This window comes from Cryptomeria japonica, chromosome 11, assembly GCF_030272615.1.
Source record: "Cryptomeria japonica chromosome 11, Sugi_1.0, whole genome shotgun sequence".
Lineage (NCBI taxonomy): Eukaryota > Viridiplantae > Streptophyta > Pinopsida > Cupressales > Cupressaceae > Cryptomeria > Cryptomeria japonica.
The window spans coordinates 165,948,671-166,020,759 of record NC_081415.1 but is presented as its reverse complement, the minus strand read 5'-3'; positions in this window follow the sequence as shown (position 1 = coordinate 166,020,759).

The window sequence follows — 72,089 nt, the reverse complement described above, 5'->3', positions numbered from 1 at the left end:
TAACTTTATCAGCAACATCCCCTACAGACTGAGGGGCATACTTAATGAATAAATCATTCACCTGTTCAACCAATTCTGTATTAGGCACAACCACTTCCGACATCATAGGACAATCCAAATTTACTTCCTTACTACCAACATTGTGCCCCTGATGGGCATAAGAGGAAACAAGATTCTGAATTTCAGATATTAGGATCGAATCCTGAGGAGTTACAACATTTGGAACCTTAGGACTAGGTGGAAAACCTATATCCTTCCTGGGAGGATCCAAAGGCCTGGCTTTTGAAGGTAAAACATTATCCTGATTCAGAATTTGGTGCAAGCCTAAGTCATTAACAGATTTCCGAGGATGGAACAAAATCTCAGGATCCCCTATGGTGGGGCTATGTAAGATTTTTAATTGATCAGGAACCCTAGGGAAAGTTCTAACATCAAGATTATTCTGAGGTATATTCAATGCAGCCACACCCAAGTGATCCGTATGCAATGAAGAAGAAGTCTTGGGAACAGATTCAGCCGGAGAACAATGTTTCTTAAAATCCATAAACAATGGTGCATCTAGAAAAAGAGGGGATTGAAGAAGTTCATTATCCAACCGTTCAATATTCTGACGCTAGGTACCTTCCTGAGATTTGATATTACATGTACGGGGATACACACAACCAGTTTTAACCAAAACACATATTTTTACCAGAACCTCCCCCTCCAAAAGGTCCATTTGAGAGGTTATAAAAGAGCCAAACAAATTCCCAATTTGTTGCAAAACATTAGGATCCATAAATTCAAAGGGGATCTTTGGTAACCCAAACCAGAATGGAATAAACTTTTTTTTCGAGCAAGCAGGCACAAAGAAAGGCTTCCATTTTGACACAGACACGAGGTGATTTCCAAACCAATGATGCTCTAAGCCCAAAACCTCAGCGCAAATCGATGGTGAATCAAAGATAATAACAAAAGACAATGTTGAAATTAACTGAAAATAATGCAAATTTTTCCACCGTTTTTGCAAATTCAAATAAAGCTTAGACAATCCCAGTTGATCCCCCCAAACTTCCCCCAACACAACATTTGAATGCAAGCAATGCGCTTTTTTGTCAACAAGGGTGCCTACCAAATCAATGCAAGGTATTGGCATCCAAACAGAAGGAGATTTAATGGGTTCGAGAGGGATACTTACCGATTCCACAACTTTAGGGTTAGAGATTGCCGTGTTCTTCAAATGTGTAGAATGTAAAGGGCCTGAATGTAAAGAGCCTGACATGGAAACCCTAGTTCCTGAATTCACAATCATTTCCTTCCCTGGAGAAACAATTTTAGGGTTTAAATTTACCGTATTCTTCGCTGAATGTGAAGTTCCCATAAGAGAAACCCTAGATTCCGAATTCACAACCTGAATAGAAGAGCCACCACGAAGTCAAGATCTTTTAGTTTTTGAGATAAATTGTTGTTGAGGCTGTAATCCCTGAGTGTACAGACGACGGGAAGACGATGAAAGAAACTGATGTCGAGAGGAAAAACCCTGTCTATGAAAGAAGCTCTGAAAGTAATGCGAAATCGGACGATACAGACCCTTCTGCCCAGCCTTGGTAATGTGCCAAGCTTTGTCCTCCCATCGACCTTTAGTGAAAACCCATTGCGGGGTGTGCGAAGGATCCTTCCAATTGATATCTGCCCACGAACCCAAACGACGACTGTCCTCCATACCCACAAAAATTTGCTACTATGTTAGTTGCATAGTTATAATTAATTGCATAGGAATGTCTCTAAAATCCATTCAAATGATACATTTTGTGTATATTTTGAAAGCATGCCTTAATTTTAGTCTTAATTTCATCATCAACTATTAGAAGCCACCCATACCCACTCGCAAAGTTTTTATCTAAGTTTTGAGTACAAATTTCCATCTCTCTATATATTCTTTAAAAGGCTATTGGTGTGGCATTTGTAAGCCAAGTCAATGAGTTTGTTGTAATCCAATCACTTCATGAGGGAAATGTTTTGTCTTCTAGCTTAAACTTTTTCTAATAAATTTTGAATTTTTATTTTTGAAAGAAAAATATTTTTCTATTTGATTATATGTTTTATTGAGTAGTTGTATATTTTTATTTTATTTGATTTAGATAAATTTTTTAATTAAATATTATATTTTTTAATCAAATTGGATTATAATACAGTTTTTGATTTAACAAAATAATTATGATTGAACAATTCTATCTTATATCAAAATTTTATTTAAATTATATAAATATTTTTCTTAAGATTAATCTAATCACATTGACATATTTTATATTGTTAATAAAAATAACAATGTTCTTAAATGGAATAACTTGATCTAACAATGTTCATTTCTATATTCATATTTTAAAAAAAATTCTATGTTTATGATTGCTAATTAACTTTGATGGTTGTAATTGTATGATTAGAGATTGATTTTGATGCTTGTATAAATGTGTTTAAGTTTTCTAACAATAAAAATATAATAAAAAAGATTATTAAATGACTAATAAAATTTAAAATATAATTAAAAAATATAAATAATTATAAATTATATTTATTTATTTGGGCCTAGGTCGATTGATTGTGAGAGTTCTTGTGGTAAAGCTCAAAGTCATAAGGTCCAGTCTTCCCTCAACCCATGTGATATTGGAGGGCCTGCCAAACTTACCCCATCATTAAAAAGTACCACATGCATTGGAGTTTATAAAAGAACTACGACAATCTTAGAATCTAAAACAAATCTAATAAAAAAGTCAATTATTAAATCTATTTATATGAATCTTCCCATATTTATAATAGTCTTCTTTACCAACTCCTAAACCAATCCATTTAAATGTTGATCAATAAGAAAACATAACTTATCAAACTAAAATTCTAAGTAAATTCAAAATTCTCATTCTCTATATATTCATAATAAAATAAGTCTTCTATCATCATAAATGCAACCAAAACCAAAATCATTCTTTCTAATAATGATAATCATCCCAATCAAAGCCAACCCTATCATTTGTCTATCTTGTATAGAATACAAACCCTAAAATTCATTCCACAATTCCACTTGAAATCTTCCCATATCAACATCCATCCCATCTTCTCCATGCCCAATAAACTATTTGGGCTCTGGATGTATTTGATGAATTTCAACCCATCTTCTCCATGCCCAATAAACTATTTGGGCTTTGGATGTATTTGATGAATTTCAACGTCTCTTTATCATCAACCAAGAATATCAACAGCACTGAGCTTTTACACTAGTTTTCTAGGGAATAGAAAGTATGACTCTCCTTGTCTACCAAACTGTAATCACATGAACATCAATCCGTTCAAAGTGGCATTGAATGTAATGGAGAAAAAACCAGAACGATAAAAAGCATAAGAGATAGACAACTGTGAATGTTTATCACTGATCTCTTCTTTTGTATGATAAGGTTTCTAGTTTCACCTAAAATATCATCAGAATAGGCAGAAAGCTTTTTGTCAGAGCTCCCATGATAGTTTTTTAACTTTTCCTACAAATATCGTTTTAATATTAGGGTTATGGCCAGTTTGGCAGCAAATGAATTATATGTAATAGTTTCTTATCTACAAGACTAAAACAAAGGCTGCACTGTTATGTGGGTACCATTTTATGTTTGGTTGTAGCTGTAATGTTCACAGCTTTTTCATTTTTGTGGGATATGTTGGGTTGGCAGAGAGCTGTTTTGATGTAAACGGTTTGGTTTCTTGTAAGTTTATTCTATCTCTATAAAAAACAAAGGGTATTTCTTATGGCTGTTTCATTTTTTATGGAAGCATTGAGTTAAGTGCTGTTTAGATGTAAAGAGTTTGGGCCTTTGTAAGTCTGTTTTTCTTTTATAAAAAATAAAGGGTGTTCCATTTCTTGTGAAATCATTGAGTTGTTTTCATGTCATCAGTTTGGACCATTGTATGTCCATTTTACTTTTATAAAGAACAAAGGGTGCTCATTTTAGCTGTTCCATTTCTTATGGAACTAATGAGTTGGTCAAGTGCTGTTTTGATGTAAAGGGTTTGGGTCCTTGTAAGTCTAATTTGCTTTTGTAATAAAGAAAGAGTGCTCATTTTGGCTGTTCCTTGTGGACCTGGTGAGTTGGTCAAGTGCTGTTTTAATGTAAAGGGTTTGGGCCCTTGTAAGTCCATTTTACTTTTATAAAAAACAAAAGGTGCTCATTTTCAATGTTAAATTTCTTGTGGAATCCATTGAGTTGGCTGAGTGCTGTTTTGATGTAAAGTACATTATACTTTTTCCAAAAACAAAGGATGTTTCTTTTGACTATTCCATTTCTTATGAAATCCATTAAATTGACATAATACTGTATTGATGTAAAAGATTTAGATCAATCCATTCTACCTTTATCAAAAATAAAAAGATATTTCTTTTGATTTTTATAAAACCCATTAAATAGATTGAATATTATTTTGATGCGAAAGTTTTAAACCCTTGTAAACCCATTTCATCTTTATAAAAACAAAACGAAGACTGATGTAATTGCAAACCCTGCCTAAGATTGTATAGCTGGCTTGAAAAAGAAGAAAAACAATGATTTGGAAAGAGAACAGATAGTGTCTACCGATTCTTTTAAGTTCCGAGTTTAGTTTTAGATGAATTGACAAACTCACAGCTTTAACAATTAATAAAATTGCAGATCTGAAATTATATATAATTTTTTACGTTTTTACAAGTTTGTTTGTGTACAGTGATATAAAAGTTAGTTTAGAACTCGGGCTATAACATATAATTTATTGAATCCAAGTTCCTGGAAAGAAGTAGACTCTGGTCATTCTAAGACTTTGGTTAAATGAATAGTTACCAGTTATTATAAGGACATCGAAATAATTGACCAGTGAGTGTAACTATTGCATGCAATGCATTGGCTTCTTTATGGAGACTGGTGATATTTTCTTGAGTTCATTCTTGAGCTTTATTTTGGTTTTAGCTACTTTGGCGGCTATAGGATTCTTTATGGAGACTGGTGATATTTTCTTGAGTTCATTAAAGCCCCTTTATTTTGGTTTTAGCTACTTTGGCGGCTATAGGATTTGGTGAGACTCTCTCCACTCCCTTAAAGAAACTTCACCCAATTCTTTCACTCTCAAATTTATAGGTCTAATATGCCAACTCTGACCAAAAAGAGTGGGAAATCTTTGTGATAGAAAAGGAACTATTTCGTTTGGTTTTGATTTGGTCTTGTTTACAAGTTTGTTGTGATTGTTTTGTGGTGATCAAATTTATGTAAACTTAGAATAAAAACTCTTCTTTTCTCTATTTTTAAAGAGTAACTGAGATTTCTATACTAAATTAAATCTAACAATTCATTGAATTCTAGGAAAATATAACCATACTAATATACAATGAATATAATAAGATATTCAAAACTTATGTCATTGAAAATAAAAATATTAATATTATTGATAGTAGAAATTGAGCTCTTTCCATATCCTTTTCTCTCAATCATGGGTTCTCCTCTACTAGTCTAAGGAAGACAAAAAGAACCAAGGTCAACTAGATATTAGAGAGGATACTAGAACGCTATAGTTGTCAACAATATTGAGAATGGTTGCCATGAATTCAAAATTACTAAAATATCAAATAAAAAAGAAGCAAAGACAATTGAAACAAAAATTCTAAGAAGAAAAGACTTATAGAAAAGCATTGAGAGTTTCATTAATATGTCAAGATCCAAACCTATAAGTGGTGATAAATAGGTGATCTCCTCTAGAAACAAAATTTTAGCACACCAACATCAACAAGATTGCTTACCATTGTTATGAGTTTTGAGAAGTACTACCTTAGGCAGAAGTCTTTCTCATCTATCTGAAACCTTAAAAACAAAAAAAATAAAATGAATTTTAAGTGCATTCTAGCTAAGTAATTGGTTCAAAAATTATGACAGACATGGATAGCAGGAGGTATAGTCTAAGTAGATTTCTAACCTATACATGTATTCTCTTGCTTGAATCACCTACATGATAAATGGTGCTCCACAAAGAAATAAATTTTTTTCTATATTAAAAATTAGGATTAGAGTTTCACTTATTTAAAAGAACACAAAGACTTTAGGAGACTTCATTGGAATAAGATAGTTTCAAGCTATGGAATTCAATAAAGATCTTATAGTACATTGCTCATAGAAATGACAAATGTATTGATTCAAGGAAGTTCTTAGGTACATATTTATCAAAAAATATCTTATAGATTAGGTTTGAATTAAATTGTTAGATTCATTTATTTTAATTGACTAATATTTATTTATATATAAATCACAATCAAAATATACGTATGATAGAGTAGGGAATAAGATTATAATTTTTTTTTATGATTTTCATGGTCATTTTTACACATTTTAGACTACTTTCAATTTTGGTTGGTTGAATAATATATTCATCATGAGATTAAATCATTTACACAAAAGAACAAAATAAGATGAAATATATTATAAATGCATAATAATAAGCTATTTTGAAGAGGCAAGCTCAAAAAATAATCCATAACAAGGATCTAACTCAAATAATCTTCAATAAAAAATTAACTATCCAATAAAAAATCAAGATCCTTCCATATATATATTAATCTTCCTTACCAACTCCTAAACTCCTAAAATTAATCCATTTCAAAGTTGACTAATAAGAAAACATAACTTAACAAACTAAAATTCTAAGTACATTCAAAATTCTCAAACTCCATACATAATCATAATGAAATAAGTCTTCTACCATCATAAATACAACTAAAACCAAAATTTTCATTCTTTTCAATAATGATAATCATCCTGATCAAAGTCAATCATATCAACCGAATCATTTGTATGCTATCTTGTGTAGAATACAAACCCTAAAATTCATATCACATTTCCACTTGAAATCTTCCCATATCAACATCTATCCCATCTCCTCCATGCCCAATAAACTATTTGGGCTTTGGATGTATTTGATGAATTTCAACGTCTCTTTATCATCTACCGAGAATGTCAACAACACTGAGCTTTTGCACTCCAGTTTTCTTCCAACTAAATATTAGCTCAAATTTGTAACAAAGTGGACTGGTTCATAGAATAAGGCAAGAAAGGGAATAGAAAGTATGACTCTCCTTGTCTACCACACTGTAATCACGAGCCAACATGAAATATTCAAGCTATGACATCAATCCTGTTCAAAGTGGCAATCCATATAATGGAGAAAAAACCAGTACGATATAAAGGATAAGAGATAGACAACTGTGAATGTTTTATCACTGATCTCCTCTTTTGTATAATAAGGTTTCTAGTTTCATTTCAAATATTATCAAGAATAGGCAGAAAGTTTTTTGTCAGAGTTCCCATGATAGTTTTTTTACTTTTTCCTACAAATATCGTTTTCATATTAGGGTTAAGGCCAGTTTGCCAGCAAAAGAATTATATGTAATAGTTTCTCATCTAAAAGACTAAAACAAAGGCTGCACTGTTATGTGGGTACCATTTTGTGTTTGGTTGTCTGTTTGTAGTTGTAATGGTCATAGTTTTTTTGTTTTTTCATTTTTTTTCTGGAATCTGGTGTGTTGGAAGAGCGTTGTTTTGACCTAAAGGGTTTGGCTTTTTGTAAATCTATTATGTCTTTAGCAAAAACAAATGATATTTCTTATGACCGTTTTATTTCTTGTGAAATCATTGAGTTGGTAGAGTGCTTTTATCAAAAACAAAGGGTGCTTCTTTTGCTTATTCCATTTCTTATGAAATCATTGAGTTGGTCAAGTGTTGTTTTCATATCAAGAGTTTGGGTCCTTGTATGTCTATTTACTTTTATAAAAAACAAAGGGTGCTTATTTTGGCTGTTCCATTTCTTATGGAACTAATGAGTTGGTCAAGTGCTGTTTTGATGTAAAGGGTTTGGGTCCTTGTAAGTCCATTTTACTTTTATAAGAAACAAAGGATGCTCATTTTGGCTGTTCCATTTCTTGTGGAACCAATGAGTTGGTCAAGTGCTTTTTTGATGTAAAGGATTTGGGTTCTTGTAAGTCCACTTTACTTTTATCAAAGACAAAGCCTGGTCCTTTTGGGTGTTCCATTTTTTATGGAACCCATTAAATTGGCGAGTGCTGTTTTGATGTAAAGGATTTGAGCTCTTGTAAGCCCATTTTACTTTTATCAAAAACAAAGGGTGTGCCTTTTGCTGTTCCATTTCTTGTGGACCCATTGAGTTGGTCAAGTGCTGTTTTGATGTAAAAGGATTGGGTCCTTATAATTCCATTTTACTTTTATAAAAAACAAAGGGTGGTCCTTTTGACAGTTCCATTTCTTGTGATCCATTGAGTTGGCTGAGTGCTGTTTTGATGTAAAATGTTTGGACTCTTGTCAGTACATTATATTTTTATCAAAAACAAAGGGTGTTCCTTTTGACTTATTACATTTCTTATGAAATCCATGGAGTTGGCATAATATTGTTTTGATGTAAAAAATTTGGATCAGTCCATTCTATCTTTATCGAAATCTGAAAAAATATTTTCCTGACTGTTGTAAGACCCATTAAATAGATTGAATGCTGTTTTGATGTGAAAAGTTTAGACTACTATAAACCCATTTTATCTTTATCAAAAACATAAAAAAGAGTGATGTTATTGAAAGTCCCTGCCTAAAATTATATAGGTCGTTTGAAAAGAAGAAAAACAATGATTTTGAAAAAGAACAAATAGCGTCTACTTCTTTGAGTTCTGAATTTAGTTTGAGATGATGAATTGACAAGTACACAGCTTTAACAAAGAATAAAAGGCAGATCTGAAATTATTTATTATTTTTTACTTTTTTAGAAGTTTGTTTGTACAGTGAAATAAAAGTAAGTTTAGAACTCGGGCTATACAGTATAATGTATTGAATCCAAGTTCCTGGAATGAAGCAGTTCCTGGTCATTATAAGACTTTGCTTAAGTGAACTATTGTATGGAATGCATTGACTTCTTCATGGAGACTGGTGAGAATTTTTTGAAAATATTCATAAAGAGTATCCCATCTTGTTGATTTCATTCTACAGATTCATTTTGTTTAGCTACTTGGGCAGCTAGAGGATTTAGTGAAGACTCTCTCCACTCCCTCAGAGAAACTTCAACCAATTCTTCCACTCTTAAACATATGGGCCTAATATGTCAGCTGTGACCAAAAAGAGTAGGAAACGATTGAAAGTTGCTTTGGTACCTTTATGATAAAAAAATGAACTATGTTGTTTGGCTTTGATTTGTTCATGAGTTTCAAGTGTTTACCATATATAGAGGAATCATTTTATCAAAATTAATTTTTAGTAGACAAATAATGTGAATAATTAATGTTCAACCATTAAATCATATTTAATACAATCTTCAAATCATTAAATAACACTTTCAGTTTAAATTACAAAAGACATTTTTGTTTTAGGTGAAGAAGACTTAATTTCTATTTGCAAGAATTTGTTTGAGCTATTAAGTTGTTGATTTTTGTTCCATTTTGTCTAGAGAGTTTCTAAGATGATTTTTATAATGTTGTTCTAATAATAGAATTTATTCAAATAAAATTAATAAACTTATTGTAAACAAAACCCATTTCTAATTTATACAAACCTAAAATGAAAACCATTTTTTTTTGAAATAAATGAAAATTCTACACTAAATTAAATCTAACAATTAATCCAATTGTATGAAAATTTTACCATTCTTAAATACAATACATATAATATGATATCCAAAACCTAGGTTATTGAAAATACAAGATATTAATATCCTTAGTAGTAGAAATTCGGTTGTCAAGGATCCATGTTTGCATATCCTTTTCTTTCAACCATGGGTTATTGTCTACTAGTCTAAGGAAGACAAAGAAACCAAGGCCGACTAGATATTAGAGAGGATAATAGAACATTATCGTTGTCAACAATATCGAGAATGGAGCTTGGAAGCTATTCAAAATCATTAAAATCTATGAATTTGATTATTTTAAAAGCTTGGATGGTGTATGTACTTATTAGATTGTGGTAAAAGTCATGTTGAGACTATAGAGAGCTTCAAAAATATGGATCATTCCTTCCTATGAGCTTGATATGGATTCAAAATTGCTAAGAAATCAAGTAAAAAAGAAGTAAAGACAATTGAAATAAAAACTACAGGAAGAATTTGAAGAATTTAAGACCCATAGAAAAGTATTGAAATTTTTATTAATATCTCATGGTTCAAAGTTTGAAGTGGTAACAATAAGTAATCTACTCTAGAAATAAAATTTTAGGCACAACAACATCAACAAGATTGCTTACCATTGAGGTGAGTTTTGAGAAATACTACCTTGGCTACAAGTCTTTCTCATCTATTTGAAACCTTAAAAAATAAAAAATAAAACATGAATTTTAAGTGCATTCTTCTTAAGTAATCGGTTCAAATATTATGCAAACATGGATAAGAGGATGTATTGTCTTGCTTGAATCACCTACATGATAAATAGTGTTCCACAAAGAAATAAAAATTACTTCTATAGATTATAAATTAGGGTTCTAGAGTTTCAGTTTCACTTATTTTCAAGCATGAAAGACTTTTGGAGCTCTCATTGGAATATGATAGTTTCAAGCATGAAATTCGACAGAGATCTTACAAGACATTTGCTCACAAAAACAACATGCATATTGGTTCAATAAAATTCTCAGTTACACATTTTATAAAAAATTATCCTATGGATTAGGCTTGAATTAAATTGTTGGATTCATCCATTTTTATCGATAAAATAAATATGGTAAATCAGAATCAAAATGTACCTATGCTAGGGTAAGGAATAAGTAGATGATTCCTTTTTTATGATTTTCATGGTCATTTTTACAGTTTTTATACTATTTTCAATTTTGGTTGGTTGAATATTACATTCACCCCCTTTAAGAATATTCATTTGTGTAATTAAATTACTTACACAAGAGAACAATATAAGATGAAATATACTACAAATGCATATTAATAAGCTACTTTGAGGAGGCAACCTCCCAAAGTAATCATTTCAAGGAGATAGCTCAAATAGTCTCCAATTAGAATACACAATATGATTATAAAATAATTGTTGCCTCTTATATATACCATAATTACTCCATTGATGCCACCTAGGTTGACCTAACTTTCTTTATAATATTATATAAATAATTATATAATCTAATTAAGGATTATGCTTTCCACAAGTTAGATACACATATTTTCATACAAACTATAGCTTGAAGGTGTAGTACCCCTCTCCTTAAAAATAACATTGTCCCTAATATTGAAATTTTTAGATAGTTGTGAAGGAATGTTTCATCTTCACTAGTAATAATGTATCATTTAATTAGGTACTTTATAAGATCATCCTCATTTGTAACTAATTTGTGTACATCTAAAGGGTTCCCTTAGGTTCCAAAATGGTTTTTGCCTCCTTATCAGGCTATTGCTACTCTATCTCTTGTTTATTTGGAATTACAAATGGGTATTCCATACCTCCCTTGTGGACTTATGGGTCTGTTAGGTGCCCACCTCTTTTATTCCTTCTTTGAAGCTCCTATGACCTTATTACTCTTGCACGTAATTTGGGGATTATGGAAAGAGTGGAACAACAATATATTTAGAGATAAGAAGTTTTTCTCTCATAGAGTGACTACCAAAATTTTCTTGTACTTAAAATAGAATCTTTCTATGGGAATTTTGGATAGACTGGTGTTGAACTCTAGAGTTGATGTTTCCCACTCTAGTCTCCAAATTGTGAAAAGATAGTTATTAAAATTTGGCATTTCCATCACTCTCAAATTTCTAAATCTTTGTGAGAGGGAGTTTTTTTGAGCCCTCCAATCATGTGGATAAAAGAAATTTTTTATTGTGCTTTTGATTGGTTTTGCTAGGGATAGTGGTGTGCTAAGAAACAATAAGGTTTGAAATTCATTATTTCATTTTATATTCCTCTTAGTATCTAGACTAGCCATTTTGTCGATGCTGCTACTACCTTCATGATTATTAAAATTGCACTCAATTATAGGGTATAATAAAATCATAGTTGAAGCAAACTCATTGAATATAATAATTTTTTTAAGGGGATTTCAAAGGCTTATGTGGATGATTGATAATTTTTTAAATGAATATATTAAAATCTCCCAATGCTTCAATAGGACTTTATTTCATGTGTTCTATGAGAAAAAATATTTTGCAAACTCCCTCACTAGTATTAGTCTCAATCTTGACCAAATGATTATTTGGGAAGATTTATATTTTGGTACCACACAAGTGATTTCATGTTAGGCTAATGATTTTATTGTACAAGAGGTAGCTTTCACCAAATGATAAATTTTGCCTAGATGAAGGAAAATTTAATGCATATGAAATGATGACTTCTGGTTGGTTTTGAGAGAGATTGCGATAAAATTTTTAAATGTAACTCTAAACATAAATTTTAATAAGAGACGGGAAATGGGAGTTGATAAAAACAAGATTGAGCCACCTAATTAAGAGGGTGTCTTCCATGGGCCCCGGGTGTAGAAAATTTTGATGGATGATGGTTTAATCCCATTCTTGAAATTATTGCATGATCATGACCTTGTGGTATCAAAACCCTTCACCAAAGGCTAAAATGATAGGAAAGTGGCTATGTTCCATTGAGAGTGAAGGATTCATAATAAACTCATCGATCATGTTATGAGGCTCTCAATTCAAGTATAAAGTGTACAAAGATAGAAAGGAAATGGCTGAAAAAATTAATTTTTTTAAGGGTAATGAGAGAGAGAGAGAGATAAATTAGTGAAATTGTACTTTGGGTATTGAAGGACCTCATTTAGATTTGTCTATGCTATAATGGTAGAGGTGGTAGTGAGGTATGTCACCTTTATGGGAGATATAAATCTATTTATGGTTATCACTTTATGCTTTTGAATCACTTTTGTCATATAATGCAAGTGGCTCCAAATTTATTGTTGGCTTCAATAGAAAATTCCATCAAGGATTATAGGAAGGCACTAGATATGATGTTGATATACTGATGCTTGTTGATATTAACGTGTCTCAATGTTTGAAAGTCCTAACATTGATATTTGGATTTATTTATTTATTATTTAATTTAATTTCTTTCCTACTAATGTCAAGTCATCTAGTGGGACCTATTGACTTGGTGGCATCCTACTTGATAGTGATTTGTACGGAATACATCTTTTGTGGAGGTAGGTGCCCCACTTAGAGGATCTTTGATAATTGATATGCAGGTGCTAGTGTCATGCTATGACAAATTTATGAGAGGACCTATGCCACACTTACACACGTGACAATTTATGATGGAATCTATGATAATTCTATGATAGATATCCATTCTTGGAATTAGGTGCTTATGGATGTAGGTGCCTTGCATTTTGAGAGAATATTTTGTATGTAAGGAGGGCATCCAAGTTGGAGATTCCATGACGGACATATGACAATGCTTCACATGTAGACATGTTACACACATGCAAATGTTGTGCATGTATTTGAACCTTTGGATTCATACCACATTGACCTAGGCATCCATCTTGGCTCTCATCTCTATATAATGTAAATTCACAAAAATGAACTAAGTTTTTTCATATTTTGATGAGACTCTCTTCTATAGGTATTGCGATGGTGTCACAATCACTCTAGAAATCTGGTGTTAAATTCAAAAATCATTTGAAGAAGCTTTTCACTTGGATTTTATTGTGAACATGCTTTTTCACTATAACACAAAGCTTTGTGATTTTCAAGTGTGGGTTTTTTTTTCCATTATATTTTACACATTGGTATCTAGGAAAAGATAGATTTTTAGTTCTTTTCAAATCCAACCATCTAATTTTATCATTTAAACCTCCTTTTTATTTTATGACCTCACCATAAAGTCCATGATAATCATGATAAATTTAATAAATTGTCTAGTTTATTTAAAGTCTAAGTATTAGTAAATAAATAAGATATAATTCTTCGAAAGAAAGATTCTTTAACTAAACTTATTTTGTACTTCTTGTAAGGTTTTTCCTCTTGTATTTTACACATTAGTCTTTATGAAATATTATATTTTATTTCTTTTCAAATCCAAGAACCTATTTTATTTTTATTTATACCTTCTTGTTCTCTTATACCCTCACCATGAGTGCATGATAATCAAATAAATTGTCTGATCATTTTGAAGTCTATGTTGGCATTTGGCATTATAACAGACAAGGAGAGATTGTTGGCATTTCAATAAGGATATTGAGAAGGTTGTTGATGATTATGGATAAAACTGATTAAGGATGTTTATTGTCTTAATATTATTATTTTGCCATTGATGTCAAGAAATTGATTTTCTAATTCAGTATGATGTTGCCATATCTTGAGAAGTATGATTTGATGAGTATAAAGATGTCGGTAAAAGACACAGAAAGAATATGATGGATAAGGGGAGAAATAAGTTATTCAATGGGCAACTATTACCGAGTTAGACAATGATGAGATCATGATGATTAGATTGTTTTGATATCCTACATATGTTATTAATTGAAAGGTTAATACTATACTATGTTACCGAGCAAAGAACCTAGTCGGTAAACCCTAAAGAACCTAGTCGGTAAACCCTAAGGTTATCACTATCGGTTAATGAAGGCAAAATATCTACCGAGTGAAGTTTAATATTTACCGAGTTGCAACCGAGTAATAACAGAATGCATTAAATGATTACATGCATTATTTAATGAAGGAAGCTGATGAGCTGGCTATGATTAAATGATTGGTATGCCGTGAATGAAGTCTGTTAAAGAATCTATGGCAAAGGAAAATTGGCAGGAAGATCTACATCTTAGATTGAACCGCAATACCCTAGCACAAGTTCCAAGAAATATATGCAAGTTCCAAGGCGGGGTAAAACATTTTCAGTTCGAAGGATACATTGAACTTGGTCAAAGTTTGAAGATCTGATGGCTATGATTGATCATGGGAAATGTGATCAAGGAGATTAAGCGGTTGGCAAATTGTTTATAAATAGGGAACTGTTGATTAACAATGTATGCGGGCAAGTGTATGCACAGGGATGCTACATAGTGATTACCGAGCACAGAAGCTTGAAGATCTGTTTTGAATAACAGAGTATAGAGCCCAACAGATGGACAAGATTAGTTCTATGTCTATATTGTATTGAGGAAATAAGAATCTGCATTAGCATTTTAGATGTGAAGTTGCAGATAGATTTTTATTACTGTTATTTTGTGAAGTGACAGAAAATCTCTTAACTAAGTGGACTTAACAGTCTTATTTGTAAAACCCTCTAGCAAGGTGACATTCAGATTGAGTGTTTGAAATCCTTTAACAAGGTCACTTCTAACAAGGTGAAGATCCTAACGGATCTGAGGGAAATCCCTTAACCAGGTCACATCTAGCAATATGTTTGTAATCTTTAACAGGATTTGCTTTTAACCGAGCATACTCTAGAAGAGTATATTTCTTAGTGGGTCCAAAATCCCATAGTGGTTTTTCCCTATTTGGGTTTCCACGTTAAATTTGGTGTTATGAGTGTTATGATGTTTATATGCTTTTGATTTTGCATGTTTAGCCGTTTTGGTTATATTATTGAAGTATATGCTACCGAGGTTGAATCTGATGTTTGAATGGAAGATTAAGTTTGTATGATTCACCCCCCCTCTCATCTTATTAGCTTGGCATCTGTACTTATCTTTAAGTATCAAAACTATGAATTGGTATCAGAGCTTTGGACTCCGGAAGGAAAAGTTTAAAGGTACTTAAGGAAAAGATCCAAAGATGTATAAGAGGGATGCACCGAAGCTGAACAAGTCAAGTTTCTCTACATGGCAAAAAAGGATGAAGCTGCAACTATCAGGAGTTGGAGAAAATGTTGTATATTATTTAAAGAATGATTTCATCACACCGAGCACCTATCCATTGAAAATGGAAGAGATAAAAGAAAAGCAAGAACATATCCAAGCAATGATTGAAATAACATATGCATTGAGTGATTCAGAGTTTAATGATCTAGAAGGCTGCAATGATGCGAAGGCAATGTGGGACAAGCTCATATCTGTGTATGGTGGAGATGAACATGTTCAAAGAGAAAAAGTGGATAGTCTAAGAGGACAACTTGAACTATGAGGATGAATGAAGGTGAGAACATAACCCAGTACAGTACAAGACTAAAGGAGATTGTCAATCAAATCAAAGGAGCAGGTAGAACTATTGAAGAAAAGGATATAACAAGTAAGTTGTTAAGAACCCTTCTACTATCTTATGCAATTCGAGTCTCTGCAATCAATTAATTGAGGTCTGTACCAAATATGCCAGTTTATTTAGATGCTACTATTGGTAAGCTACATGCATTTGAGTTAAGTAACTTTGATAATAGTGGGTCATCGGTAAATAAAGTTGAATCTGCATTTAGTTTTTTTCATATTGGTGAATCTGATGATTACAATGATAGAATGAGTAAGTACACTAAAGGGGATCACAGTGGAGCAAGTGAAAGATTTCGCAAGAACATGGAGGAAGTACACAAATTGTATGAGGAAATCAGAAAGCAAGAAGAGTTTGAAGCATTATTAGCTAGAAGGTTACTAAGAGGCAAAGGTAAGTATAAAGGAAAACTACCTTTGAAATGTTTTAATTGTGATAAGATAGGACATATGGCTTCTAACTGTCCTGATAAAGATTCTACTAAAAAGAGAGATTACCGAGATGATAGACAGAAAGATAATCATTATAGAGGACACCGAGACTTCAGAAGAAGAGATAGAAAGTCATGCTTAATAGCTGATGAGGAATCCAATGATGATAAATCAGATGAAACTGATATAGAGGAAGTAGTTTATGTGGCTATCAAAGATGGATCAGATGAAGAAAGGTATGAAGAAAAAGCCCTTATATCTCACATAAATACTAATGATTCTTGGATCATAGATAGTGGATTCTCACATCACATGACAGGTGATAAACACAAGTTTGTTATGTTAGAAGACTATGAAGGAGGCTATGTAAGATTTGGTAATGATGCACCATGTCTGGTAAGAGGTAAAGGATCTATAACACTTCTTGACAATGCAAGATGCAATGATGTTTATTGGGTTGAAGGTTTGAAATACAATTTGTTGAGTGTAGCACAGCTAAACAATACAGGATACTGAATAGAATTTCAGAAAGGAATTTTCAAAGTTCATGACAAGCATGGAAAGTTAGCTGCTATCGGGACACAAACAAAAGGTAACACATTTCACCTTGACTCAACTCGGAATAAATGTCTGTATGCAAAGATAGATGATACCTGGTTATGGCATAAAAGGTTTTGTCATGTAAATTTTGATAATCTGATCAAAATAAGCAAGAAACACCGAGTAAGAGGTCTACCGAGTTTGGAAAAGCCGGAGAATGCTATGTGCCAAGGATGCCAGATGGGTAAAATTACAAGATCAAGCTTTACAAGTAAGTCTTACACTTCTAAGGGAATTTTAGATCTTGTGCACACTGATCTTTGTTGTCCTATGAAAGTTCAAAGTTATTATGGTGATAAATATTTCATATTATTTGTGGATGATTACTCAAGGATGATGTCAGTAATGTTTTTAAAAGAAAAATCAAAAGCTTTTCAAATATTTAAATGGTACAAGGCAAAAGTTGAAAATGAAATAGGAAGACAACTAAAATGTCTTAGATCAGATAGAGGAGGAGAGTTCACATTTGATGAGTTCAACTTATTCTGCAATGATCATGGTATAAAAAGACAAGTCTCTGCACCGAGAACTCCACAACAAAATGGAATTGCTGAGAGAAGAAACAAATCTATTGTGGATTGTGCCAGAACCCTGATGATTGAAAAGAAAGTGCCACAAACATTTTGGAGAGAAGCAAAAAGCACAATAGTTTACACCCTGAACCGAGTACAACTGAAGAAAGGTACTTTGAAGACACCATATGAAATCTGGTATGACAAGAAACCTAATGTTAGTTATTTTAAAATCTTTGGAAGTAGATGCTATGTACACAAGGATGATAGAAATGATAAGTTTGATCAGAAAAGTGAAGAAGGAACATTTCTTGGTTATTCTTCTAGAAGTAAAGCATTTAAATGTCCGATCAAATCATCTAACAAAATAGTAGAAAGTGCAAATATAAAAATTGATGAATTTGCAGAAAGAAATGATGAAGGTAATTCCAAGGAACCAGAAGATTATGATGAATTTGTCTATGTTCAACCGACAAGTCCTACTGAGAAAACTGCAGAAGGAAATGAAGAGAATATCCAGTTACCGAGTGATGAAGAAGATCATACAGAGCCTACTGAGCCTGTATTAGCCAAATATGTCAGAAGACATCATGCACCAAGTCAGATTATAGGAGATAAGGATGATCCAGTGATGACAAGGAACAAACTAAGACAGAACACATGTCTGATATCTGAATTGGAACTGAGAATAGTGAAAGAGGCATTTAACAGTGAAGATTGGATAAATGCTATGAGAGAAGAGATTGATCAAATCAAGAAGAATGACACATGGACATTGGTCCCAAGACCGAAGGACAAAAATGTAATCGGTACAAAATGGATTTTCAGAAACAAGTTGAATGAAAAAGGAGAGGTCATTCGAAATAAAGCAAGACTAGTTTGCAAAGGTTATGCCCAAGAAGAAGGAATTGATTATGGTGAGACTTTTGCACCTGTAGCAAGACTTGAAGGAGTAAGAACATTGTTGGCATATGCTGCTTACAAGAATTTCAAGGTATATCAAATGGATGTCAAATCTGCATTTCTGAATGGTATATTAGAAGAAGAAGTTTTTATTGAACAACCTGAAGGATTTGCTGAAGACAATAATAAAGATCAAGTATGTAAATTGAAAAAAGCTTTATATGGTCTAAAACAAGCACCTAGAGCATGGTATGAAAGATTGCACTCTTATTTAATCAAGATTGGTTTTATAAGAACAAGTGAAAACAACAATATTTACATGAAGAATGATGAAAATGGAATACTGATCTCAGCCATATTTGTTGATGATATTATATTTTGTGGGAATGACTCTCTATGTAAGAACTTTGGAAATGAAATGAGCAAAGAATTTGAGATGTCATTAATCGGTGAGATAAAGTATTTTATAGGTTTACAGATACTGTAAATGAAAGATGAGATTTTCATTACTCAATCCAAGTACATAAAGGAAATCTTGAAGAAATTTGGAATGGAGGATTCAAAACCAGTAAGTACTCCTATAACTACCAACTGTAAACTATCAAAGAATGATGAATCTGCATCTATTGATGAGACACTTTACCGATCCATGATTGGAAAGTTGCAATATGTTGTTCACAGCAGGCCAGACATAGCACATGCAATAGGTATAGTTGCAAGATTCTTTGCAGATCCCAAGGAAACACACATGACAACAATCAAGAGAATTTTTAGATACTTGAAAGGCACCGAGGATTATGGCTTAGTATATCCGAAAACAAATGATTTTGATTTAAAAGTTTATACTGATGCTGATTGGGCAGGCAACATTGATGACAGGAAAAGCACAAGTGGAGGAGCTTTCTTTTTAGGAGAAAGACTAGTGAGTTGGCTTAGCAAGAAACAAGGATGTGTTTCACAGTCAATAGCAGAAGCTGAATACATTGTTGTAGCATTGAATTGTACCAACATAGCATGGATCAAACAACTGTTGGAAGGTATAAATGAGAAAGTTACCAAGCCAGTAACTATATTCTGTGACAATACTAGTGCCATTAACATTTCAAAGAATCCTGTTATGCACTCTAAGACAAAGCACATCTCTATCAAATATCATTATCTTAGAGAAGAAGCTCAAGAGAAGAAAGTGGTGTTGGAGTATGTTAGCACAAAGGAACAAATAGCAGATATCTTCACCAAGCCACTGCCAAGGGACACTTTTGAGTACCTCAGAAGTAAGTTAGGGGTCCTACCTGTATCTTCTACTCACTGACCGAGTTCGGTGAAAGCATCAACTCAGTGAATCTATAGAATATCTTTTAGGAGTTGATGTTGATTTACACACTTTAGGAGGTTTTCTAAAGGTGTACAGGAAACAATATAGGGAACAGGAATTGAAGACATAATGCTCTGACCAAGACTAAGTTGACACATAACAATAGGAAATCACTTCATACAGGAGGAAATTATGTTTTAGTTCTTTACTTTTTGGCATTGTTGTCAAAGGGGGAGAAGACAGAAGAGAATAGGAGAAGACATAAGAGAATAGGAGAAGACTGAAGAAGAGGAGAAGACTAATGTATGGGGGAGAATTCTGATGACAGAAGGAGAGCATTTCAACATTTTAGAATCTCACAACAATCCGAATCAATTAGGTCAAATCAATTGGTTTTGCCATCAATGCCAAAGGGGGAGATTGTTGGCATTTGGCATTATAACAGACAAGGAGAGATTGTTGGCATTTCAATAAGGATATTGAGAAGGTTGTTGATGATTATGGATAAAACTGATTAAGGATGTTTACTGTCTTAATATTATTATTTTGTCATTGATGTCAGGAAATTGATTTTCTAATTCAGTATGATGTTGCCATATCTTGAGAAGTATGATTTGATGAGTATAAAGATGTCGGTAAAAGACTCAAAAATAATATGATGGATAAGGGGAGAAATAAGTTATTCAATGGGCAACTATTACCGAGTTAGACAATGATGAGATCATGATGATTAGATTGTTTTGATATCCTACATATGTTATTAATTGAAAGGTTAATACTATACTATGTTACCGAGTGAAGAACCTAGTTGGTAAACCCTAAAGAACCTAGTCGGTAAACCCTAAGGTTATCGCTATCGGTTAATGAAGGCAGAATATCTACCAAGTGAAGTTTAGTATTTACCGAGTTGCAACCGAGTAATAACAGAATGCATTAAATGATTACATGCATTATTTAATGAAGGAAGCTGATGAGCTGGCTATGATTAAATGATTGGTATGCCATGAATGAAGTTTGTTAAAGAATCTATGGCAAAGGAAAATCAACAGGAAGATCTACAGCTTAGATTGAACCACAATACCCTAGCACAAGTTCCAAGAAATATATGCAAGTTCCAAGGCGGGGTAAAACGTTTTCAGATTGAAGGATACATTGAACCTGGTCAAAGTTTGAAGATCTGATGGCTATGATTGATCATGGGAAATGTGATCAAGGAGATTAAGCGGTTGGCAAATTGTTTATAAATAGGGAACTGTTGATAAACAATGTATGCGGGCAAATGTATGCATAGGGATGCTACACAGTGATTACCGAGCATAGAAGCTTGAAGATTTGTTTTGAATAACAGAGTATAGAGCCCAGCAGATGGACAAGATTAGTTCTATGTCTATATTGTATTGAGCAAATAAGAATCTGCTTTAGCATTTTAGATGTGAAGTTGCAGATAGATTTTTATTACTGTTATTTTGTGAAGCGACAGAAAATCTCTTAACCGAGTGGACTTAACAGTCTTATTTGTAAAACTCTCTAGCAAGGTGACATTCAGATTGAGTGTTTGAAATCCTTTAACAAGGTCACTTCTAACAAGGTGAAAATCCTAACAGATCTGAGGGAAATCCCTTAATCGGGTCACATCTAGCAATGTGTTTGTAATCTTTAACAGGATTTGCTTTTAACCAAGCATACTCTAAAAGAGTATATTTCTTAGTGGGTCCGAAATCCCACAGTGGTTTTTCCCTATTTGGGTTTCCACGTTAAATCTGGTGTTATGAGTGTTATGATGTTTATATGCTTTTGAGTTTGCATGTTTAGTAGTTTTGGTTATATTACCGAAGTATATGCTACCGAGGTTGAATTTGATGTTTGAATGGAAGATTAAGTTTGTATGATTCACCCCCCCCCTCATCTTATTAGCTTGACATCTGTACTTATCTTTAAGTATCAGAACTATCAGTCTAAAAATTAATGAACAAATAAAAGATAATGCTATAAAATAATTCTTTTATCAAATTAATTAATATCTATTTTATTTTCAAACTTTTAAAAAATATATAATTAACATTAGTAAAATATTATTGCGTTTAAAATAATTGTTTTTGATTCAGAAAGCAGAAAGAACAAGGGTGTTGAACCTTAATACAATAGCTAGCAGGTAGTAAGAGAAGAACAAACCATGGGAGCAAGCTCCAAAAAAATAAGGTTGGACAAGCGAAAAGGGAAAAACTTGTCAAACCAACAACAACCCAAACACAACTCAAGGAGGGGTAGAGACACTCAAGCCTTGACATGGAGGGGTTTGGGAGAGGGGAGAAGACTTCCCCTTTTGCCTGTGAAAAACCACAGTCTAGGCAATACTGTCATTAGGACCATCAAGAGAGAGATCAACCAGGAGAGACCTTGCAGGGTTACAATCAGTAGTGCCAGTAGATTGCTACTACAAAATAGCAATAATTTGCTATAGAATAGAAGCATGTTGCTATAGAGGAACAACATCAAGAGCAAAATTATTAGTAGTAGAGCGGGTCTGCAAAATAGGGGCAACATTAGTTGAATCTTCAAGGATGGAAGAAGCCACAATAGTGGCATCAACCATAGTAAGAGTCACATTATCCTAGGAGGAGAACTCATCCTCATGAGAGGAGCCAACTGAATCAGAATCAACAACATAGATAGTCAAGTGATCAGCTGTAGCATCCTTCCACCAAGTAGTAGCACCTTTGTGACGTGAAATAGAGAAATTCGAAGCTAAATGACCAGCAAAGAAGCATTTTCGATAGTGAAAGGGGATGCCCTTAAAATCCAATGGTTGTGTCCAAGGCCTGTCCCCAACCATGAGAACCACATCCCTTGGGAGAGGCGAAGAGATGTCAATATCAACTAAGATGCGAGCAAAGGTGGAGTGGCCCATTGAAGATGTGGCATCATCAACCTTCAAGAAATGGCCAATAGAGTTACCAAGGGCCTCATAGCAAGAATGCTCTAAAAAATGAAGGGGAAGATTCGAAAGGTGAACCCAAACTGGGCAGACATTAAGCAGTTTAGTAAGAGGGTTAAAAGAAGTTGTCCAAGGCTTAACATAGAGAGAGTGGACTCCCCAAGCCCATAACTTGCCCAAAACCAAATCCCAATCAGCCGAAGATGTAAAAGAAGCAATAAAAAAGCCTTTAACACAAGGAAAGAGCTCAATATTATGAGCAACCAAAGACTTCCAGGAGTGTTTTAAATAATTGTTATGTAGTATATTTATCATTTAAAAAATGAATAAAGATAATAGATAAAAATATATTGTAATGATGATCTTATTATTTAAATTTATTGCAAATTTATATATTTTAAATAATTGTTATGTAGTATATTTATCATTTAAAAAAGGAATAAAGATAATAGATAAAAAACTATTGTAATGATGATCTTATTATTTAAATTTATTGCAAATTTATATTAATATTCAACTCATCAATCATTTGATTAATAATATAGTGATTTTTTAATTCTATTAATTTTTTTATTATATAAAATAACATTAATAAAAGGAAGGTTATCCACTTTCAATGTATTGAAGGTATACCTAATTAATTCTTATGTTCATTATATAGTATAAAACCAACAAAAAAAATCATGGTCTTGTAAAATCCTTTTCTATATTTATAATCTATACATGTTTTTTATAAAACTATTTGTGTGGCATTGCTTTGTAAGCCAACTTGTCTATGTATTTATTGTAATACAATCACTTCATGAGGGTAATATTTTGTCTTCTGGCTTAAACTTTTGCCAGAGGAAAATATTTTTCTGTTTGATTATATTTTTTATTGAGTTAAGTTGTATATCTTTATTTTGAATAATTCCATCCTATATCAAAATTCTATTTAAATTATATATCTTTTATGTTATAAATCTTTTAGAAATGGTTCTTTTAAGATTACTCTAACCATGACACATTTTATATTGTTCATTAAAATATTAATTTTCTTATATATCACTTGATTGTTCAAGCTTCTGAATCCTCTTGTGATGACTCCTAGGATGATGTTGACTCCTCCTAGGATTCAATCTTGAGCTTCTTACTACTGGTGTTGCCTCCTTTGGCCCTATGGAGCCTACTTTGCCCATTGCTCCTATTTTGATCCAACCTTCAATAAATGATGTTTTGCCTTGTCAACACTTTCCCCCTTATGTTGACAAACCTTGTAAGGTGTCTTCCCCTCATGCTTCCCCTTGTAATGACGTTCTAGATAGTCGTATTGCTTGGATTGTTGTTTGTCATCGAAGGAAAGACCTTTTTTGCCCTTCTTCCCAATTTCTTCCTAGAGTTGTCGATGGTAACTCAACCCAATCTTGATGTGGGTTCCTTGCTGTACAACTAGTGTAATACAAGAGATCTGTTATGAACAATTTTTTGATGTAAGTGGTCTATTAAAGACCTACTTTAAATGGTTATCTATTGGCTTGTGTTCCTTTACCCTTAGAGCTTTTGGTTGTATGGTGCTAGCATCCCTTGTTTTGCTGATATGCCTTGTTTTGGCATTGTTTTTGTATTGGGTTGAGGGCCCTTCCTTGCTTGATTAATAAAAAATAATGCTCTTAAATATACATGGAATGATTTGATTTGATAACATCCATTTCTTTATTCATATTTTTTAAAATTCTATGTTTATGATTGCTAGTTGATTTTGATGATTTTAAATTTATAATTAGAAATTAAATTTGATGCTTGTGTAAATGTATTTAAGTTTTTTAACAATAAAATATAATAATAAAAATTATTAAATAAATAATAAAATTTTAAATTTAATTAAATATTAATAATTATAAATTATATTTATTTATCTTTTTATATTTTCAACTCTAACTACCAACCATTGTAATATATGTATATAATAGTCTCCTTGACCAACTTCTAAAACTAATCCATTCAAACGTTAGATTAATAAGAAAACATTACTTATCAAACTAAAATTCTAAGTACATTCAAAATTCTCAAACTCCATCCATATTCATGATGAAATAAATCTTCCATCATCATAGATTCAATCAAAACCAAAATTTTCTCTCTTTTCAATAATGATAATCCTACCAACAGACTCATTGGGTTGGCAGAGTGTTGTTTTGATGTAAAGGGTTTGGTTTTTAGTAAGTCTATTTTATCTTTATAAAAAGCAAAGGGCATTTCTTATGGCTGTTTTATTTCTTGTGGAACAATTGAGTTGGTCAATTACTGTTTAGATATAAAGGGTTTGGGTCTTTGTAAGTCTATTTTACTTTTATCAAAAACAAAGGGCGATCTTTTTGGCTGTTTCATTTCTTGTGGAATTATTGAGTTGGTCCAATGTTGTTTTCATGTCAAGGGTTTGGGCTCTTGTATGTCCATTTTACTTTTATAAAAAACAAAGGGTGCTCATTTTGGCAGTTCCATTTCTTGTGGAACTAATGAGTTGGTCAAGTGCTGTTTTGATATTAAGGGTCTGGGCCCTTGTAAGTCTATTTTACTTTTATAATAAACAAAGGGTGCTCATTTTGGTTGTTCCTTGTGGACCCATTGAGTTGGTCAAGTGCTGTTTTAATGTAAAAGGTTTGGGCCCTTGTAAGTCCATTTTACTTTTATCAAAAACAAAGGGTTCTCTTTTTGGCTGTTCCATTTCTTGTGGAACCCATTAAATTGACTGAGTTTTGTTTTGATGTAAAGGGTTTGGACTCTTGTAAGTCCATTTTACTCTTATAAAAAACAAAAGGGTTTTCCTTTTGTTTGTTCCATTTCTTGTGGATCCATTGAGTTGTTCAAGTGCTGTTTTGATGTAAAGGGTTTGGGTCCTTATAAGTCCATTTTACTTTTATTAAAAACAAAGGGTGGTCCTTTTGACTATTCCATTTCTTGTCGACCCATTGAGTTGGCTGAATGCTGTTTTGATGTAAAGTGTTTATGCTCTTGTAAGTACATTATACTTTTATCAAAAAGAAAAGATGTTCCTTTTGACTATTCCATTTCTTATGAAATTCATTGAATTGACATAATTCTGTTTTGATGTAAAAGATTTGAATAAATCCATTCTACCTTTATCAAAAACAAAAAGATATTTCTTTTGACTTTTGTAAAACCCATTAAATAGATTGAATGTTGTGTTGATGTGAAAGTTTTAAACCTTTATAAACCCATTTGATCTTTATTAAAAAAAAAAAAAGACTGTTGTAATTGCAAACCCTGCCTAAGATTGTATAGGTGGCTTGAAAAAGAAGAAAAACAATGATTTGGAGCAAGAACAGATAGTGTCTACTGCTTCTTTAAGTTCTGAGTTTAGTTTGAGATGAATTGACAAACTCACAGCTTTAACAATGAATAAAATTGCAGATCTAAAATTATATATTATTTTTTACGTTTTTACAAGTTTGTCTACAGTGAAATAAAAGTTAGTTTAGAACTCAGGCTATAACATATAATGTATTGATTCCAAGCTCCTGGAATGAAGTAGACTCTGGTCATTATAAGACTTTGGTTAAATGAATAGTTACCAGTTATAATAAGGACATTGAAATCATTGACCAGTGAGTGTTTCTATTGTATGCAATGCATTGACTGGTGATAGTTTTTTGATTTCATTCTTGAGCTTTATTTTGGTTAGCTACTTTGGCGGCTATAGGATTTGGTGAGACTCTCTCCACTCCCTCAAAGAAACTTCACCCAATTCTCTCTCTCAAACATATAGGCCTAATATGCCAACTGTGACCAAAAAGAGTAGGAAACGATTGGAAGCTGGCTTGATAGCTTTGTGATATTTCGTTTGGTTTTGATTTGGTCATGAGTTTCAAGGGTTTACAAGTTTGTTGTGATTATTTTGTAAATCTAAAATGAAAATTCTTCTTTTCATTTTTAAGGAGTAAATGAGATTTCTACATTAAATTAAATCTAACAACAAATCTATTCAAGTAATTGGCTCACAAATTATGACAAACATGGATGGAGGATGTATTGTCCAATTAGATTTCTAACCTATAGATGTATTCTCTTGCTTGAATCATCTACACGATAAATGGTGTTTCACAAAGAAAGGATTAGAGCCTACACGATAAATGGTGTTTCACAAAGAAAGGATTAGAGTTTCACTTATTTTCAAGAACACCAGAAACTTTTGGAGATTTCATGGGAATATGATAGTTTCAAGCTATGGAATTCAATAGAGATCTTACAAGACATTGCTCATAGAAATGGCACATGTATTGGTTCAAGAAAATTCTTAGGCAAACATTTATAAAAAATTATCCAATAGATTAGGTTCGAATTAAATTGTTAGATTCATTTATTTTAATTGACCAATATTTATTTATAGGTAAATCACAATAAAAATGTACCTATGATAGAGTAGGGAATAAGTAGATAATTCTTTTTTATGATTTTCATGCCCATTTTTACACATTTTAGACTACTTTCAATTTTTGTTGGTTGAATAATATATTCACCCCATTTAGATATATTCATCATGAAATTAAATTATTTACACAAAAGAATGATGAAATATATTATAAATGTATAATAATAAGCTACTTTGAAGAGGCAACCTCCCAAAATAATCCATTGCAAAGGTCTAGCTCAAATAATCTTCAATAAAAGATCAACTATCTAATAAAAAGTCAAGATCCTCCTATATATATATTAATCACCTTTACCAACTTTTAAACCTAATCCATTTAAAAATTGACTAATAAGAAAACATAACTTATCAAACTAAAATTCTAAGTACATTTAAAATTCTCAAACTCCATACATAATCATAATGAAATAAGTCTTCTACCATCATAAATCAACCAAAACCAAAATTTTCATTCTTTTCAATAATGATATTGATAATCATCTTGATCAAAGCCAATCATATCAACTGACTCATTTGTATGACTCATTTGTATGCTATCTTATGTAAAATACAAACCCTAAAATTCATATCACATTCCCACTTGAAATCTTCCCATATCAACATCGATCCCATCTCTTCATACAAGATAAACTATTTGGGGTTTGGATGTATTTGATGAATTTCAACATTTCTTTATCATCTACCAAGAATGTCAACACCACTGAGCTTTTGCACTTCAGTTTTCTTCCTATTACCATTAGCTCAAATTTGTAACAAAGCGAACTGATTCATAAAATAAGGCAAGAAATGGAATAGAAAGTATGAATCTCCTTGTCTACTACACTGTAATCACCAACCCACATGAATTATTCAAGGTATGACATCAATCCATTCAAAGTGGCATTGCTTGTAATGGCCAAAACAAACAGCACGATAAAAAGGATAAGAGATGACAACTATGAATGTTTTATCACTGATCTCTTTTGTATAACAAGGTTTCTAGTTTCACTTAAATATTATAAGAATAGGCAGAAAACTTTATCTCAGAGCTCCCATGATAGTTTTTTTACTTTTTTCATACAAATATCGTTTTCATATTAGGGTTAAGGCCATTTTGCCAGCAAAAGAAATATATCTTATAGTTTCTTATCTAATAGACTAAAACAAAGGGTGCGCTGTTATGTGGGTACATTTTGTGTTTGGTTGTAGCTGTAATGTTTATAGTTTTTTCATTTTTATGAGATTTTTTGGGTTGGCGGAGTGCTGTTTTGATGTAAAGGGTTTGGCTTTTTTGTAAGTTCATTTTATCTTTATCAAAAACAAAGGGTGTCCCTTTTAGCTGTTCCATTTCTTGTGGAATCCATTAAATTGGTCGAGTGATGTTTTGATGTAAAGGGTTTGGCTTCTTGTAAGTCCATTTTACTTTTATAGAAAACAAAGGGTGTTTGTTTTGGCTTTACCATTTCTTGTGGAACCCATTAATCTGGCAGAATGCTGTTTTGATGTAAAGAGTTTGGGCTCATGTAAGTCCATTGTAGTTTTATAAAAACAAAGGGTGTTCCTTTTGGCTGTTCCATTTCTTGTGGATCCATTGAGTTGGTCAAGTACTGTTTTGATGTAAGTCTATTTTACTTTTATTAAAAATAAAAAGTGGTCCTTTTGACTATCCCATTTCTTGTCGACCCATTGAGTTGGTTGAGTGCTGCTTTGACGTAAAATGTTTGGACTCTTGTAAGTCCTTCATACTTTTATCAAAAAACAAAGGGTGTTCTTTTTGACCATTCCATTTCTTATGAAATCCATAGAAATGACATAATTGTTTTGATGTAAAAGATTTGTATCAGTCCATTCTACTTTTATCAAAAACAAAAATCTATTGTTTTTCATTTTTTTCTTTTTTAACTGTTGTAAAACCTATTAAATCGATTGAATATTATTTTGATATAAAAGATTTAGACTTCTATAAACCCATTTTGTCTTTTTCAAAAGCAAAACAAACAAAGATTGATGTAAATTGAAAGTTCCTGCCTAAGATTGTATAAGTTGTTTGAAAAGAAGAAAAAAAATGATTTTGAGAAAGAACAGATAGCGTCCAATTCTTTGAGTTTTGAATTTAGTTTGAGATGAATTGACAAGCACAAATATTTAACAGTGAATAAAAGGCAGATCTGAAATTATATATTATATTTTACTTATTTTAGAAGTTTGTTTGTACAGTGAAATACAAGTTTAGAACTCGGGCTATACGATATAATGTATTGAATCCAAGTTTCTGTAATGAAGCAGCCTCTGGTCATTATAAGACTTTGCTTAAGTGTACTGTTACTATTGTATGCAATGCATTGTGAGAATTTTTGGAAAGTTTTTTGGAGTATCCCATAGGTAGTTATCTATTTAAAATATAATTTTTGGTAGACAAACGATGTGTTTCTTTTTGTTTTAAACCTGAATGATTGATGTTCAACAACTAAACCATTTTTTCTACCATCCTCAATCAATAAATAACACTTCAAATTTCAAATGATATTAAATATTTTCTAGTGGTTTGTTTGATCTATTAAGTTGTTGATTTTTGTTTGATTTTGTTTTGAGAATTTTTAAGACGAATTGTATAATGGTGTTCTAATAATAGATTTGAACAAGTAAAATTAATTTATTTACAATTAATAAAATTTATATTTGTACAAATTTAAAATAGAAATAATTTTTTAAAGTAAATGAGATTTCTACATTAAATTAAATCTAGCAATTAATCTAATTCTATTAAAATATAACCATTCTAAAATACAATAAATATAATAAGATATCCAAAACCTATGTCATTGAAAATCAAAGATATTAATATAGTTGGTAGTGGAAATTCAGTCCTCAAGGACCAGTGTGCTTTCCATATCATTTTCTCTCAACCATGTGTTCTCCTCTACTAGTCTAAGGAAGACAAAGAAACCAAGGTCAACTAGATATTAGAGGATAATAGAGTACTATAGTTCTCAACAATATTGCAAATATATCTTGGAAATGATTCAAAATCATTAAAATTGGCGAACTTAATTATTTTTGAAAGTTTGGATGGTCTATGCACTTATTAGATTTTGGTAAAAAATTATGTGGAAACTATAGACAACTTAAGATATATGGTGCATTCCTTCCTATAAGCTTGCCATGAATTCATTTTTTTTAATATATCAAATAAAAAAGAAGTAAAACCATTTGAAATAAAAATCCCAAGAATAAAAGACCTCTCGAAAATAATTGAAAGTTTTATTAATATTTCAAGATCTAAACTTAGAATTGGTAACAATAGGTGATCTACTCTAAAAAAAAAATTAGGCACAACAAGATTGCTTACCATTGATGTGAGTTTTGAGAAATACTACCTTGGCCACAAGTCTTTCTCATCTATCTTAAACCTTAAAAATGAAAAATAAAATAAAATAAATTTTAAGTTCATTCTAGCTAAGTAATTTGTTCAATAGTTACGAAAAACATGGATAAGAGGCTGTATTGTCTAAGTAAGTTTCTAAGCATGCATTGTCTTGCTTGAATCACCTACATGATAAATGGTGCTCCACAAAGAAATAAAAAATTACTTCTATATTAAAAATTAGGATTAGAGTTTCACTTATTTCCAAGAACATGAGAGACTTTGGAGCTCTCATTAGAAAATGATAGTTTGAAGCATGGAATTTAATAGAGAACTTGTAAGACATTTCTCATAGAAATAACACGTGTATTGGATCAAGAAAATTATTAGGTACACATTTGATTAAAAAATATCCTATCTATAGATTAGGTTTGAGTTAAATTGTTAGATTCATCCATTTTAAATGATCAATATTAATTATAGATACATAATATAAGATCTATATTGATTATATTTGCGTGAAGGATGCATTTCTTGGGGGTATTGATGTGGAGACCTCCATACATCGCTCATTCTATCACTTGTACACGATCTTATTTGCATTTTCTCTTTTAAAGAGGAGTTTTATTCCATATTGTTTTCTCCTTTTCTTTGTTTTTGAGAGATCATTTGTATATTGTTACCTAACATGGCCTAGTTGTTAGGACATATCATCATATTTTATATTGCATATTACATCATTTTCATAATAATATCATCTCCCTAAGTTGCGTTTATGGGGGGTTTTAGTGTGAATGAAGTTATTTCTTATCTAGTCATTAGTGAGAACCTATTTAAATGTTAAGTTTACTTAGGAACTAATTTATTTGTCCTTATTGATGAAAAACCTCTAAAATAGGGCAGACAACTGAGGGGGGGTGAATCAGTTTTCTCCAAAAACCTACACAACTTGAACTTATTCTCAAATCTGATAATTAAACATGAAAGTGTAGACACCTAAAAATGTCTCACTCATCGCACACTGATTATTCATCTTATTAATTAAGTAATTCTTTTTTATTTAATTGATTTAATTAATCTTATTTCTTCTCAATTGACTCAATCATCGCCTTTAACATTGTTAATTATTCAAATTCTATATTTTTCATCAATTAATCATTTAACCTTTCTTAAATATTAATTATTTAATTAATTGCATTTTATTCCTTAATTTTAATTAATCTTTTTTATTTAATTAATCCCATTTCTGACGATTAAATAATTTCATTTAAATTAATTAATTAATTAATTTATTCCTCCAAATCCCCCAAATTTAGATTTCAATATAATTTCATCTCTTCCAAATTCACATTTCACCAAATTTAGTTTTTAATTAATTTCATTTAATTTCATGTGCATTTCATCATTCGAAAATCAAAATTCAAATCCAAATGAAGATGAAATTGAATTTAAATTCAAAATCCTATAATACATGTTGAAAATCATGGCTGGTTGATCAAATCAATTAACTAATTAGTTAACTTAGTTAACTTTTCAACCTCCACTTTTAACTCCCAATCACCTTTTTCTGACTAACCAATCTATTCAGTCATCTCTTCAATCTATTCAGTCTTCTCCTCAATCAATCCAGCTAACTAGCTAATCTATCTAGTTGACTAAGCCAATCAATTGAGCTATCTATCCAATCAATTGAGTTATCTCTCAAATCAATCCACTTAACAGACCAATCAAAATGAGTTGACTGATCAATAAAATCAGTTCAACTATCAATCGACACTTTAGTTCTATTTCTCACCCATTCTATCTCAAAAATCTATAAAAGTAACATCATTTCTCTATTTTCAAACAATCACGAACTTTGAAATCTTTGTGCCACTTGCAGGTTATCAGTGCAATATTCGAGAGCCACCATACCACAGAGATGAGAAGAACAATGGAAGCTATAATGCAAAATGAGGAAGTTTTAATTGTTTAATTCATTTCATTTATGCATTCATTCTATTGATATGTTTAGGAATTCTTTAATAGTTAAGGATTTCATGATTGTCCTTATTTCCTATTTAGCATGATGATTCTAAACATGAAAACATTGGTGAACCCAATGTGAAGCAACAACTTTTAACCTTTTTTATGATTTTTGTAGGTTCTGTACAGACACATAGGAAGTGTAGAACACAAGATATCACTGAGAGGGGGTGAATCAGTGATTATAAACAATTTCAAACAATGTGTGCAACTGCTAGGATAATGAAAGAACTAACAAGCAATCACACACAAGAGCACATCACATAACATCAGATATACGAAGAAAACCCAATGTGAGAAAAACCTCAGTGAGAAATTTTGCTTGAGATCTATTGCTCCAATCTAGCCTCATAGTGAAATAACAGTTTTACAATGTTTAGGGCACCAACCCAAGGAGCACCAACCCCTAGTAATTTATGAGCACCTACCCAAAGGAGCACCAACCCCTATTCTATTCTGAGCACCAACTTAAGGAGCACCAACCTTTGCACCGAGCACCAACTCAGTGAAATATAATGATAAACATCTGGTTACAAATGAGTTTTGTTACACTTGGAAAATATTCACTTTATCGGTTAAACTTCTTTTTCTATATTACTGCTTCTCTGTTCTACCGGTCTTCTATTCTTACTTTTTGAATCCTCTATCAACTGAGTTTTAGCCTTGCTGGATCTTCTCTGAAACTCACCTTACTCTCCTTCACTCCCTGCTAATCTCTTACCAGTTCAGACATTGCCAGTTTTACAGACTATTATACTCTGTAACAGTTTTCTGGTTACTTTAACCCTTGCCGGTTAAACCTTCCTTACATGTTATTCTCCCACACCCAGTCTCTTCAATATTATCTATCACACTCAGATTGATCAACTCTTGCTTCACAAAGATTCACTGTATCATAAAAATCTCATCAAGCATTCTCTCTCCCAACAACCTGAAAAGTTTTTTTTTTTCATATTTATATATATGCTTTCCCGCCATAAACACAAACTTCACGTGCTTAGGGTTTTCATCATCGACCTTGATCCAATTCAAATTAGATCTCATCTTTCCTGAATCAACAACCTGCAATACTACAGTAAAAAGCTTTGTCCTCTTTTTATTCTTCCTATGAACATTTACTATATTTAACAAACTCGACTATGTTCATCAGTCTTGATTTTGTCAATCAATAAATGATTTAGCAGTTTCTTTCTCTAGATCAACTAGACAATCAAATATCCTGCTTTGATCATGATGTCAAATAATCAAATCTCTGCCCTTCAATCTTCTTTGAGCCGCAATCCTATGCAACTGATCCGTGATTTTCACAAGCGACATTAATACGGACTTAGTTGGCAACTACCTCACCGACGCACCATTCACCTACCCAATGCACATTTGCCACTTGGAGTCCACCTGACATCTCTGTCAACATCCAACTCACTTGATTGTGTCAGTTCAACTTTGGTCACCGACTGAACATGCTACTAGTATACACTAATTGGTTAACCTTCATATCATGCACTTCATTATTCTGCCAGTTAGGTCATGTTATAACAAACTGCACTTATTGGGTTTGCTTGCTTACCGGTTGGCAAACTTTACCGGTTGACATCAACATGTCAACAATATCCAATGCCGGTGACAATATCTTGCATATCGGTTGACATACTTACCGATTGACATCAATGACAATAAAATGCCAACAATGACAATACAATGCCAACAATCTCCCCCTTTGGCATTGATGACAACACCCATATTATCGGGTTAATCTCCACAACCCGGGATTACAATATGCACTATCTCCAACTGCAGTTCTTTTTCCAGTTGTTAACTATCTCCCCCTGTTAACTTTAACCACTGCTAACTTTCTCCCCCTTTGACAACAATGAAAAAGGGCCAGGACAACTTTCTAAGGTCTCCCCCTTTGCAGCTAATTCATGAACTAGGATACTATATCTCCCAGTAGGCCATACTACTTGTCCCTTTCACCCAGTGGGTCAATTTGTGATTTTTATTAAGTACAAATTGAATAGACATTGAAAAACAACCACAAACATGGATTGAGGAGCACATTCACCCTGATGAAGTTACTTTCCTGGTCAAGCTGATTGTGACTTTGGTAGATAGACAAATTGAATAGACAACTTTCCAAAGTCCCAAACTTGATTTCCTTTTTATACTAAAAATTCCGCCAGTCTTGTGAATTGAAGATTTAACTGACACAACTAAGAAAATCACAAACAAGATGGGGATGAATACTCTCCCCCTGAGTACAACATATGGTCCAAGAGTAAAAAATATATGGCTATGAACTCCCCTTGAACCACAGATCTCCATACATATTTAAGTGCATAAGGCTGGTGAGAAAACTCCCAACTTGTGTATTAGATATTCAAATGTATTTACTGGTAGAGGTTTTGTGAAGATATCAAAAACTTGTTCACTTGTAGGAACATATTATACCTTCACTTCTTGCTCTGCAACCTTCTCTCTGAGAAAGTGGTGTTTGATAGCAATGTACTTTATCCTTGAGTGCATAACCAGATTCTTGGAAATGTTGATGGCACTTGAGTTATCACACTGGATTGAAATAGGATCAAATTTTTCTATCTGAATTTCCTTGAGGGTCTTCTTCATCCTTAACACCCAAGCACAACATGTAGTAGCAATAATATATTTTGCCTCAACAGTAGATAAGGAGACTGAATCCTACTTCTTGTTGTGCCATGAAACTAATCGGTCACCTAAAAATAATGCACCACCGCTTGTGAGTGTAGGCATGTAAAGTGAAATCTCCTTGCTTTGGATACTATAAGCCATAATTAAGTGTTCCTTGTAGGTACCTGAAGATTATTCTAATTGCATTCTCATGTGATTGTTTAGGTGCAGCTAGAAATCTTGCCACCATACATACTGCCTACACTATATCTGGCTTTAGGCAGTAAGGTATAACAGACTACCAATCATGGATCTATACAGGGTTTGATCCACTTCCGATGACTCATCAACTTTGCTCAACTTGCATCCAGTCACCATGGGGGTACTTACCAGTTTTCTATCTTCCATCTGAAACTTCTTCAACATATCTTTGACATACTTGGTTTGAGAGATAAATATTCCTTTATCTTGCTGTGAAATTTCTAAACTAAGAAAATATGACATCTCTCCAAGCATTGATAGCTCAAACTCTGATTGCATCTGATCAACAAACTCTTTAGACAAGATATCCTTGTTGCCTCCAAATATTATATCATCCACATATAAAACAACAATAACTAAGTGATTTCCATATGCTTTTATGTACATATTACTATTTGCACTTCCCTTTTTAAAACCTTGCTCCTTAAGATACTTATCCAACCTTGAATACCATGCTCTTGGAGCTTGCTTTAAACCATACAATGCTTTCTTCAACTAGCATACAAAGGTTTCATCATCATGCAGCAGAAAACCTTCCAGTTGTTCTATGTAGACTTTTTCTTCCAAATTACCATTCAAGAAAGAAGACTTAACATCCATTTGATATACCTTGTATCCTTTGAAGGCAGAGAATGCTAAGAACATTCTAATAGCCTCAAGTCTTGCAACCGGTGGAAATGTTTCTTCAAAATCAATTCCTTCTACTTCAGAAAACCCTTTGCACACTAACCTTTCTTTATGCCTGACAATCTTACCTTCTTCATTCATCTTGTTTCGGTAGACCCATTTAGTACTATAAAGCGGAAAATCGCGATCGAACCCTAGTTGCTCTCCCCTCTTCCAACTCCAAGGAGAGAGAAGGGAGATTCACTAGGGTTGATGGTTTTCACTTAGGGGAGAGACTTTACATTCAAAAGAGGGGTTGAAACCCACAAGATCCAATCCCACGCAATGTAAGATTGGATGCTAAATGAGTTTCAAGGGTTATGACAGCAAGGCTACCCTCTTTTGTAAAGAATGTGCATAGAAGAATTAAGCTAGGAATGCATAGAAAGTGAGAAAGATTCGCTTATAAACTGAGATAGGAATACAGTATGAAGCTGCGGACCTGGAATTAGCAGTAAAATGTCGATACGGCGCTGTCCTGCAAATTTGAGCAAAAGTTGCTGGGACGATGGCGCCCGAGCGCCACGGTCCTCCGAAAAATCCGCGAAACGAAGGGGGATCTGTTCGTCTCTGCACAAGGATTCCAGATCTTCAATTTCAGCCGCGTACCTACAACCTACACACAGAAAAGCGAAGACGATTGGGGGGTTAGGGATTAGGGGTTTGCCTTTAGGTCAAACCCCGGTTTTGGAATTAACCAAGAAATGAGCAATGCTGTAAATGTCAATGTCTGTAATGTAAAACAAGTACTAATACCTTGTTGTAAGGATGTTTGTATCCTTATGTGCAAAGGTATAGATGTTGTATGTTGTTGTATGTAGTAGTATGTAGTAAGTGATCTCCTCTTCAATGGTTGAATCCTTGTCTTGAATGCAACACTTAGCCTTGAATGGAGACTTGAAATGATCAATTTCTTGAAGGAATGCTTGAATGCTTGAATGCTTGAGTATAATTTCCACGCTTTTTTCATCATGTCGAATGAAAGAGGAAAATGTAGTTTATATACTTGTCAATTAGGGCTGATAGACTGATTTTCCCGACCTTAGGCCGACCAGGAAAGACAATTTTCCAATTTGCAAACATAAAGACCTGAAGTCCAAAAAAGATCGGGCCCAAAATAGGACCTAGGGACCAGGGCGCTGGGCGCCATGGTCCTGGGGGACCAGGGCGCTGGGCGCTCTGGTCCCACCTCCCAGGACAGCGGGGTGCAAAGGAGGTTCAGGCCAGGGTGCAAGAAAATGCAGTTTTTGGTGTCATAATCAGGTTTCGGGGTCTCCATTCAGGTTGCGTGTTGCGTCGCCATCGTGAAGACCCAAATGCGGTTGAAATTGAAAGTGTCGCAATTTTAAGACGCTACATTTAGCCCCCACTTTAGCGGGAGTATGTATGCTCATACTTCCGGTAAAGTACAAGGAAACAATATTGAAAGACTTTCACCACGTCAAGGAGGCAAGACACACCAAGCCCCCAGTGGACTAAGGATCTTACGACTTTGATTGACAAAGTAAAAGGGAAGATCACGAGGGAGAACCATGACTGTCAGTAGTAAGGTTCCCTCACTATGAGTCATGCAAGAAAGATATCAAAAATTTTCAAGGCAAAGCTAAATTTGTCAAGAAATTTTCAAGTATCTTGAAAAGATATGAACGGGATGTATGCCCCCCTACGTTAAAGCGATCGCACACGCCTCACCGGGGGTGATTGCTTTAAGGTAGTGATACATATAAGAAATGAGAAAGGAAAGGAGCACGTTATCGCAAGGATTTAGCCCCCAAGTGTGAGATAAGCCCAAGGATAATAGACACAAAACACAAAGCACGAGGTGACTTCGCTTTCCTCGGGGTCAGTATGCTGTATGATAATTCATGTATATATATCATATGTATGTATGCATAATTGTTCTTCATTCCCCAATCAAGGAAGGTCACCTAGAAGAAGGGAACACATGTGTCTTTTGAGTCAACATGAGAGAGATCGAGAGGTCTCAATGCTTTGCATTGTCCTCAAGTAGACAACACTAAGGACAACAAATAGAAGAATGAGAATAACATATAGAAGAAGTAACACAAGAGAGGGGGAGAGAATCTGCTATGCTAATGTAACTAGTCTAGCACGTCATCTACCCCCCGATCTTGCTGATCAATGTTTCGGGAAGGTAGGGAACACGCTAGAGGAGGAACATCCAACACAGCAGATGGAGCTATCACAAGATCCAAACAAGGGCTATGTTCATGTTCCAAGCCACGGTGTTCTTGTCTAGGAGCTAGGATAAGTGCTTTAGAAAATTCGTTAGATAAATGGTTATCAATATCAACAAGTTCATATTCACTATTAGAAGCAAGAGGAGTAACATTTTCATCATGCATAACATTTTCATCTATATCATCATCAAGATTTATAAAAATAGGATCTTTAACTCGCACAGGATCAAGACCATCATGCATCTTATGTTTAGGAGATTTAGGCTCAATGTCCGGTTGAGGAGAAAATGGAATAATGCTTGTTGAAGGTGTTTTTGGAGATTGCAAAGTTTGATAAGCAGCTGCTTGAGCTCTAAGACGATGCTTTCGTCGGCGTTCACGTGCAGAACGATTACGTCTAGTCTTAGTAGGAAGTTGAGAAGAGTGAGAAGGAGGAATATTCTCATCCTTATCACTTGGGTGTTTAGGTTGTGGTCTCTTAGGCTGGATAATAGGAGAAGAAGAAGGTCTCTTCTCTCTATAGAAGGAAGGAGGAGGAACTGCTCCATATAAAGGAGGAATATTTGGTTTAGGAAGGAGACCAAGTCCATCATGACGAGGAGATATAGGTCTACTTTTAGAAGGTTTATTAGGCATAGACATAGTCACATCCATAGGGATGGGTTGGGAATCTTCTTGAGGAAAGACATTAGTTTTATCTTTCAAAGGAAGAACTTCCTTCTCAAGAATGATAGGAATATCAAGTTTAGGTGTTCTAGGTTCACTTAGAGATAGGATCATATCTGTTTTCCACTTTTGATAAGATTTGAAAAGATGATCACTTCGCGGAGGAAGAGATTGGAATTGTTTAGGCCAAAAGTAATCAATAGGAACGCTAGAAGTTCTTTCAGCTGGTTTCAAGAGACTATGATTGACAGTAACAATTTCACCATTATGGGGAAATTTCAAACACTTATGAATAGGAGAAGCAATAGCTTTCATGGAAGATAGCCAAGGATAGCCAAGCTTCACACGAAATTGTTCGGAAGATGGAATAATAGCAAAGTTCACATCAAGGCATTTGTTATGGACCTCAATAGGCAATGTAATAGAACCAATTGTAGGAGAAGAAAATGCATCAAATAGTTTCACAATCACATCTATTTTGTCATAAATCACTTGATTCAATTGCAAAGTAAAAATAAATTCTTCAGTAATGACATTAACCATGCACGAAGGATCAATAAGCACTCCACGGCAAGGTGTATTCTTGACTTTTGCAACTATGTATAAAGGACCATCAGGTGCCCTAATGGTTTCACTGGAATCAAATGTGATGGAAGGTTCTTTAGGGATTTCTTGCTGCTCTACAAAGTTAATCACATTCGGAGTCATAGACACAAGACCATCAGATGAGAGAGAGGAATCATTAGCCTCAATTGCATTAGAGGTATGGGAAGGTAATGGATCAGTGAAAATCTGAAGATTTTGATTAGGAGGAGCTACAGATGTATTGCCTTTATCATTCACTCCAGAAACAGAGATAGTATTATTATCAATCAAATCTTGAATTTTACCCTTTAAAGAAAAACATTTTTCAGTATCATGCCCAGGCTGACGATGAAATTGACAAAAAGCTTTGTTATCAAAATAAGGTGAAGTAATCTTTGCAGGATCAATTTGCCTTATAGGAGGAAGAGTAAGCACATTTTGTTCCAATAACTTATTCATAATACTATGCAATGATTCATTCAAAGGAGTATACTTTCTTTTTTTCTTGAAAAATTTAGAAATAGGAGGCACACCTGATGCTGCATTCACATTGTTGTTGATGATGTTTTCATTGAATTTGATGGAATCTCTGTTCGGTTTAAACTTCCCAAATGGTTGTTGACTGCTATCACCCTTATCACTCGGAGCTATAGGATGTGATTGTTCCATTTGACTCACAGTCAGTTGATAATTGTGAAGAGTTGCACACAACTGTTGGAAAGAAGTAAACTCAGAAAACAGAAGTTTGTCTCGAATATCTTTTTGTAAATTAGAAATAAAGATTCTTTGAATATCATTGTCAGGCACTGGAAAAGAAATTTGAGCATACAAATGCTTATATCTACCAATGAAATCAGTCACTTTTTCTTTAAGACCTTGTTTACAATGCATTAAATCAATCAAAGTAACTTTAGGACTTATATTGTTTTGAAATTGTTGAATGAAAGCATTTGCAAGTTGTTCGAAAGAAGTAATAGAATAAGAAGGCAACGAGCAATACCATTGTAGGGCTTTGTCTCTTAATGTTCTAGTGAACAGTTTTGCAAGCAACCTTTGGTCATAAGAAAAATCAGTACATATTGTTTGAAAAGTCTTAACATGTGTTAGAGGATCACCTTTACCATTATAAAGCTCCAAATGCGGGATTTCAACATGTTTAGGGGGGATAGCTCGAACAATGTCAAGAGAAAGTGGGCTCGCAACATCAAATGTGGGCACACTAAACTTAGATTGATTCATAGAGGCAATTTGTTGCTGTAAAGAAGAGACAGTTTGTGCAAGATTGTTAATGGTCGCTTCAGTTGAAGAGTTCATATTAGATGTGTTAGATTGAGATGGAGGTGTTATGTTATTGAAAGAAGGTAGAGAGTAAGGTGGTGGGACCCTATGATAGTCAGTCATAGGAGATGATTGGACAAGAGGAACACTACAAGGAGGAATGGAATGGTTGAATGAATTGCCCCCTTGCGTCATGTTCATTTGTGGAGATATAATAGGAACACTCATTGAAGGAATGAATGAAGAAGTCGGATTAAATGAAGGAAGAGGGTTAATTGAAGAAGAAGGATTGCCCCCATGACTAGTAATCATGGGAGGAATGTCTTGTGTAGAAGTAGCCATTATGTTTGATGTAAAAGTAGGTATGCTAGCAATAGAAGTTGTCAAAGGAATAGAATGATTGACTTGAGTAGGAGGTTGTGTATAACCCAAGGTTTCGGCACAAATTTTCATAGGCATCACATTCAAACCCACAATGTGTGCAATACCACGCAAAATATCAATTCATTCTTATCGCTTTGAAGCATATGTTTTAGACCCTCAATTAAAGGAAGAGCTTGACTATCGGGATACTCATGAGACATCCATTGGTGGAAATCATCAAATTGGTTATCCAATTTTGAAAGTTGTTCTACAGAAACCTCATGGAGAGCTTCTTCATCATTAGGAGGATTAGAGGAATTACCCATGTCCTCGTTAAAAAGGCTATTCAAATTAGGTTCCATCTCCTCAGTAGTTAAACCTCGGAAAGACTTAATTCTACGGCTTCGTCTAACGGGAATAGTGGAAGTAGGGCTTATTGTTCTAAAACTCATGCACTAGAAAGAGAGAGAAGATTTTGAATTTAGAGGTAGCAATTTTCAATAAAATCAGCCAATCTTCTGGATTTAAGCTGTTAAATGCAATCACGACAGTCTCCCAAAATTTCGGAAAAAATGTCCGAGACCGTGGCGCTCGGAGTGCAACACGGTCCTTGCAACTTTTTTCGAAATTTGCAGGGATGAAAGGTATGATGATTTTAAAGCTAATCTGAAAAAATTGGGTGATTTTACGATCTGTGGATAGGCCAAATTAAAGTTGCAATCTCGAAATTGAACCCTACCAAGATTGTCGAAAAATGCAAAATTTGAATTTTGAAAAAGAGAGGGAAACTGAAATTTTGAATTTTATGATTTTAGAGGGAATGCCAAAAGCAATGCAAGTTTTGAAATTTGAAAGTTGACTCGATTTCACGCAAAATTCAATTTCGAAAGCGGAAATCAAAGTTGTTGTAATTAAGCACTTAATTTCAAAAGTCACAAATTGCAAGAATTTGAATAAAGCACTGAAATTTTTAATGAATGATAACACACTTTTCAGATTTAGGACAGTAAGAACACAATTTTGACACAAAATTTTAGTTTCGATGATTTTTGAATGTTTAGAAGCCTTAATCCAAGCAATCACAAGACCAACTTTGACTGTAATTTTGAAGGTGTTAAAATTGATAAAATCAGCCAAAATTCTGGATTTTAGCAGGAAAATACAGTAAGATCTCGCTCCCGAAATTTTGGAAAAAATGTCGGGGACGATGGCGCTCGGAGTGCACACGGTCCTCGCAACTTTTTTCCAAATTTTCAGAGATGAAAGATATTGTGATTTTATTGCGGAATCCAAAGTTACAGCTGATTTGGAGATGTTTTGATCAGTGAAATTGTCGGACAAAGGTTGAATCAAGAGGGTTTCAAAAATTAGGGTTTTGACACTTAACCACTTAATTTTCAAAATTAAAGCATAGATATGAATTGATAATTTGTAATAGAAGGGCAGATCTGAAACAAGCATTAACATTTAGACATTTCACAAGCTTAATTACTAAAAAGAAAATTTAGGGTTTTTATGCAATCACCTCTAAAATTTTGCAAAAGATCAAACATGGAAATGCAATCAAGGAATCCAATTTTCAGATCTAAGCATGAATAGTCAGAAAGGATGTTCACGTTGGGTTCACCAAAATGTAAAGCGGAAAATCGCGATCGAACCCTAGTTGCTCTCCCCTCTTCCAACTCCAAGGAGAGAGAAGGGAGATTCACTAGGGTTGATGGTTTTCACTTAGGGGAGAGACTTTACATTCAAAAGAGGGGTTGAAACCCACAAGATCCAATCCCACGCAATGCAAGATTGGATGCTAAATGAGTTTCAAGGGTTATGACAGCAAGGCTACCCTCTTTTGTAAAGAATGTGCATAGAAGAATTAAGCTAGGAATGCATAGAAAGTGAGAAAGATTCGCTTATAAACTGAGATAGGAATACAGTATGAAGCTGCGGACCTGGAATTAGTAGTAAAATGTCAATACGGCGCTGTCCTGCAAATTTGAGCAAAAGTTGCTGGGACGATGGCGCCCGAGCACCACGGTCCTCCGAAAAATCCGCAAAACGAAGGGGGATCTGTTCGTCTTTGCACAAGGATTCCAGATCTTCAATTTCAGCCGCGTACCTGCAACCTACACACAGAAAAGCGAAGACGATTGGGGGGTTAGGGATTAGGGGTTTGCCTTTAGGTCAAACCCCGGTTTTGGAATTAACCAAGAAATGAGCAATGCTGTAAATGTCAATGTCTGTAATGTAAAACAAGTACTAATACCTTGTTGTAAGGATGTTTGTATCCTTATGTGCAAAGGTATAGATGTTGTATGTTGTTGTATGTAGTAGTATGTAGTAAGTGATCTCCTCTTCAATGGTTGAATCCTTGTCTTGAATGCAACACTTAGCCTTGAATGGAGACTTGAAATGATCAATTGCTTGAAGGAATGCTTGAATGCTTGAGTATAATTTCCACGCTTTTTTCATCATGTCGAATGAAAGAGGAAAATGTAGTTTATATACTTGTCAATTAGGGCTGATAGACTGATTTTCCCGACCTTAGGCCGACTAGGAAAGACAATTTTCCAATTTGCAAACATAAAGACCCGAAGTTCAAAAAAGACCGGGCCCAAAATAGGACCCAGGGACCAGGGCGCTGGGCGCCATGGTCCTGGGGGACCAGGGCACTGGGCGCCATGGTCCTGGGGGACCAGGGCACTGGGCGCTCTGGTCCCACCTCCCGGGACAGCAGGGTGCAAAGGAGGTTCAAGCCAGGGTGCAAGAAAATGCAGTTTTTGGTGTCATAATCAAGTTTCGGGGTCTCCATTCAGGTTGCGTGTTGCATCGCCATCGTGAAGACCCAAATGCGGTCAAAATTGCAAGTGTCGCAATTTTAGGACGCTACAAGTACCTATGATATTCTTATCTTCTGGTCTAGGAACTAATTCCCAAGTTTTAATCTTTTCAATCTACTGCATCACTTCTTCCATTGCATCCATCCATTTCTCACTTTTTATGGCCTCATTAAATGTTTTGGGTTCCATTTCAGTCATGAGGCAGGAATTCACTTGTTCATTGTTTCGGGAAAGTCTTCTTCTTGTTTGTGCACCATCACTTTTATTTCCTATAATCTGCTCTCCAGGGTGATTTTTCTGCACATATCTATTACGGGTCTTGTTGTATTCTTCTCCTGGTTCATTTTCTGATTGAAATTCATCTTCATCACATGAATCATCATATCGGTTTACATGTTCTTGTTTGCCTTTATGCAAATCTTCATCAAATCTTACATGCACACTTTCAATGACTTTTCTCAATCTTTTATTGTAGCATTTGTAGGATTTTCTATGAGTAGAGTAGCCCAAGAAGATGCCTTCATCACTCCTAGAATCAAAACCACCTAAATTATCTTCATCTCTCTTGATGGAGCATTTGCTTCCAAACACTTTGAAATATTTAACTGATGGCTTCCGGTCATACCACAGTTCACAAGGTGTGATTCTGCTGTTTGTTCTCAGCTGAACCGGGTTCAATGTATATACAACAATATGTAATGCTTCCTTCCAGTACATATCCGGTATGTTTGCCTCATTCAACATAATTCTTTCCATCTCCTTGATAGTCCGGTTTTTCCTTTCTACAACACCATTTTGTTGTGGTGTTCTTGGAGCTGAATACTATCTTCTGATTTGATGCCTCTCACGGTAGTCTACAAACTCATTTGATTGAAACTCACAACCTTGGTCTAATCTCAAACACTTCAAATGGCATCCACTTTCCTTCTCAACCATCTTTCGAAATATTTTGAACCTCTCATATGATTGTGATTTGACATGTAGGAAAGTGACCCATGTCATTCTTAAGAAATCATCAATGAACAACATGAAGTATCTCTCACTGGCTAAAGCTCTTGTTCTAGTTGGACCACACAGATCTGTATGCACAATTTCTAAGGGCCTTGAGGTATTATGTTCCTTGATCTTGAAGGTTACCTTAGTCTACTTGCCTCTTAGACATTCATCATAAAAAGTACTTGTCAGTTTGATAATTGGTGGTATATGTCTCACATTACCTTTCTTGCTCACCTTAACCAGATTATCAAACTTTATACGACCTAATCTTCTGTGCCACAACCAAATCTCATCTACTTGTCCCATCATCCATTGGGACTCAAATAATTCCTTTATATTGTACACATTTCCATCTATCCTTTTACCTTCTGCAAAAAAATGTTTGGTACTTCCTTATCTAACAACCGGTAGAGTTAAATGTGAATTTGTATCCTTTATCACACATTTGACTCACACTTAGCAAATTATGCTTTAGTCCTTCCACATAGTATACATCATGTGCTTTTAATTTTCCATCTATGTTCAGAGTATCTTTGCCTTTTATCTTGATGGAAGAGTTGTCTCTGAACCTCACTGAACCTCCATTCCAATCATCAAGCTTGGTGAACTTCTTTTTGTCTTTGGTCATGTGATTGGAACATGTACTATCTACAACCCATAAATTTATTCTTTCTGCATGCAGGGCAGTCTGGACAATCAAACTTGATTATTCTTTATTATTATCCTTCTCAACCCAAACCAAGTTGGCTTCCTTCTTCTTGCCAGTTGTAATTTTCTGCTCCGGTTTTGCTTCTGGTTTCTGATCCAGTACTGACTTATTTTTTTTAGAGATCCTGAGTTTGCAATGCTTTCCAATGTGGCCAACATTCTGACAATGATAGCATTTCACATTAACATTGAATGATGAATTTGAAAAACTATTGTAGGATACTGGCTGACTTCTCCTACATTCATAGCTCTTATGACCAAAACCATTACATTGATAACAAGTGACATTCATCTCCCAGAGTGCAGAAAACTAATTTCTACTTTCAGAACTAGTAGGGGGCTTACGCAACAAACTACAATATGTAATTCTCTGGCCAAACATATTACATCGGTAACAGTAACCATAGAATTTGGGTACATACCAATCTTGTTGCTCTGGACCATCAAACCTTTGTCTCACTGGATGTTTTCCTCTCATGCTATTGACTTTATTGGACCCCTCTTCATCAATCTTGAACTTGCCTTTATGGTTTGCATTCTAGTACAGAGAGTGAGCCTTCCAGTTCTGAGCATTTCGGTTCACAGGCATATTTCTTGTAGCTTCAACATAGGTCTTCTTCTCTATAGCTTTGTTGACAGTAAAGATTTGTTTTTCTTTACCCTCACTTGAAGAAGTAAACTGTATCTTCTTGCTGGATGTGTCTTTTCTGTTTGAACTCTATCTTTCTTCAAAACCTAAACCTCTGGTATCTTTTGAGTTCTTTTGATTATTGAACATTTTGTCTATGGCTTCAGTGTTGGCCTCATACTTGCTTCTCATCTTTAATTCATCTTTACTCTTTTCAAGCTCCTTTCTAAGCTTTACAATTTCATCTTCCAAATTTTGATACTCCTTCTCTTTCTTTATCAAATTGAAGGATGTAACTTCACATATCCTCTTGGCCTCTTCCAACTGGAGTGTCAAATCACAGATTGTTTTCTTGTACTCATCTAGGGATTTCTTCAAATGGTCTCATTCTTCAATAGCAACACACTTAACCTTCTTGAGATCTCTTCTTATTTTACTCAACTCCTCAAGAGCACTTATGAGCTTACCTTCCAAGTCCACTTTAGCTTCAATGTCTTCATCTTCATTATCTTCATCAACCGGTTCATCTAGTGCCATAAAGAGATTGTTTTTTCTTTCATCCTCACAACAACCATTTTCTAAGGTACTTTTTTCATCTGTGGCATCATCTTCAATAGTATATAGGCTTTTCCTGCTTCTGGTAGCTTCTTCTATCTTGTCGGTAAGCATTCTTCTTTTTATCCTTACCTGAAGATTTGCTGGTGCTTTGTTTCTCCTCTCCAACATTCTCACCATAGGGACATTTTGAAGCAAAGTGTCCTATTTTACCACATTTAAAACATTTGAGAGGTAATTTTCCTTTGTACTTACCGGATCCTCTTTTAAGCTTCCTTACAAAGTTTGATACCACTGTTTCTGAGTCTTCACTAGATTCTCCATGAGCAATTTCTTCCTTACTCTTCTTGATGGAGTTGAAAGCAACCTCTTTCTTTGAAGTTCCTTCACCGGTGGTTGTTCTCATCTCATAAGTAGTTAGGGACCCAAATAACTCATCCATTGAAAAGGATTTTCAGATCCTTGACTTCTTCTATTGCATAGACCTTTGTGTCATACTTAGATGTGAGTGATCTAAGTATCATTTTGACAATCACTTCATCAACTATATCTTCTCCAAGTCCTCTAATAGTATTAACTGTTTCATCAATTCTATGAAAATAATCAACAATCTTCTCTTCATCTTTCATCTTCAAGCCTTCAAGCCGACCTCTTAGTGTTTTCTTAGCCTCCTTGACCTTGACATCTCCTTCAAACAATCTTTTCAACTTATCCCAAGTTTCCTTGGCGAATGAGCAGTGCATGACCTTAACAAATTCATTATCAGACAGACCACTGAGAATAGCATGCTTGGCCTTGGCATTGTTTTCATACTCCTTCTTAGCATCTGGATCTGTAGGAGGATTATTAGGGTCAGCATACCCATTGTGCACAAACATCCAAACATCAAAACCTAGGGAGGACAGATAGGTTTTTGTTCTTCTACTCCAGAAGGCATAGCTGGTACAATCAAACATGGGAGCTTTGGAGGAGGAGGATTCATTCCTTGCCATTGCGTTCTTAAACTAGAATCTACCCAAGCTAGAGAAAGATTTGACAAATAGGGAACCTAATGCTCTGATACCAATTGTAGAACACAAGATATCAATGAGAGGGTGGTAAATAAATGATTATAAACAATTTCAAACAATGTATGCAACCGGTAGGATAATGAAAGCACTAACAAACAATCACACACAAGAACACATCACATAACACCGGATATACAAGGAAAACCCAACGTGGGAAAAACCTCGGTGAGAAATGCTACTGGAGATCTACTGATCCAATCCAACCTTAGTGAAATAACAATTTTACAATGTTTAGGGCACCATTATAAGGAGAACCAACCCCTAGTAATTTATGGGCACCTACCCAAAGGAGCACCGACTCAGTGAAATACAATGAGATATAAAATCAATACAATGATAAACATCTAGTTACAAATGAGTTTTGTAACACCTGGAATCTATTCACTCTATCAGTTAAACTTCTTTTTTGTATTACCACTTCTCTATTCTACCGGTCTTCTGTTCTTACTTTCTGAATCCTCTATCAACTCAGTTTTAGCCTTGCTAGATCTTCTCTGAAACTCACCTTTCTATCCTTCACTCTCTGGTGATCTCTTACCAGTTTAGACACTGTCGGTTTAATAGACTATTATACTCTGTAACAGTTTACCGATTACCTTAACCTTTTTCGGTTAAACCTTCCTTACCGGTTCTTCTCCCACACTTAGTCTCTTCACTATTATCTATCACACTCAAACTAATCAACTCTTTCCTCACAGAGATTCACTATATCATAAAAATCTCATCAAGCATTCTCTCTCCCAACAACCTTAAGTTTTTGATCTGCATATTTATATATATGCTTTCCCGCCAAAAACACAAACTCAAACTTCACGCGCTTAGGGTTTTCTTCACCAACCTCGATCCAAATCAAATCGGATCTCATCTTTCCTGAATCGACAACCTGTAATACTATAGTAAAAATCTCTGTCCTCTTTTTATTCTTCCTATGAACATTTACTATATTTAGCAAACTCAACTTTGTTCATCAGTCTTGATTTTGTCGATCAATAAATGATTTAGCAGTTTTTTTCTCCAGATCAACTAGACAATCAAATATCCTACTTTGATCATGATGTCAAAGAATCAAATCTCTACCCTTTGATCTACTTTGAGCTGCAATCCTCTGCAACTTATCCGTGATTTTCGCAGGCGACATTAATACAGACTTAGTCAACAACTACCTCACCGATGCACCATTCACCTACCCAATGCATGTTTACCACTTGGAGTCCACCTAACATCTCTGTCAACATCCAACTCACTTGATTGTGTCAGTTCAACTTTGGTCACCGACTGAACATGCTACCGGTATACACTAACCAGTTAACCTTCATATCGTGCACTTCACTATTCTACCAGTTAGGTCATGTTATATCGGACTTCACTTACTAGGTTTGCTTGCTTACCGATTGGCAAAATTTACTGGTTGACATCAACATGCCAACAATCTCCAATGCCGGTAAAAATATCTTCCATATTGGTTGACATACTTACCGGTTGACATCAATGACAATACAATGCCAACAATGACAATACAATGCCAACAGGAAGTGCTATGCATTCGAGCAGACATGAATCTGCATTCGACCACATAGTAATGCGCATTCAATCAAATGTGAGTTCGCATTTGATCAAACATAAATTTTCATTTGCTTTGATGTTGATCCACATTCACTAGAGTTATTCATATTTTTAGTTTAATTTGTCATTTCTGTTTTCGATCTCTATGTACTTCTAACCCACAAATATTTTTAAAATATGAAAATTATTATTCTTCAGTGTAAAATGCATTATATCTCATGGAAGAGAAGGTAACATTTAAGATCTCTGGTGTAATAAGAAGGTCAGAGGACAAAAGACAACAATGGGCTCATCAACGAAGACTCTGGGCAGGAAGAAGACTCCAAAACCTAGAAGAACTAGCTGCTCTATCCAAATACTATAGCCTTGTGCATAAATACCTAGAAAAATTTGAAAAATTCGATGAAATTGAAGTCATGGGTAATATCATTTTGAGTTAATCCTCCATTTTTCAGATTTATCTGTCTATTATCAATTCACATTCTCTTAGACATGACCCTATATTCGCGTAAACAAAAATTCACAATCAATGTGACATAAATTCACATCTATTAACACAGTAATTCACATTTGTTCAATTTTCTTCAGGTCTTTTTGTTTTGTACTTTCTAAGATATTTCTGATGTAATGGTCTTGCTAATGTTCTATTGTAGCACATTAGTTATAGACAGAAAGTAGATTTTTTGTAACATAAAAGAAAATCTAGGTGTGTGAGCCCACAATATTTATTAACTTTTCAAAAGGGTTTTGCAGGTGCTAATGTTTGTTGTAGGTCGAAAGGAGTTAGATTAGATTTTTTATCTTACAAATGGTTGTTATTACAATGTTTGGGCTTAAAAAGAACATTCACTATGGTTATATAGGTTAAAAACAACACCATGATTGTTGGAAAAAATATCTCCAAGTAGCAATTAGATTACATTGCGATGATGGGATAAAAAGAAAAAACATTGTCTACCATGATTCGAAAGTGATAGGCACATGCTCCCCTCTTAATTGGGTGATCAAAAATCCATACTCACTTTTTTGCAATTAGGATACAACCTCTAGCAGGCCTACCCTCCCAAGAAGCCAATAAGGTCGGTGAGAGGGGAACGACCTAAGTGGGAAACAACTAAAGCCAAGTAATCCAACCCACTATAATCAAATGTGGATGTGATGAAAATAATATCCAGCGATAGTTTTGCATGGATAGCCTTCCCCAGTATCCTTGAGATATGTAAAGCCTTTTTTCCAAAGGTTGGGAAGCCTCCTAAGGTATTTTATCTTTGAAGCACCGAACGAAACCCTTTCTAAGAACCTTAAGAATAGTGGACAAACCGGTTCAGTTATCCAAACATTTATAATACTATAGTACAAGGGTAGGGAAGAATCTTCCCCCAAGACACTCACCATACATCTCCCAAGAAAATTATCCAATTGAGAAGCAATTCTCTTTGGTTCAACTTTTAGCAAAAGGCAAAAAAAAGGGCGCACCCTAGGGTGTGAGAGGGTTGTTTGAGCTGAAGGAGTATCAAGATGTGGGATATGGTATTATGAATGACCTTTTGACATTAGAAGACTCTGACTGATTTGTATTTTTGTTTGGCTATAAGTCTATCGAAAACAATTGGGATTTGAAAAGATCCTAGAAAACAAAGGGGATATGAAAAGATCCTATTAAACACGCTCTCTTTTGTTTAGATTATGGATAAACAAAGTGCCTTCTTGCTTGTTGTTGTTGTTGTTGTTTTTGTTGTTGTTATTATGCTTTACTCATATTTTTTAAGATAAGCTACCAAACAATCAAACATCAGTCAAAACAGAACCAAAAAATCAATCAAACATAGTCAAATTTTGTCGACAAAAACCCAACAAGTCGAAAAAGTTTATCACTTTCGGAAGAATGAAGAAGACATATTATCTCTTGTGATCTTAGGTCTCATTGCATAGTCTTTCCATTTTGTATAGTCCATGCATAGTCACAATTTATGTCCTCATATTGCACAAGTCCTCACTTTGCACCTAGAAATAAGTACAAAATTGGTCAAAGGTTGCATCCAAATAGTCTTTGCATTGCCACCATTTATGTCCATCTTAGGATCTAGTTTAGTCTTGCATATTCCAATAGATTGCATTAGAGTCCACGTCTTTCATCTTAGTCTCAAATTGATCCTTGCTTAGTCTTCATTCATGTCTATCATAGTCCACCACCAATAGAAAGTCTTAGGAGCATATCATTTGCATGGGTTTACCAAGTGATGGTGAATTTACTTTTGAAAAACCCAACCTTGGGCCAAAAGATGATCAATTAGAAATAATTGATGGTTTGGATAATCTTTCTTGGGAGTTGAGAATTTATCTTCCTCAGTACAAAGTAAGTCAAATTTTTTATAGACAACAAAATCTAAAAATCAGTCCAGATTGAGAGGCAAGCCACACAAGAAATTGTTTGATAAAGAGAACAAGAAATTGTTCGACAAAAAATTGAAAGGCTTACCATACAAGAACAAATTCGTCCCCAATAGAGTGTCAGAGTCTAGCATCATCCTTTTAGATTGCATCATAACTTGTCCAGGGTCTTGCATTTCCTAGGTGTCATAGAAGTCATTCATGCAAGTTACCAGATCACAAAGAACTAAAATGAATCCAAATAATGACCCATTGTTCAACCCCACGTGGAACATGGATTTATCAACTTACTGAAAACCATAGGCTAGATGACCTGCAACATTACCAATAAATACAAACAAAATGCCTTCCATAGGTGAAATTCAACACAACCTGGCACAAGAAGAATTGGAGGCATCTCAACAAGATCCACAACTTCTCATGGTCTTGAACGCACTTATCAACAATGACAGAGATCAATACCTTTCACTTTTGATTCAAAATGGGGCCAAGCTACCCCCAAATATTGACATTTCAATGATATTACCACCAAGAGTAACCTTGAATCAAAATATGAATCAGACACGAAACGTTACGCAAACACAAGAAGCATCTTTAAGCTCAACTCATGGTGCATCTCAAAGAACACAACCTGTAATAACTCAAAATATGATTATGTCAACTCAAAATTCTCAACCATGACTTACTTCACAAACAACAACAACAACAACAACAACAACAACAAGTGCTACCCAACCCCCAATATCAATTTCAACTAGGTTTACCTATAACAGTCCGAATATGAATCAAGGCTCCCTTGGAATGTATGGATCAATTTAGCCTAATGTTAGTACTCAATTTGCATATTTCTCAGCACCTAGTGGAAATCAAGGTACACAATTGCATACTCAGTCAATGTTCCAGCAAGCTCCAGTATACTCAAACACCATTCCTTTTGTGGGAAATACCTATAGGATCAGTGTACCTTTGACCCAAACAAAAATATTGGCTCAACAAGTAGAGAATCTCCAAAGGAAAATGACTAATATGAAAACAATAAATGATAAGAAGAGCTATACCATGGAAGATCTTCATCGTTATCCTTTTGATAGGACTTTGTATATGTCACCTTTTCCACCATATTTTGAAACTCCAAAGTTTGACAAGTATAGAAGAAAAGGCGACCCCCAAGATCATGTTAGAGAATTCTTCATGACATGTATTGAAGTAGCTCATGAAGACACATATTTGATGCGTCTCTTTCCTAAAAGTCTTGGAGGAACAACATTAGAATGGTTCTCACATTTGCCACCTAAGATTGCTTCATGGGGTGAGTTGGTTAAACAATTTATCACAAACTTTTCACACAATATAGACAATCTAGTTACCTTAATGGATTTGTGTGCTGCCAAAAAAGAGAAGGTGAGACATTTGCTTCATTCTTACAAAGATGGAGAACTTTATACTGCAGATGTCTAAGTCATATTCCAGAAGTTGAACAAGTGGATATCTTCATTGAGAACATTATTCCTCAAGTTAAATATCCATTGCAAATGCAATGTTTGAACACCTTTAAGGAAATAACATAAAAAAGTCTAAAGCGTGTTTGATAGAGCAAGGGATATTGAAGCATCTTAAAGACAATAGACCAGCCAAAAATTCAAGCAATGAAAAACCAAAGTTTTGGTCAAAAAACAAGAATGCCAAAAGTGATAGGGTTGTAGACACCCATGTTGTCCACAGAGCTCAATGAGTGGTATCACTTCAAGGACCAGTTGATTCTTTTAGAAATCAAACTCAAGGCAGCAATACAACATCAACAAATGCCAACACAATCCAATCTAGTAATCAAAGGCCCTCTAAGGATCAATACACCTAGAAGGAATTATACACCCCTTGGAGAACCAATTGAGTCCACTCTTAAAAAGTTGATACAAACCAATGTCATCACTCTACTAGAAGTTAGACCATATGAGCCAAGTCCGTTCAAACCCGCTTGGTGGAATGACAACAAATTTTGTGAGTACCATCGTACCAAAGGCCATAAAACAACAAGTTGTTATAAAATAAAAAATATGATACAGGACCTCATTGATCAAGGTGACATTATCGTAGATGATAACAAGGGATCTACCAACATAGATGATACCATATTCAAGGACCCTTTTGTTAAGAATGACAAAGGGAAAGCTTCTAGTTTAGGTGCACATAACAACAATGCAAATTATACCAATGTACCATATGATGATGCAATCAATACAATCAATGCAGGAGATGAAATAGTGGCTACCATTACAATCAATCCAAGGAACCGAGATTGTGTCGTTATCACTCACTGATCCAAAGTCACATTACAAGGGGTGCCATCTAATCCACCTCCACCAACTGGTAACTATAATGTGGTTGATCAACTAAGAAGAACCCCAGGACCAAAGCATGGAGTTGTGTCACACTTTGGGCCAACAAAGGGTAGTCCTACTAGACTACCCTCGGGCCACGTGGTGCCACATGACATCGAAATGGCACCGGGAGTCCGGCTAGACTCAGTTTGACCAGACTCCCTTAGTTCAAATGGCACCATCCAAAAAAAATATCATTTTTTTTAATGTTAAAACAAAGGGTAGTCCGGCTGGACTGAGTTCGACTGGACTATCCTCTGTGTCATATGATGTGGAACAAAAAAGGTAAACAACTCTTTATTTCTAAAACTTTTCACTTCTGCTCAATTTTTCTTCAAGCAAAATATTTTTTACAAAAATAAAAAAATACCCTTTTGTAGAGCTCGAAGTCACGAATCTAAAGATATAACTTTTTTAGTATTTTGATTAATTTTAATTTTTTTTATCAATTAAACATTTTGATTAGCTTTTTAAAGTTCAAAAAGAGACTGATTAATAATTAAAAAAATAATTTTCAATAGGTGAGAGCATCTTCTCGAAAAGGGTATTTTATTTTTGGTTATTGATAAATTTAGTAGTCAAAAGATGACGCCGAACAAAAACTATCAAATTTAGCTATGTTGGACTTCAAAATATCATAATGAGAAAAATATACATCAAAATTAATTCTTTTTTTTTAAAACATTGCATATATATGTTCTCTATTTGGAAAAAAATAATCAGAAAAAAATAAGTCCATTTTCATTTTTTTTGGTGGCGCCGACTAGAATCCCCGATTTTCAGCATTATTTCAACAATGAAAAATCTGTCTTTGAATTTATAAAAAAATTATCATTTTTTCTCCAATTTTTTTTAAAAAATAATAGACATAAATTTCATTCATATTTCTAAATTTGATCAGTTTACATCATTTCAATATTCAATTTAGAAATGTCACTTTTATGTGGTCGAAGTTAAAAAAAATTAGTTGTGTTGGTCGGTTCCTTTATAAAAGTGTGACATAACATTGTTCTTTTACCCCCGAGCACAAATTTCATTGTTTGAGTTGCTTCACATCTCACCAACTCACAAGGCAATCCTAGACAAGGCACTACAAGAATCTATCATTGCTTGTGACATAGATGAAAATGCATTCCAATGCATGGTTGGAAATTTGGCAGCTTCAAAGGTAGCATTCACAGAGTAGGATGTACCTATTACAAGTGTGGTTGTCATTGCACCAAAAGATCGACATGCTAATACTTGATACAACCACTAGACTTATAGAATCCACAGGAGGCAGTTAAGCCATGTTAGAAACCTGAGTGCTACACTGCACAACATAAGGGGATCAAGGGCACACAACTTGCAACAATCCCCCCCAGCACAAGCGAGGGGTTTGAACCTATCACCAAGCTTTGATACCACTTGTTACAAGTGTGGTTGCCATTGCACCAAAATATCGACTTGTTAATGCCTGATACAACCATTAGACTTATAGAATCCATAGGAGGCAGTTAAGCTATGTCACAAACCCGAGCGTTATGTTGCACAACACAAGGAGACCAAGGGCACACACCTTGCAATAGTACTGACAGACATACCCATGTACAATGATCTTCTTCACCTAGAATTTTTTTTTCATAGAAAGAAAGTCAAAAGAGTTCTAATAGATGGTGGAGTTGGACTCAATATATGCACTTTAAACCTGATCAAAGCTTTGGGTTACTCACATTCTCATATTGATATCGTTAAGCGGATAAATATTAAAGCTTATGATGATGAATGACACACATCCAAGGGTGTGGTGACCTTATCAGTACAAGTAGGACCTACCACCACTAATATCACCTTTCAAGTTTTGGATCGAGAATTGGGATACAATATGCTGCTAAGACACCCATGGGCACATGCCATGTAGAAAATATCTTACACTTTCCACCAATGTGTTAAATTCCCTTATAATAGTGTTGACATCACAATACAGGGTGATCCGAACCCCCTTTTAACATTGCAACTACTTGAGAGTAAGCACATAAAATCAAGTCCTAATCAATCAAGCGGATCCACTCACCATGCAGATGGACTCTTTGAAAATTTCAGACACACTAGCATCATCGTCTCGCACACCTACAACACCACCTCTCCAAATCAGGGATGAAGGATGTGGTGAATATTAATATTCTAGAACAATATCAACAAGCCAATTGTCTCCTAGATCCTTTGGGAGAGCCTTGCCAAATCCCACAAGTAAAGATAAAAGGAAATAAATAGTCCAATTTTTAGGTTCTTGTTCCTTCATAAGATGAGGAGAGCTAAATGAGGAATCCTTAGAGGAAGATGTCAACAAATGGCTCTATAAATGATGAAGGAGCACTAATATACTTCCTACTGGTTGAGCGATTTTCAGTGGAATTGCTTGAGATCATGGCATTTCTTCGTTTTTGAGTGTTTATCATTGTGGTTTTGGGTTCATTCCCTTGTGTTCATGGTCTTTGTCATGTTCGAGTTACATGGCATTTGGATTTAATCCCGGTAAGTTATCGATTCTGGTATTATCCTGGTTGATATGTTCTTATCGGTTATTCTGGCAGTGTGTTGAGTGAAGTTGGATCGGGTTGCGATTGATCTCCATGACTTGCAGATCATTGGTTTACATTTCTTATGTCGTGTCTGATGTTCCCAAAGGAATGCGCATTGTCTTATGCATTTTGGAAGTTCTTAATAATTTGAGCCGAGTTGTTACTGTTACATGTTTCATGAACCGGTTGGTCTTTGTGCCGACTTGATTAAGTTGTTATTATTTGTGGATGGTATAAATAGAAGTTTGTGAATCATTTGAGAAGACAAAAGTTAGAAGATCAAAGGTAGAGTTTAGAGATCGAGCGAAGATGTATATCTAGTTGACTGAGGCCAAAAGGCTGAGGTCCAATTAGGGTAGAACCAATAGGCTATTTTTGAAGACCGATTTGATATGTGGATGATCTACAGATCTTATATTTGTGTTGTAAGCATTGTTTGTATCTTGGACTGCGGTCCAGCATGTGGCATGTGTAATTCTTCAGACTGTGATAAGATTTATTCATACTGTTACCAATTATGTATTTTGTGTTGATATCGATTGTTCTTTCTTCTATTTCTAGTGTTGTATTATCGGTTACCGATATATTTTGCATGGTGTTTATGTTAGGCTACAAGGATGGGTTGTCCTTCATTGGATCTCCCCACCTTGACTGCATCAAGTGGTATCAGAGCTGGTTTGTGAACCTATTGTTGGACAGAGTGTTGATTGTGCACCGGTTGGTTGGAGAGGAAGTTGAGGAAAATTGTGGACTTGTTCAGATCGCCGAACGTGAGGCAGAGCAAGGTTCGTAGGTAGATCGCCGATCCTAGAGCTTGAGCTTGAGGTAGTTATTGTGTGGAGACTTGAACAGATCATCAATTGAGGCAGGGTGCAGTTTGGATTGATAGATCACCGAGGAGAGGCAACCGGAAGCTATAGTTAGATCACCGAACCCCTGAGGTAGTTGCAAGTACCTACTGATAGATCATCAAACCAGATCAAGTGATGGGACTCACTTTTCAATTAACCCCAAGAGTCTGATGTAGGAGCACCAGTCTAGTGTCTACCGGTTGAGCATTTTTCAGTGGAATTGCTTGAGATCATGGCATTTCTTTGTGTTTGAGTGTTTAGTGTTGTGGTTTTGGGTTTATTCCCTCATGTTCGTGGTCTTTGTCATGTTCGAGTTTCATGGCATTTGGATTTAATCCTAGTGAGTTATCAATTTTGGTATTGGCCTGGTTGATATGTTCTTACCAGTTTTTCTAGCAGTGTGTTGAGCGAAGTTGGATCGGGTTGCAGTTGATCTCTGTGACCTATGGATCATTGATTTATGTTTCTTATGTCGTGTCCGATGTTCCCGAAGGACCGTGCATTGTCTTATGCATTTTGGAAGTTGTTCTTAATAATTTGAACCAGCTTGTTACCGTTACATGTTTCATGAACCGATTTGTCATTGGGCCATCTTGATTAAGTTGTTATTGTTTGCAGATGGTATAAATGGAAGTTTGCAAATAATTTGAGAAGAAAAAAGTTAGAAGATTGAAGGCAGGGTTTAGAGATTGAGCGAAGATGTAGATCCGGTGGACTGAGACCAGAAGTCTAAGGTCTAGATTAGGGTAGAATTGGTAGATTGTTTTCAGAGGATGATCTGATATGTGGATGATCTGTGGATCTTATATTTGTGCTATAAGCATTGTTTGTATCCTGGACTGTGATCCTACATGTGGCATGTGTAATTATTCAGACTGTAATAAGATTTATTCATATTGTTACCGGTTGTTCTTTCTTCTATTTTTGGTGTTGTATTACCGGTTACTAGTATATTTTGCATGGTGTTTGTGTTAGGCTGCAAGGATGGGCTGTCCTTCATTGGATCTCCCTACCTTGACTGCATCAAGTGGCATTGGAGCTGGTTTGTGAAATTTTTATTAGACAGAGTGCTGATTGTGCATTGGTTGGCTAGAGAGGAAGTTGAGGAAACTTGTGGACTTGTTTAGATCCCTAAACATGAGGTAGAGCAAGGTTTGTAGGTAGATTGCCGATCCTAGAGCTTGATCTTGAGGTAGTTATCAGGTGGAGACTTGAACAGATCATCGATTGAGGCAGACTGCAGTTTGGATTTATAGATCACCGAGGAGAGGCAACCAGAAGCTATAGTCAGATCGCCAAACCCTTGAGGGAGTTGTAAGTATCTACTGACAGATCATCAAACCAAATCAAGTGATGGGACTCACTTTTCAATTAACTCCAAGAGTTTGATGCAGGAGCACCAATCTAGTTTCTACCGGTTGAGCATTTTTCAGTGGAATTGCTTGAGATCATGACATTTCTTTGTGTTTGAGTGTTTAGTGTTGTGGTTTTGGGTTTATTCCCTTGTGTTCATGGTCTTTGTCATGTTCAAGTTTCATGGTATTTGGATTTAATCCCAATGAGTTATCGATTCCGGTATTGGCCCGATTTGTATGTTCTTACCGGTTATTCTGGCAGTGTGTTGAGCGAAGTTGGATCAGGTTGCAGTTGATATCCATGACTTGCAGATTATTGATTTATGTTTCTTATACCATGCATTGTCTTATGCATTTTGGAATTTTTTCTTAATAATTTGAGTCCGGTTGGTCTTTGGGTCGTCTTGATTAAGTTGTTATTATTTGTGGATGGTATAAATGGAAGTCTGTGAATCATTTGAGAAGAAAAAAGTTAGAAGATTGAAGGAAGAGTTTAGAGATCGAGCGAAGATGTAGATCCAACAAGATTATGATCTGGTGGACTGAGGCCGAAAGGCTGAGGTCCAAATTAGGGTAGAACTGATAGACTTTTTTCAGAGGCCAATCTGATATATGGATGATCTGCAGATCTTATATGTGTTGTAAGAATTGTTTGTATCCTGGACTACAATCCAACACGCGGCATGTGTAATTCTTCAGACTGTAATAAGATTTATTCATATTGTTACCGGTTATGTATTATGTGTTGTTATTGGTTGTTCTTTCTACTATTTCTAGTGTTGTATTACCGGTTACCAGTATATTTTGCATGGTGTTTGTGTTAGGCTTCAAGGATGGGTTGTCCTTCACTATATCTCCCTACCTTGATTGCAAGATGAACATCCAAATGTCAGACCCCCGTTAGATCAATATGGAAATGGATTCAAAATGTTACAAAGACATGGTTATGATGGCACAATAGGTTTGGGGGCACATGCTTAAGGCATTATGGAACCTATATTACCATCAGAAAATATGAAAAATCGGGACTTGGGATATATGGGCTTGACAAAAAGAAGAAGGACTTCTAGACCAGATACTCTGGTTATTCAAAATTTGCCAACAACAACACAAATCACAAATGAGGAGGAATATCTTGAGTCACCAAGCTAGAACAACATATCAACAATTGCGTTTGCGCCGACATCCCATATGAATGTGGCGATAGAAACATGACTTGCACCAGGAGATGAATCAAATACTCACTTGGAACCATCATCCTCAACTGATTTATCAAGGGAAACATGCATATTACTAGCTAGAGAAGGTAACTTTGTATTGCCTCTATCTCTCATCCAAGCTTTAAATGAGGCTTCTATCACAGAAGAAGGGTCTACAAGTCATGAAATTCTCCCATTCATCATCAACATTGTTGAGACCCCTCTTTCTCCAATTGAGGAAGTTGATGAAGATGGATCAAACAAAGAGACATATATTGAGAGTATAAATGATTCCCATGACTATAAATTCTTATCTACCCAAATTTGTAGCACATATTCAACATTTAGAGCCTATGATAATCAATCACCTGTGGATGATGGCATCGAATATGCGGACATACAAGTTGATCCAAAGTCAGTCAAATATGTATTTGACAACAGGATCTGCATGATATCAACAATACCTGGTCCTAATGAAGACATAGACCTTTGTATTGTGTATCCTCACCTGATAGACTGAGGGAAAGAAGAAAAACCACATTTGGAATAGTTCCAAAATGATGAGGCTATAGTAGAGTTTTTAGGTGCTAGGGATGGATTTCCCTACGATGATCACAAAGCTAGTTTCACCATAGATATGGACAAAACTACCTACTTTGGAGAAGCAAGATCCTCTATTAATCTAGAAGATGTGGATGAAATTTATAGTGCCACTAAAAATAGATTGGATTATCTTCCTATAGATCAAGAGAAATCAACATTGCTAGTAGAAGAAATTGAAGGTATCAACATTGAAAATGCTGAGAATGTACGTAAAATACATTTGGCTAAATCTTTAAACCCCATGGAAAAGGACAAATTCATTCAATTCTTCATGCATCGACCAATAAAATTTGCATGGTCTTATGCTGACATGCCAGGGTTGGATCTAGAACTGGTCTTACATCATCTACCATTGATACTAGGAGTGAAACCTTACAAGATGAAACTCAGGAAGATGCACCCTCAAGTAGCCCTATTAGTCAAAGTAGAGCTATAGAAGTTGTTGGATGTGGGTTTTATTAGGCACATAGACTATGCAAAATGAATTTCAAACTTAGTACCAGTGACTAAAACCACCGGGGGCATACAAATCTATACTAACTTTAGGGACCTAAACAAAGCTTATCCTAAGGACGATCTTCCACTTCTTAATATAGATATGATTGTGGATTTGTCAATGGGAAATGAAATGTTATCACTCATGGATGGTTTCTCTAGTTATAATCAAATTAGGATTTCACTAGATGACCAACATAAAACAACTTTTACTTGTCCCTGGGGAACATACTGCTAGAATGTGATGTTGTTCGATCTCAAGAACATTGACACCACTTATCAAAGAGAAATGACCGCCCTATTTCATGACATGATTTATAGCATCATGGAAGATTATGTGGATGACTTGTTGGCTAAATAAAAAACTAGGGATGATCATCTTGTTATCTTAGCCAAAATATTTGACAAGCTTAAGTAATATAATGTCTGACTCAACCCAAAAAAGTGTGTATTCGGAGTAACATATGGTAAACTATTGGGGTTCATTGTATCTAATAGAGGAATTGAAATAGATCCTGAAAAGGTGAAAGCTATACTAGAAATGCCATCACCCTCCACACTTAAGCAATTGAAAAGCTTGCAAGGGAGATTATAGTCTATAAGGCGATTCATTGCACAATTGGTAGACAAGTGCCAACCATTTCAACATCTTCTGAAGAAAGCTATAATCTTCAAATGGATAGACCAATGCCAAGAGGAATTTCAAGCATTAAAACAATCTTTTATCAACACGAGTCTTGGTCCCACTAGTACATGGAAGCCATTTCTATTATACATATCTGCAATGAATTCCTTTGTGTTCTCTCCTAGTAGAACATGATGAGAAAGGTAAAAACAAAGCTATCTACTATATGATTAGAACGTTCATAGGATATGAACTCAAATATACTCCTATATAACAAGCATGCTTAGCAGTGATCTTTGCATCACAAAAGATTAGACACTACATGTTGAGTCATAAGGTCCAACTCATTGCATATTTTGATCCTCTCAAGTACCTGTTGAACAAAGAAACATTGACTGGAAGACTATCTAAGTGGGTCATGATCTTGAGTGAATTTGACATAGAGTATGTCAATAGAAAGGTCATCAAAGGATAGATCATGGCATATCAACTAGTAGAAGCACCCATACAAAACAATCATCTATTGGTAGTAGACTTTCCTGATGAGTCAGTGTTTTCACTCTTAGCATCCACAAGCTGGAAATTGTATTTTGACGGGTCATATACCAATCATGGAGCAGGGGAAAGAATCCTCAAGGAGAGAGCATCCCAAAATCCTTCATAATTAGCTTCCCATGTACCAACAATATAGTTGAATATGAATCCCTAGTCATAGGACTTCTTATTGTCGTGCAATGGAAAATAATGGAGTTACAAGTCTATGGAGATTCCCAACTTATCATCAATCAGATGAATGATGATTATAATACTAAAGATGATAAGATGAAATCGTACAAGCGATTGGTGGAGGAATACAAGAAACATTTCACTAAAATAACATTTGAGAAAATACCCAGAATACAAAACAAAGCAACTGACACAATGACCATAGTAGGATCCCTCTTGGATATGCCTAGAAATAGAACATAATTTGCATTTATAATGGAAAAACTCATGGTATCAGCCTACGAAATTCCCTCTTCTAAATATTTTTGTATAATTGTAGGACCTGAATCACCCCGGTACAAAGAAGTATATGCCTATCTACATGATCAATATATGTCTCTTGATATTTCATGAAATCAATGAAAAATACTTATACATCAAGCATAAAGACATACAATCTTTGTTGATACTCTATATAGAAAAGGTCTAGATGGTACTTTGCTTCACTATCTCAATTTTGAAGAAGCACAAATAGCTCTAAAAGAGGTCCATGATGGAATCTGCAGTGCTCACTCTTCTGAACCTGCATTAGCTAAGAAACTATTGAGAACAAGATATTATTGGCCAATGATGGAGAAGGATACAAGTACAAGTATGTACAAAAAGGAAAACAATGCTAGATACATGGAGATCTGATCCATGCACCTATCCACGATCTTCAACCGATTACATCACCATGGCCATTCTCATAGTGGGGACTGGATCTTGTTGGGAAGATAAACCCTACCTCCTCCAACAAACTCAAGTTCATACTCACAGCTACTGAATACTTTACTAAATGGGTCGAGGCAATCCCTATGACTTACACAACAAGAAAACAAATAGCTAAATTCATCTCAAACTATATCATTTGTAGATATGGAGTCCCCATGTGCATCATTATAGATAATGGGTGACCTTGAACTTTGTAACTAGTTCCACATCCAAAAGCATTTTGCAACTCCTTACTATCCCCAAAGCAATGGTCAAGCTGAGGAAACAAACAAAATGATATTGAAATTTCTAAAGGAAGTTGTCAATGAAGCCAGATGAGACTAGCACCTTTAACTAAATCTAGCACTCTGGGCTTATCTAATAGGTGTACACATAACCATTAGTGCTACACCTTACTCTATGGTATACACTTCATAAGAAATTTTGTCCATTGAGGTAGAATTGCCATCTCTAAGAGTCTCCCAAAACACATCATATTAGAGGAAGACTATAGAGTCACATGTTTGCAAGAACTATAACTATTGGATGGAAAACGACAAAGCCCTCTGAATCATTTTCAAGGTTACCAAAACAAATTGAGACAAAGTTATAACAAAAGAGTAAGACCACGTTACTTTGAAGTGGGGGATATAGTCCTTAAGGAGAATCAAAGGAACCTAGTAGATCAAGAAAAACTAGGGAAATTTGAGGCTAACTGGCTAGGTACTTTTGTAATAACAAGAGTCGTTGGAAATGGTGCCTATAAATTAACAACAATGGAGGGAGATCCAATCCCCAATCCTATGAAAAACATGCACGTAAAAAGATATTTCATATAAGGGCTAGGTTAATTTAGCCTTTACTTTTTGCACTTGCATATCATTTTCTTTAAAACACTGCATCTCATATAGTTTCTTTCTTAAACACATCACCTTCGCAATCTTCATAGCATATAGTTTTTGCATTCTCATATAGCTACATCAATAAAGCAATGAGATTGTTTTAGTTATTCAACCATCTACACTGAAGAAGCGAAGGTTGTCTCGTTTCTTAGATACTTGTACATGAATTTTTTGAAAGTTTTAGGTCATTCATTTTCAATGTCACCTTGGGATTGAACTTTATCTTTGGTTAGGTAGAAGATTCACTATTGGCCCTTGTTACCCAAAGTCTGTCAATTTCTATATCTCACATTAATCATTTGCTCCAAATCACTATAGATACCTAGTTGATCATGTGGCTAGTGAAAAATCCAAAATTCTACTTCAGTACCGCTATAATTGTCATACCCATGTAGGTTTCATTACTTACAATTGAAGGAAAAAATATAAAAGAAAAGAAAAAGAGCTATAACTAAAATATCATGCACAAAAGTGGAATAATGTTTGGCTATGGGAACATGTGAGTAACTCCATTAGGGCTATGGACGCCTGATGGCAATGAAGCAATATTTGAGAGATTACAATGTATAACCTTATTAGGGATATCGATGTTTGACTGGTAGCAAGGCTCTATCCAGGATACTTTTGAAGTCAGAATAAACTACATAGCTAGTCACTTAGGAAACTAAGGGTCTCTAATGGTTATGAGTCGAAATAAATTCAATTGCACACACATGGGAAAAAAAAGATCAAAGTTTCAAGAATCTATGGGGAAGTTTTCCACGTCTCCATTTATAAATCTTAGTTACATAGTGTGTTAAGTTGGATGGTCATAGGTCTTTTTAAGAATGGATTGAACTTCTATCTCTAAAAAGTTATGTACCTTTATTTCAATTAGTGCAATACAAAATGATAAGCGCTTACAATCATCCTTGTTCAATAGGAAATACTTCCTTATCTTGTATCTTGCATCTAGCATAACAACATTTCAAAATTTCATTTATACCCACATTCATTTTGTAGATCATTATATCATAACAGGTTTGCATACTGGGGGCATGGCTGAAAAAATCCTAAAAAATCAGATAAAGTCCTGAAAAAAAATCCAAATAAAGCAAAAAAGTCCCGAAAAATCCGAAAAATTAGATAAAGTCATAAAAAAATCCTAAAAATCCTAAAATGATCCTCGAACAAATCCAAAAACGTTGAAAAATGAAAAAAGCACAAAAACATTCAAATACGATCCTAAAAAATATCAACCAAAAACATTCAAATATCAATCCAAAAATCCAAAAACATCGGAAAAGCTCTTAAAAAATTGCAAGAATCAAACACCCTAGCTTAGATATCTAGCTAACACTTCGTACAAAGTTTGCAAAGATAAAACTATCTTATCAAAATCTACAATCAACTGATCAACCTGTCTTATCAATCATATCAACCATCCTTATCAAGTGATCATTATCTTGTCTTAAACAGACGAGGATACACTCTAAATCAGACAGGTCAGTATTAAATGGGGTACAAATTTTTTGAAACCAAACATTATCAACCATCACATCAAGCAATCAAATGAAAACATGAATCAGTATGGCTACTAGATTTTGTCCTAGTTGGTCTTTATCTTTTTATCAATTGGCGATAGATCATGTTACTATGCTACTCAAGGATGTCCACAAGTGACTAGAGGAGTTGTGATGGGCATGATCTTTTTCTTTGTTTATTGTTTGTGGTGTTAACCAATGAAGTTCTAGGGAAATAGTTCCAGTGGGTGTCTATGTTGGTACATTCATTCGACAAGTATCCTATGCAAAAGTTGAAGTCAGGGATAACTATGCTTGTGACTATCACACATACCTTGACCCCTGGTGCTATTCCCATAATGGAGGGGTTCACTCCTTGTTTGCAATGTGTTTGTTGCTGCAATGGGATATCATTGACACCTTGGTTCCTTATACCTTGGTATACAAAGCTCCATTGATACATAATAAGGCTCAGTGATGAATATATATTGTGCTATGAATAAAGGCACAAAAGTTCATGTATCAAACATCAATCTCATCATTCAGATTATATCAATCAAGGTCATTCTTTCATCAAGCATCTTTTCATGGATCGACCTGATTTTTCTTTCTAATCTTTCATTTAATGTAACATCATCTCTCTCTAATCTTTCATTCTTACTAACATTTCTTCTTTGTTAGTTGAGTCAAGGGTAGAGCAAAATTTTGGCATATTTTCAAACAAAAAGCTTCATTCATATAGTTGCATTCATTTATCGCATTCAATATTGTTCATATGCATTTTCATTTAGGTGATTACATTGATATCATTTAGATTCATTATCATTGCACTTGTTGGATCCATATAATAACATTGCATTCATTTGGTTTGCATTATTACATAGATTCAATTATACATAGTTTGATTAGTGTGCATTATCACATTCAGTTCATTGCATTACATCATCTAAAGTACATTCATTTAGAGTACATTCATTTATCATCATAAATCAAGAATATAGAAGCATCATAAATAGAATCACATCATACATAGGTATCCATCATAAATACATCACATTTAAAGTATAAGTAAAATCCTATTGATTGCATCATGAATCATAATAGAACCATGCATCATAGATATAACACAAATCATATAAATCATCGCCAAAACTGCATATCATATATATCTCAAAAATATAATGTGTTAGAATATACATCAAAGTACCCAATGGCTCAAATAACATCATCAATAAGTGTCAATCGACACTTCCTCTATCACCAAGTGGATCCTGGCCAGGATGTCCTGCACTACTCGTATCCCAACTCTGAGACTACGATATGCTAGATGTGATTGAGAAATTGGATAGCTAGGAACTCTTTGACCCTCAAGAACAACTGACTCATAGTGTCGCTGCTAGTATGCAGTCGCATACCCAATACGGAACAATCTATCTACCATATGTCATGCATCAGTACCCACAAAAAAATATATCTGATAAGAATCAATGCACAATTGATCTCTCCACATGACCTCGTCTCACTCTCGCTAGAGACGATCCCTCTCCTATATCGAATCTTGCTGCTCCTATAGAATTGCACCTCAATAATCCCGCCTCCGCTGCCTCTCTTTGGATTGCTCATCCTCAAGGATCCAGATCCATTCCCTAAGAACCTTTTTATCATCATCATCATCTCCTCCCTCCCCTCCCACCTGTGCGATAGGAGCACCCTTGAGCTTTGGCATATCAGTATCATGAGAGCTCTTATCACCTAAATCTCCACTGATGGATGATCTTGAGGATGAATCATCATCATCCTCTCCACTACTTGACTCAATGTCACCACCGATGTCTACCTCTACTCCCTCATCTTCTCCCTCCTCCTTTCCTCCTACAACAATAATAGCTGCAACTACTGCCCCTTCATCTCATCCTTCTCCTCTCCCTCTACCTCTCCCTCCCTACAGTCTCCGATGCTGAATATGCTATGGCAAGATCGAAATAGTCAGATTAGTTAATGGCATAGGCCTATGTCTATCCCACCAAGTATCAAACTATGGAGTAGTTTTTGGATCTGCTACCCCCACTGCCCAACCCCACTAAACTGGATGAAGAGAAATGAATTCAACAACAACGGTATGAGGTTGTATGCAAGCCCCCAATCACAAACATCCTGAGAAACTCGAGCAAAATATGTTGTAACATATGGGATATCATGTACCTCCCCAAACTATCAAAGCACCTGTCTTGAGAGATGCATATCAATAATGCACCGTGTATCAATGATGCATCCAATGAGATACCTTTGCTTCCTAAAGAATGGTAAATGTTGAGAATCGTCTGCCCAATTGGGGAAATCCAAATAATGTCTCTAAGTGAAATGGTATAAGATATCAAGTTGATACCTCTAGTACAAGGTGTTCCCCAAACCCCTGTGTCTGATCCCCAGAGTGTATCTATGAGCATAAGGTTGCTCATCCTCAATATCGACATGAATTACTAGCCAAGAGAAAGCAATATGCTCCCAATCCCAGACCTGGAGCAAAGTGAGACTGCAGTTGATGGATCATTGTCTCAAGTAAATAATCCCATGCATTTGGTAATAAAGTATGTCAAGTAGATAGGAACCCCATACAAATATACATCTATTCATAATCATATCATGGATCACTTGACCACATCCAGCTGGAAATTCATGAGTCCTCTTGTCAGGTGTTAGCAGACCTTCTACTATACTGCATAACACTATCACGAGATCATCATAGTCCATGCATTCCCATGGTATCTCGTAGTGACCCCTCATCATCTAAAGGTCCCGCTTTGTACACTCCAATAGATCACACAATCCAACAATACCTAATGTTCACTCATATATAAATCTAACACCATGGATCAGAATATGCAGAATACACCAGACATTCTCTAAAGTGATAGATGCCTCATCGGTAGGTAAATGGAAAGAACAAGTTTCATAATGCCAGTGCTCGACCAAAGTAGTGATCACATGGCCTTGTTGGACGTAACCTTAGGCAAGTGCAAAACATGATACAACCCAAGATGTCTAATCAATGCAACATACTCCAAAAGTAACTCATCTCGGCGATCAAGACCACCAGGCCTCGTCTGTTTGCAAATCAACACACTAAGATTCTCCTACAAGAGAAAAAAAAGAGAAATGTTAGATACCATGTTCGTATAAAAATTTGTCATCTATACATGTTTTCAAAGTTAACAATATTCACAAATAATGCAAATACTTATGACAAATGTGACTCAATAAACACTAATGCGAACCATTTGCAATGAATGTGTAGAATTAAGGACAATTGTGAATTAATTGACATGAATGCGAATAAAGACAATTGGATGCACATCATTACACATGCATGCAAAGTATTTAAGCATATGCAAATTATTTAAAGAAAATGTGAATCAATAACAATGAATGTGCACAAATCGAAGGGCGAATGGGAATTGATAAAAAAAAATTGTTTTGACAAATTGGACAAAAACAAGAAAAAAAATGAGAGAAATCTTGGAAAAGTGGACCATGCCTCTTGTGTCAGGTGGTCTCTTATATGAACTCAATGAAAAGTGTACAATCGTGCTCTATGACTGGCCATGATGCTCAAAATGACACAAGAAAGCTCAAAAAACAAAGGAAACTCAATGAACTCAAAAGAATACAAATGAACAAATGAGAGGGTAAATTTTCTATCTATAGCTCAAAATTAGGTTTTTAACCACTTCGATGATCGTGGACCCCATGAACTTCAACACATTTGTAGACTAGTCAAACAAACTCGAAATCACATGAAACTTGAAACGATTACTTAGCAGTATTGTATCATTTTTTATTAAGGAAAATCAAGTTTTAAGGGACCCGAAACCCACTTACAATATGAAAAGATAAGCATGAAAGAACCAAGAGAAAATAGGACAAAGACAGAAAAGCTGCAAAAGACCAGCAGAAAACACAATAGCTAGGAAAAAGGACAACATAGAGCCAACAAGAGACTGGCAGACAAAGACCAGATTACATTTCAAATAAAAACTTTTATGGATTCTTCTGCGTCCTTGACCAACATCATCATAGCCTTGGTGACTCTTTAAGGTCTTTGTTCTCTTGCTTCAGATGAATATCTTTAGACTTTATCTCCACATCACAAGTCATCTGCCTAGTTCTATGCCTGGAAGTTTGGGGAGCAGAGCTGGAGGTCGGCATATCATCAATAATCACCATTTCTTTGTTCTGTTGGTTCCTCTCCAAACAATCCACCAGGGCATTCATGTTCTGAGACAAAACCCTCAAGACCTCAAGACTGTGATTCATGAAATTCTTCAAAGCCTTCATAGTTTTAGCAACCCGATTGATGATGGCTTCATTTTCAACCTCAGCTTTATCTTTGACAATTCTGATAACATCTTCCAGATGTTTCAAGTCTCCCTTTATCAAATCTTTTTCTGACCAATCTTGCATTTCAATTTCATCCTTTGCCTAATTGTTATCCACCTCTGCATCCTTTTTCTCAGTATTAGCATCCTTAATCAAAACCTCAATCTTATACTCCAAATCCCTTTGTTTACTATGAATACTGGTAATATTATAAATTACCCATTTCTAGAAGTTGAAAGATTCCAACATGCTGTTTCTGGTGGTGTTTAAAATGGAGTCTGTCGTTTCCCTTTCCCGCTTAGAGCTCATAGAAATAGGGTTAGCTTCCTCCATGGAATTTTGGGCAACATTCCTACTATCCGAAGCAATAGGGTTTGAGGCTGGCTTTTCAACAGAGACTTTTCTCTTCATCTCCTCCTCTTCTCCAACTTCCCCTTTATTCTCACTCTCCGCTTCATAATCAGCCTCCTTCCCCTATTCCTCCTCCATACCAGCTTCATCATTCGTGTCCTCTTTATCAGCATCATCAACTCTTCCTTTTTTATGGAGAGGAGTATTTGACAAATCATCATCAAACTCAGAATCAACGTGACTATCTGAAATATGTGCATTTGCCACCAAATGGTCATCCTTACGTGTTAGGCCCAATATGGAAAGCTAATGTACTAAGAGGGGAGGGGTGAATTAGTACTTCAAATCCTTTTATCAGCAATATCTTTACTGTTATGCATAAACCAAAAATTGTTGTAACATAACATAAAGCTAAAACAAATAAGTAACAATCATACATGATTCACTCCATAACACATATATTTTAATTACGCAGAAACTCTTGGTTAGAGAGAAAAACTGCGGTGGGGATGGCACCCACAACTTCACTATTGCAATAATAAAGAGTGCTCAGTTAGAGCTACATATTTAGCTATTTCTAATAGCTTACCCTGTTAGGAGTAACAAGATTTGTTAGATCTACCTTGCTAAAGGATTTTACAACACTTTATATAAATGTTGCACTTGGTTAGAGGCTTTACAATTTATAGACTTGATTAGAGTCTTTTACCTTGTTAAAGGTTTCTCTTACAACTTCAAAATATTACAATAAGACTTTACAAATATCTGCAACTTTACATCTGAAATGTTGTAGCAGATTCTATGTGCTCAAAATAAGATTACCTTGCCTATAGCATACCTCGGTAACTCATAAAGTAACTCAGTAAACCCTTCTGTTTACTCTGTTCTTTGACTATTCTCTAAAAAACCTTCTCGATGACCTCTGTGTCTTTGTAATAGTCATAATACTCTGTGATTTCTCATGTATCACATAAGTCTTGCTTCATACACATATGCACACACATTTCTCTCATTCACATATATCTCTAACCCTAAATTCATGCTGTATAAATAGATTTCTTATGTCAGTGATCTGATTCATTGCTTCGATCTTACAAACATGATTTCTCGAATGAATAACCATGCAAAATGTTTCATTGGTTAGATGACCTCAAAATTATGCAAAATCTATATGTGCAATTTCCAATGCGATAACAGTTCTATGTGCCTCGATCTTGTAACACGTTTTCATATGTGTGTCCAAGTTCAATGAATCTGGTAACACATTTCAGTTAGTGTATTATCTTTACTGCTCGGTAGACATGAAATAACACTCGGTAGACAACTCGGTGTATACTGGGCTTTGTGACTGTTTTCCTTCTATAACCGACTAGATTGTT